Below are 71624 nucleotides of genomic sequence, written 5' to 3' on the forward strand. Positions count from 1 at the left end.
ATATACAGCTATCATAAAACTATTTAAGCTCTATGACAGAGGGATAAACATCCAGTTGGAAAAAAAAAAAGCTTTAAAGTTTGTGATTGAGGGAAACAGAATCTGTGGGAGCCTCAGGGAAGCCCTTAATGTAGTCTGGCACTTCGCCAAGTTTTCAAACCAGCGACAATTACCCCAGTCACCACCAGTTATCAAAATAAAGAGATTCTAGAGGACTCCAAGATTTCCCAAGGTCTCCTGAGAAAGAAGGCCATGAGTTATTCTAAAACCAGAGACACCATAACCTGGATAAGAGAATAGCTTCTGGCCTTGATACAGCAGGGCCTTATGAAAGGTGAAGTGTCTTGTTTGAATATTCCCTAAAATGGAATGAATATACCTCATTTAATCAGTTTATTATTTAAAACCATTACCACCATCGTGTATCGATCACTGTTTCTTTTCCATGTGTTTTCACATCTGTTATTCTATTTAACCCCCACAACCACCCAACAGGGGGTACATTATATTTCCTTTTTTACAGCACCTACAATTTCTAAAATTACTGAGGTGCAGTAGACTAAGCAATGAGCCCAAATATTAAAGCTAGTGATCCTAACCTCTATTGACTCTAATCCCCACCCCACAATGTCTTTTGAACTTCTTGGCAAGATTGTGTTTTCTTTGAATTTCATTTGTAAATTTGAACATCACTTGTAAATCAGACACCAGCATGGGAAAATAAATGTCAACTTGTCTGGAGCTCTGTGAAAACAATTTATTACGAGATAGTAAATAATGTTTTCATTAATAACAGTAAATCAGGATGGCCACACGAGGCCAAACTGGTGATGCACTGCACAACATAGGAGCACCATTCACATGGACCATGATGTGGATGTCGTTTCCTAAAGCTGTACAATGAGACAACCATGAATATGATCATTTCTTGCATGCTTACACTTTTCAGTTTACATAGGAGGTTCGTAGGATTTAAGCTTTACAGCATCACTGCCATTATAGCTTCATTATTAAGAAGAGGAAATGAGGTCCAGAGAGGTTTTACAGTATGCCATTTTATGATATTTCCAGGATTTTAACCTTATAAGTCTTACTTCAGTATTCTTTCATCTCCCTCAAATGAACCTACATTATTTTCTACCTATAATTCTTCACTGTGAACATTTTTACCTAACAGTTTCCCAGTTCATTATGGCACATTCTTGTGCCTTATAATCCACACCCATTGAACAAATGAGTGCAATATGCCTTAAAACATAGTAATCACAAACAATACATACACACACACATTTGTAAACACATACCCTTCAGATATTATATTCCATCTATATATGACTAAAGACATATATATTACACAAAAGGATTTCAAATCACAAATACTTTGCATCACAGGCATACACCCAAAGATAAACAAGCCAAAAAACACAGCCATCCCAACACTACATATTCCACACACTTATGTGTATTATATAGTCTACGTTGTTACAAATATGCAACATTCTACATTCTACACCCTACCATTTATATATTATTAATACATTCTACATTATTACATATTACATTCTACATTTACATATTAAAATATGAGGAAAAAAGGAGGCATCTATTCTCATTAGATACACATGCTCTCCAACCATTCTCACATAGGTGCATATCATATACCAACTAACAGAGATCACATAAACACAATAAGTGTGGAATTATAGACGTTATTCACAAAATATTATACATGACAGGACACAGCTGCCAGGGAGACCAGCTGGCACATATTCTGTGTACTCACACACACACAGGCTAAAATCACATATAGCCACACAAACAAACCTACATACTCACAGCTACAACCAAGATAAACATCACCCTTATGGAAAAATAATCTCCAATAGAACCACATAGATGACATTGGCAGATTCCACATGAATACACCCCCATATATATAGAAACATAAACACTTCATGGGAGCTGTCTCTTTGCTTACTACCATCTCCCTCCCCTCCCTTCAATCACCATCACACAAATACCTTTGTTAACCCTTAAAAATGACTGTGTTACCTCTTTGGGATCCAAGAAAGAAGTTATAGTTAACACATATTCACTGATGTGGAGACATCGGAGCAAAATAATAAAAATCATACATCAAGACTGGAATGAATCATGATGTGTATCATTTACAGCCTTTGCATATCAAAATTACATGTATTTTCTACTTGGGAGAGAGAAATAAGGCGAGGAAGGGAGGGAGTGTAGGGTGATCACTATCCAGCATGTCCTGTCAAAACTGGTTCTTCTGAAGTGACCCATTTCTGGAGATAGAAATTGAAGGTCTACTTAGATAACTTGGAGCAGAGAGCCCAGTGGGTTAGATGTTCCAATCACCAAGACATTCAACAGGACCTGAACCCTGCCATCTTTGGTAGGGGCTAAGGACAATGGGGAGGAAATCCTGCTCACCTGCCCTTCTGTGAGAATATATGGAAGATCCGAGAACGAATCTCCTTGGTTTTGGCTCCATAGACTATAGGGTTAACCACAGGCGGTAGCAGTAGATAGATATTAGCCATAATCACATGAAGCAGGGAAGTGGGGCCACTCAGCCTGTGCACCACGGACAGCCCGATGAGGGGCACATAGAAGACCAGCACAGCACAGAGATGGGAGATGCAGGTGTTGAAAGCTTTGAGAGCTGCCCCCTGAGAGGACAGCTCCAACACAGCCCTCAGGATGAGGATATAGGAAAAGCCAATGAAGAGGGAGTCGACGCCCATGACCGAGAGGATGATAAAGAGCCCGTACACCACATTGACCGTGGTGTCAGTACAGGACAGCTTCATAATATCTTGGTGCAGACAGAAGGAGTGTGTGACAGTGTGCTTTCGGCAGTACGACAGCCGCTTCAGGATGAAGGGCAGGGGGAAGAAGAGTACAAACCCTCTGGTCAGGGCAGCTAGTCCAGTCTTGGCGACCATAGGCCCTGTGAGTACAGAAGCATGTCGCAGCGGGTGGCAGATGGCCACAAAGCGGTCAAATGCCATGGCCAGCAGGACAGCTGACTCCATGGCTGACAGAGCATGGATAAGGAACATCTGGGCCAGACAGGCATTGAACTCGATCTCCTGGACACCCGTCAGGAAGAGGCTGATCATCCTGGGCATGGTGACGGAGGAGAGAACTAGGTCAATGGTGGAAAGCATGGCCAGGAAGAGGTACATGGGCTCATGCAGGTGCCTTTCCACACGGATGATGAGGACAATGGCCAGGTTGCCCAGGGTGGCCAAGGCATACATACAACACAGTGGGAAAGCCAGCCAAAAGTGGGTGTTAGGTCCCAGGCCGGGGATGCCCACCAGCAGGAAGTATGCTGGGTGGACCAGAGTTCCATTTGGCACAGTCATGGCAGGAATCAAGAGCCGAGGTTTCTGCATCCCAAGTCCAGGGTCTATGAAGGGGAAGAGGAGAAATATCACTCAGGCATGGTTCAGCGGAGAGAAAGGCCTTAGGAAAGGGCACTGAAACAGTTAGGGCAGCAAATAGAATGACTAAGTACTCCTGTTAATTCCAAAACTTCAGTCTCATTCTGCTTTAATTCTTTTTTTTTTTTTTTTTTTTACATTTTAAAAAGACCTTTTATTTTGTATTGGGGTACAGCTGATTAACAATGTTGTGACAATTTTAGACGAGCAGCGAAGGAACTCGGCTGTATATATATATGTAACTGTCCTCCCTTAAACTCCCTCCCATTCAAGCTGCCACATAACATAATCTGCTCTAATTCATCATAGACGTACCTCCCTGGGGATCCCATTAATCTCAGTGTGTAAAGCCCACCCAGGATACATGTGCAACGCCCTTCATTTCCAGAGCTGATGTTGCTGGCTACATATCCTGCTTTTGGTCCCTTCTAAAACAGCACTGCTGCACTTGCACAGATCCTTCCAGAACCCAGCTTTGCTAGTGCATGTTAGGGTTAGGGTCTGTCTGGGTTCAGAGTTTGAGGCTCAGTCTGTGGTTGCCTTTTTTTTTTTTTTTCAGTGGGTTTTGTCATACATTGACATGAATCAGCAATAGATTTACACGTATTCCCCATCCCGATCCCCCCTCCCACCTCCCTCTCCACCCGATTCCTCTGGGTCTTCCCAGTGCACCAGGCCCAAGCACTTGTCTTGTGGTTGCCTTTTAAAATCCATTCTCAACTGACTTCAGGGCAGGAAGTGGGGTGGGGGTGGGGGTGTCCATCCGAGACTCAATTTCAAGAGATGGGTTTGTGTTTCAGCTTGAGTACCATTTCTCAGCCTTCACTGATAGAATTAGCTAAAGCTGTTATTGAAAACACTGTCACTCAGGTTCTACTCCAGACCCAGAGAATCAGATTTTCCAGGGGAGGGGTTCAGAAATCTGGTTAAAAAAAGCAAGAAATCTCTTCTGTGCCAGTGATTTTTTTTTAAATCAGAGAAATTTAGGAAAAGTTGTTCTGGTGTTCTGGGAGGTAGGGAGATTCCAGCCCTTAACAAAGAATGAAACATAGCCTTTCATTGGGATCTCTTAAGGCCCACATAAGAGTCAGTCTCAGATTGTGCTTAGCTGGAGTGTGACATGGAAACCAGACACAGCTGAGATGTGAAAAGACAAATCAGTCCGCATTGCTGCCAGTGCTATGTGGTATCCACAGGCGTATCCTCCTTCCTCCATACCCTCCCTGGTGAACACAGAATAAGCTCAACTTTCTTCCTCTACACAGACCACTCTGTTCTAAGCCTCTGTCCTGAGATCCAAACATGTATAACATGTTTCCTCTTCATATTTCTACTTGGATAATCCAAGAGTTTCATATTTTGTCCCAAATAGGACCCCTCTGAATGGTACCATTGAGTCACTCATGTCATCCTGGTCAGGGAAGCTAGTCCCATCTCTGTTCTTTCTCCTCTACTGTGATTTTGTTTTTCCAAGTAATCTATCATGGCTTTCTTTTTATTCAACACATCCTTCCTCCCTCCCAACCTCATTATATCATTCATTCTGCTCTGATTATGAAAAGAACTTCCAAACTCACCTCCTTGCTTCCAGAATCAGGTTCTTCAACCCACCTTCCACATGGCTGACATCTAAACAGAAAAACTGGATGTGTCAGGCTCCTCTTTAGCAAGTTACAGGTGACTCCCATAGCCTTCAAGATCAAACTGGAATCCAACAGTCTGCATTCAAAGCCCTTCCCCGTGTGGCTCCCACTTAACTTTCCTGCCAAGCTTCTCAATTTGTTTCTTTATTTACCAATTGCCACCACCACCACCAACATACACAAATATTTTTCTCTGGGTAAATTAATTCCCCTTGCCTCATGTTTCAGTGAAGGGTGAGAAGCTAGAACTGAGGGGGTTCCTGGCACAGGGGTAGACAAAGTTTGGAATGAGCCTCACAGCGGTTAGAAGGAATTCCTCTTTGGGAAGGTCCGTGAACTGGGTCTGGGATCCTGACTGTGGATGCGGGAACAGGGCGCGCTGGCAGCCTGTGTGAGCAAAGGGCAGGCTTCCTCGGGCAGGGCGCCCTCCCTACCCGGTCTTCCCAGGACCTGGGCAAGGTTCCCGTCCCGTGCCCTCGCCTCCCCACCCTGACCTAAGCCTGGCACGCTTTCCTACAATGACTCTGCCCCAGGCAACTGCCCTTATATAGCTTCTCTGGGGGCTCTAGGGAGCGTGAGGGATGAACAGTGAACTTCGCCAGACTCCCTGGGAGCACCGCTCGGCTCAGGTACCCAAGAAAAGCTGAACCCTGACTCCTACCCCGGGGGGCTGCACTCTGTTACTATTTCAAGGCCCCTCAGGAGACTAGAGGGAGGGGGAGTACAGTGGAGGTGAGAGATGACCGGCACTGGAAGAAAAGAGCTACTGGAATGGAGGTGAGGGCGCGCACTTAAAAGCACACAGATGTGAATACTCCTGTTCTCTGTCCGAAGGCTCTGTCCTAGGGGATCCCGAGCTGTGCTAAGGCACTGCCTCTCGCTTCTCGATGGTGCCCCCTTACGGTGATATAAGCGAATTGCAGCCTGGTCGCTGCTTGCTCCCTGACTAAGGACGGTGAACTAAGGACCTAACTTACCTTGTATCTGAGCTCCTGCCACTGCACTACGGCTGCCCCTAAGCTCTTTCTCCTCTCCCTAATAAGCCAATTCTTTATTCCTCAGGCTGCTAATAATACTCTCCTGTTCCCACCTCCCCATCCAAAATGAGACAGTGTAGAATAGCTGTTTAAATGTGGGGCTCTATCAAGGAACAAACTTATGTCCAAATCTGGGCTCAACCACTTACCATCCTTAGCCTCAGTTTGATGTGAAAAATAAAATGAGATACTAGCAATTCTCCAGTGAATGATTGTGACAGAGGATGAGACGGTAGGATAGCATCACTGACTCAGTGGACATGAGTTTGAGCAATTCCAAGAGCTAGTGAAGGACAGGGAAGCCTGGCATGCTGCAGTTCATATAGTTGAGAAGAGTTGGACACGACTTAGTGACTGAACAATAACAACGACTAGCCATTCTCCAGTGAATTATTATGTTCATTATTATTGCTCAAAACAACAGGAAGAACCAACACAATAGGAGAAAATCTAGTTGAGATAGTGTTAGAACAGCCAAAGGAAGCAAATACAATAGAGAGGAAGAACAGACAGCAGTGCTGGGGGCTGCTGAGAGATCAAGTAGTTGGAGTACTGAAGATGAAAGGTCCCTGGTTAGCTTGTGAAGAACTGTTGAGGTGGTTGGTAGGAATGGAATCTTGAATACAGCAGAGTGAGGAGTGAGTGAGCTGGGAAGAAATGGAGAAAGTGGATGTAGACCACTATTATGATAAGTTTGTGTGTGAAGAGAAGGAATGAAATGGACTATACATGAAGTATTAATAGCTCAAAGGAGAATTTCTACAAATTTGAAGCTTAAAGAGATTAAACACAAGTAAATGTCAACAGGATGGAATTAGTAGAGAATTCTTTATTTCTCTTATTCGTAGTGAAGTTCTTCAATGCTGTGACCCAGGTAGACCCTCTGTCCTTCCCCCTCTATATAGTGACCATGAGAAATCTTAATTGCTCCCATATAATCCCCCAAACAGGCCAAACCAACACCCTGAACTCCAGACGTGGTCATGCCTACTGGACACTATTTAAGCACCCCTCAGACATCTCAAACTCAATGCCTCCAAACACATTCACTGTCTCTGATCCTCAGTCTATGTCTCCAGTCTGTGTTTTCTGTTCCGTGTCTGTTGCCTCAGCCAGGAACCTAGAATCCATCATCTCTGCCTTCTCCCTCTCTCTTACCTCTCTCTGAGCCCATCCAGTCACCAAGTTCTCTGTAATTTACTTCCTGGAAATCTTGTGAATCAGATTCTTTTTGTTCATGTCTTTTGCCCCCTAACCAAGATAACCTCTGCCTAGATCATCAGAATCATTTGTTCACCTGCCAGCCTCATAGAATATCTTTGCCATTGATTCACTGTCCACCAGTGTGATCTGCCAAACACACATTGGTTCATAACATTGTCCCATTGACTTTAGAATAGAAAGTTCAAGTTCACACTTCATAATACAGTTTATTAAAGCCTTCATGTGCTATCTCCATTCATTTTTCCATCCTATCTTTAACCATTCTACCTCCCTTTCTGAGTGCCAAGTCCCAGACACACTGACATTGGCCTCCTGCTTCAATGTGCCATGCTTTCTTTCTTTCACCCTTCAACTTTCACATATTTTCTCTCATGGTAAAAATACTCACCCTCCTCCCTGTTTTTATTAAGTTTTAGCTTTCAGATATCTGTTTAAACCTCCTTCCTTAGAAAGATCTTTCCTGGGGCCTAATTTTGATGAAACACTTGACTCTTTTCCCCTTTGCTTCAAATAAAGGCTTTAACATTCTGAGATTAATTAGTCTCCATAATTCTGAGCAGATCTTATCCTCCTATTTTTGGAAGGGAGAGATGGACACTAATATATGCATTTAAAAGCAGAGGTTTATAGAGTCCTCTTTCACTCACTCTTCATGCAGAAATTATTGGTCCTCGTATTGATGTTCACTCATAGCTCACAATTCAGTTACTTCAACCGAGGCATGTGTAACAGGTGAAAGTGAAAGTGACGTCACTCAGTCATGTCCTACTCTTTGTACTGGAGTGGGTTGCCATTTCCTTCTCCAGGAGATCTTCCCAACCCAGGGATTGAACCCAGGTCTTCTGCGTTGTAGGCAGATGCTTTACCATCTGAGCCACCATGGAAGTGAAGTGAAGTCGCTCAGTCGTGTCCGACTCTTTGCGACCCCGTGGACTTTAGCCTACCATGCTCCTCTGTCCATGGGATTTTCCAGGCAAGGGTACTAGTAGGTCCCCTTAAATTGTTCTTAGTAGCATCAAGTTGGCACAATTTTTGAATGAAGGGGTCTCATGCGCACATTTCAAGCATTTTTTTTTCACTTATTATAGTAAAAAGAGTGGTATTTCACTATGGTGAACTTTTATAATTACAGTATATCCCTATATTTTTGTTTCAATATTTTTCTAAAGAAATACAGAAAAAAATCATTCAACGTACACAGAATGTTAAAAGGTCCAACCAATAATGGAGACCTCTGGCCAGAGATATACTCAAATTCTTGACTTAGGAGGTACTAAATTATATGAACTTGCTGATAATAATTCCCAATTGATATCATGACCCACCAAGTGTCCCTCAACAAGGTCCTACACTGGAATTACCTCAGCTCCTCAAATGAAAGTTATCTTTTTTTATACCCACTTCCAAGCACTTGCTTTGTCTGGCACAGTCAACCTCTATATCTCTCCTTTACATACTAACCATTCTTAGATTTCACTGTAGGTACTGCTTCTACAAGGAAATCTTTCCTGTAAGAAAATATTCTCTTGTTCCCAAAGGTATCCAAGTTTCTTTTGCAGATGAGTAATGCCATTGTTTTTGTTAGGAAACACTGGTGGACATGGCCACACAAGGCCACAGACAGTCCTCATGAAAAGAGAACATGGCTTTAGAAATGAGTCTTTACATTAATAGTTTGTAATAAGACAAGAAAAAGAAATATATGGTATGAGAATTAGAAAAATAACATGTAATCATGATCTGTGGATTAGTGATTTTATATATGTGTGTGTGTATCTCCAAAATAATAAATTAAATGGAATTTAATTGAATAATTTAATTATATCCCCCAACTTTTCAAAAGATTCAATGCAATCTCAATAATGGCCTAACAGGTCATTTTGTAGAACTTGACAAGCTTAATTAAAAATTTATAGCAAAATGTAAATTGCTAAAAATAGCCACAACACTCAAAATATTGGACCAATGTGAAAGACTTGCTATATCAAATATCAGGACTTGTTATAAAGCTATAATAATTATGAAAGTATGATATTGGTACAGAGTAGACAATGGGGCCAATGATTTTCTAGTCATAAAAGCCCACTTCCTTTATTCATTCTTGTGTCAGTGGACACTTAAGTTGTTTCTATGTCTTAGCTTTTGTAAATAATGCTGCAGTGAACATGGCAGTACAGATATCTTTATGAGGTGGTGATTTCATTTTCTTTAGATATATACCCAGAAGTGGGATTTCTGGATCATATAGTAATTCTATTTATTTTTTTAATTTTGAGGAACCTCTGTACTGTTTTCCATGATGGCTGTACTAATTTACATTCCCACTAACAGTGCACAAGGGCTTTCTTTTCTTCATATCTTTGTCAACACTTGTTATCTCTTGTCTTTTTGATAACAGCCATCCCAATGGGTGTGAGGTGATATCTTATTGCATTTGCTTATGATTAATGATATTGAGCATCTTTTCATTACCTGTTAGCCATTTTCTTATCTTCTTTAGAAAAATGTCTTTTAAGTCTTTTGCCTAAAAAGACTGTTTTTTTTAGGGATTGTTTTGTTTTTGGTTTTTGCTATTAAGTTGTATGAATTCCTTATATATTTTGGATATTACCCTTCATCATATAGATAGCTTGCAGATACTTTTTTCCTGTTCCATAGGTTGCCTTTTTATTTTACTGATTGCGTCTTTTATTATTATGTCTGTTCAACTTAAAGTGAAATGATAGTAAGGGATATTTTGCTTATCACTGTCCTCTGAACACCAAGGTTGCACCTGATATTTCTGTTTATCTATCTATATATCTTGGGCCCATGCAAGGCTATATAGCAAAAAGAAAGTTCAGCATGAAATAATGGTAAGAAAAGATAAAACATTACACTCAGGAAGGTTCTGGAAGTACATAAATATATCTTTAATTCTCTAGTTTTGTGTGTCAAAAAAAAAAAACTCAGCTAAGAAGATAAAATTCAGTAAGAATCTATAGTTCCATCACCAAGAAAGAGCAAAAGTTCTTCTTAAAGTTTGAGACTCTTGTGAATCTTTTGAGAATAAGGAGAAAAGCAACTCTCTTGGAGGAAGGCTCTCATAAAACCATGCTAGTAGGCCCTCACATCAGAGCCTCCAGTATTTGTGGAAAGAGCTCTACTTCATGTCTCCATGAGCTGGCCAACCGACCTGTGCCATTTCTTACGATCTTCCTAAGAAGACACCCAACCTACAGTTCACTACAAAGAAGGCAGAACTCCATGAGAACCTACATCAGCTAAGAACAGTGACTTGTTAAACCATCATTCATAGCCATGAGCAAACAAAGAACACAAATAATGTGAAAAGTATCAGAACTTCAAGGAAGGGAATAAATTTGAGAAATCATATCAAATGCCCAGAAAAAAAACAGAGCAGAAATGAGAGAACTTAGAAAAAAAAACTCATAGCATCAGTGAGAGCTAAGAAAATCCTGTTGTGTTAAAACAAGAACAGATTGCTATAGAAAAGAAAAGCAATGTGCAAGCAAAAAAAAAAATAATTATTTGAAATAATAACAATAAAAACAGAGTATATAAACATTATGGGGGAAAGTTGCTTGTTTCTTAACCAAGAAAGGGAAGATAGAGGAATATTTTCTTGAATCCTTTAATCCCCATGATGAAAACAAATAGCAACAACAGAACCAAATGACTGAATAGAAACAGAGCACCTGTTGTCTCTCTGCCCAACGTTCTGGGAGAACCTCTCAAGTTGACCACGCATAGCTCTTTGTTTTTCAGCAAATATACAGACTTGGGCAAGAAAAGGTAAAAGACATGGAGGAAAAATACAGGCATTCCAGAAGGAAGAGAAGCAAGGGATGGAACAGACAGAGTAAAATCAATAATCAAGGAAATACCTCGAAGAAAATTCCCCAAAGCCCAAAACCTCTCTTAAGATATTCCATGTTCATTCAGTCATAAAAGATATATACTTAATTTCAGATGAAATTCCTAAATTCCAATAAAAAATAAACTATCCTGTATGCATCTAGATAGATATGCCTACAAAGTAATGCCAAGTTATACCGACTAGCATGTAAGTTCCACAAAGGCATTTTTCTATTTTGTCCACTGATATATTGCTGATCACTTGAAAGAGTACTATTACATAGTAGACACTCAATAAATAGTCATGGATGAATTAGCTAGCATTAAGGAATCAATCTCTACCTGAGGTTATGAAAATATTCTTTTGTTTTGGGAAGTTTGTTTTGACTTTTATTGTTATATCTACAATACACATGTGAGTAGTATGAGGTTAGGGTTCATGTTTCATTTTTTCCATATGGGTATTTGGTGTTTCCAGTACCATTTATTAAAAATATCCTTCTTTCCTCATTGCGCCATAGTACTACCTTTGTCATTTAACAATTGGTCATATATGAGCAGGTGCACGTCTGGGCTTTTATTTCTATTCAATGGCCCACTGGTACCCTGCACCAATATCACACTTTCATAATTACTATGATAACATAGAGAAATTAATTGAGAATTGTCTTAGCAGATAATCTGACTTGTCTTAGTTTGAGTGCCCCAGAAACAAACTGGAAACATGAATCCGAGCTCAAGTAGTTCCCAAGACAAAATAGTAGGAGTGGTGGGAATGAGAAAGGGAAGGAAAGGAAGTCAATAAAGTATGTATTATCAAGCAGGTTATCACCTGCTTTCTTATCACCATGGAAAGCTGGGACTCAATTCCCTGTCACTCCTCTCCCTTAGCACAGATAGAGCCTATTCCACAGTGAGTCATTCAACTTGTCCTGGTTCACCTTGGATTAAGACAGAGGGTTGGTATCTGTAGTTACAATCATGGGATGTATCCAAGACAGAGCATCACCTGAACACCTGTCTGCCTCTCACAGCAAACAAAGCACCCTGATGGATGCCAGGAAGGAGAGCTGCTGTCTCTGTGCAGTGGGTTGGTCTGTCTTCAGAACTGCTCCGTCCAGCTTTCTCCTAGTGAACACAAACCCCCGTCCCCAGCAACACTAATGTGTCCTTTTGCCGGGGCCCTTGAGAGTCAGTCATAGTCATGAAAAACTTGCCAAGTTACAAATGAAAAGGATCTTCCCTTTAACTGTTTTAACTTTACAGGAGCTCCAGACAAGTACCATTGACTCTTGAACAACACAAGTTTGAATTGTGTGGGTTCACTTACATGAGGATGCTTTTCGATTAACATTAGAAAATGTTTTAGAGATTTGCAACAATTTGAAAAATTTCATAGGTGAGCCATGTAGCCTGGAAATACTGAAAAAATAAGACAAAGTTAGGTATATCATGAATGCATAAATTATATGTAGATACTAGTCTGTCCTTACATAGACATAAGGTGAGTAATATTTAATATAAAATAATGTGTTCGTTTCCTTGCTATTTCATAACTTTGCTTTCAAAGTACTACATTACTGTACAGTATGTCTCTCTCTCTCTTAAATACAGAAATGTATATAAGCCTATCATCACAGGTAAGTAGTTTTATAAAACATGAAGTGATTTCCAATACTGTATTATTAATATGACTATAATACTGTATGCTATGAAAATTTTATAACCGTTCATTAGTGTATAGGCTACAGTGAAGCAATCATATCAATTACACCAGTCTACCAAAAAGCAATCATATTGCTGCTTCTTTGTTATCCATGCATGAATTGCTATCACTATAAATATTAATTTCTTTCTCATGTTATCTTTTGATTTTTATGTCTAATGTTAATATAATCTGTAACATCTACAGTGTTTTATATCATATAAGACAATACTGATGTAGGTGCATACTTGCTAAGTCACTTCAGTTGTGTCTGACTCTTTGCGACTCTAGGGACTGTAGCCCACCAGGCTCCTCTGTCCATGAGCTTCTCCAGGCAAGAATACTGGAGTGGGTTGCCATGCTCTCCTCCAGGGATCTGGACCGGCATCTCCTGTGACTCCTGCATTGCAGGTGGATTCTTTACCACTGAGTCACCAGAGAAGGCCACTGATGAAGGTACTAATAGATAATTCATCTTGTAAACAGATGTAAAGTTATGATGTCAATCAATATAGCATAGTAGAATAACTGCATTTTCTCCTCCTTATAACTTTAATAACATTTTTTCTCTGATTTACTTTATCATAAGATTATAGTATATAATACTCACAAAATAGGTTAATTGTTTATGTTATTGATAAAACTTCAGGTCAACTATAGGCTACTAGCAATTAAAGTTTGGGGGAGTCAAAAATTATAAACAGATTTTTGACTGTACAGTTGGCCCCTGCAATGTTTAAAGGCCAACTTACAATCAATTTGATTTTGAGTTTCTTGAACAGAGTTCTGTGGCCTAAGGTTATAATTCCAGAACCCAGCATAAAGTATAAAAAGTGAATGCTCAAAAAATATTGAAAGTGTCCTGTTTCAATTAATCCATTTATTATTCTGTTAGGCAGCCATGTCTCCAGATCCAAGTGAGACGTACGGTACAGCTCAGACCTCAGGTATCTCTTTTCTTCTTTTTTTGTTCATGGCCTCATTAGTTTCAGGAATTTTCTGGGCCTCACCCTTCAGAATTTAAACCACGTCCTGAGCGCTGACACTGGCATTAAGATCCACAGAGTCTCTTAGTCCCAACAAGAAAATCATTTTGAACTAAGCTTCAGTTGGAGGATTTCCTGGTTATTTTCAATGCAAACAGGGTGTGCCTTTATTTGCTTATACAGTAAACAATGAAGTATCAGGAAAAGGACAAGGTGCAGAGACTACAAAGAAATCATCGCCTTAAGTAGCAGCCTGTGTGTTTCTGTGAGGGTCTAGCACCCCCTGTTTAAATTTTTTTTTACAATTTCTATAGCAGTTTTGAAAGAGGAATTCCACTTACACTCCGCCAGTTCCCACCATCTGTTTCTAATTCTAAAGCGGGGTTGTGGCAATAGTGATGAGAGGCTGCCTGCTGAAGTACTGAAGGATAAGAGCTTGCCAGGAAAACCCAGGGTTTTCTTATGAGAAACCATCTGGAGCCAGGAGAGGTCGCTCATCTTGCAGGAAACTATAAAGTCTACTACATTATCAATGCCCAGCCCTGCACTAAATTGGGTCACAGAACCAGACCTGGTTGATCTCATAGGGTGCTGAAGTTAATGTAGAAAACTGGCTAAGGAATATTATTAGGTCCAGGGCTACCGCCTAAAAGGAACAAGGTTCGCCCAGAAGAACCACTAGTCCTCCACTGCGGAAGCCTAAGACGCACGGGGTTCTTTAGCCCGAGGGCTAGCTGGGCTTCTGCTACTGCCTAGCCTGAACGGCCTCATCCTGGAGTCTCACCCCTTCGACCCGTTCTCGACTGACTCCTGGGCCTTCTACAGTTTAAAGGGTTCTGAGTAGGGGAAGGGGCCAGAAAAACAGAAAATAGGCCGTCTGGGCGAAAGGTGGGCGCAGCCCCGTCCCCTGCTCCGACTGGCTAGGGTTGTCCCGATCCCTATCTGTGATTGGCTGCTTCCGCAAAGATGCCGGCGGGGCGGATCCTGACGCCAGGTCCTGCACGCCATTCATTGGCTCCTTCCTTGTGGGCGGGGCCTCAGGGCGCTGCGGGAAAGGCGGCCGAGGAGGTGGACGCTGCTGGGGTCTTCGTCTCCGGGCCAGCGGTAAGTGCCGCTCTGGCGGGGCCAAGCGCTTCGGACGCTGCGGAGACTCGACCATGGGAACCAACTGGGCGTCTCCATTTTCAGTTTCCGCCTCGGGGCCCTAGTTCCGGCTGACGAGGGAGGTGGGTAGACAACTGTGCCTCTTCAGAGGTCCTGCAAGCGATCAGCCTTACTCTGCCCTCACCCGCCCCGTGCCCTGGGGCTCTGCCTGGCATCCTGTGCCCGGAAGTTACCATCCCCCTCTGCTCCCGAATCGCGGAGGTCACCGCCTCCCCACCTCCCTCTCTGGCCCCACCTCTCGAGTCTTTTTCAGGCTCCGCCCCCTTCCCCCTCAAACGCCTTTCCTTGAGGGCCCGGGGCTCTGCCAAACGCAAGGTTGAAGCAATTAAACTTTTGATAATTAAGGTTTTGTCCGAGGAATTTGTGTAAAATAAAAAAAAATAATAAGGCAATAGTTACTATCCCTAAATCCTTTTTTGCAGAGACTTGCAGAGGCCATCACAACTTTTTTATGTTTAGAGCTTTTTATGTCTCTCTAAATAATATTCTTCCATCCTATTTTCTTGATTTATCATTTTGGTATTTACCCGACTTCCCTTCTGCTACCATCTTCTCAGTTTTCAGTAACTATTTTTATTCATTTGTTGGTCCACTGTAGCTTTAAATCATAGATATCAATATCTGTTGTGTAGCTGGTATCTCTTGGTGCCCCCTCCGCTTTAGATGAGGTTGTTGACATTTCTTTCATATACAGCCTTCTATCAGCTGGACCTCAACATTTACATTTAATTCTCACGTATTCAAAAATATTTGAGCACTGTTTTTGGCCTTGAGGTTATGGTAGTAAACAGACTATGTCCCTATCCTCGTGAAACTTGTACTGTGGGAAGTAAGACACATACATGTCAAATGACATTCAGAGCAGGAATTTGGAGGTCATTTCAAGCTGGAGGGACAGGAGGAATCCGAGTGGAGTGGAATGAATGGACATGGGGGAGTCTGCAAGAAAGTGTGGAAGTTTCCCCTTTTGCTTGACAGGGCTGTTTCAGGGTCAAGAGGGAGCTTCCTGTTGGACTGAGGGCTGGGGAACCAGGATAGGCTGTTCGGTAGGTCAGTGACAGTAAGACAAGCTTTTATGATACTGATCCTACAGTGTGGTAGTATCAGTGGGAGGAGGAAAAGCAAGAGGCAAGGAGGCCAGTGAGAAGGCAAGACCTGCTGATTGCCTATAACAGTCGTTCAAAATCTACTTATTGCCCCACTTCTTCAGGAAGCCTTACTGAGCTACCCTAAACAACCATGATTTCTCTCTCCTCTTGAATTTTTATTATCCTTGAAGTTAGAGAGGTTAGATACTTTGCCCAGGATAGAATGATGGAGCCCAGGACCAAGCATCTGTAATATGAGAAGAGTAGAGTAATGATTTCTACTTAGGGTTATGAAATACATTGAGTCAGTTCATTTAGAATGCTCATAAGAGTGCCTGGCATATAGTGTATTCAAGGAGTGTTTGCTATTATTACTAATGTATAGTATGCTCTCAACTCCCTAACTAGTTGTAAAAGCATTTTGGGTTTAGGAGCTATTTTCGATGTCTAGGTCATGTATTTATTCAGCAGTACTGCTTGGCAGGCAGTATTTAGATCCTCAGGATACAATGGTGACTAAGACCATCAGGGCTCTTCCCTTTATAGACTAGCGGGTAATACACACTTGCACAGTGAACAAATACATATTGCCAACTGTACCAAGAGGCTACCACTGTTCCTTTGTACACACATAGAGCCTGGGCAGAAATCTCAGGCTTCTTGCTAGAGTAGTGAATTCATCAATAATGGGTTTAATTATCATCAAATGACCTTTGTTTTTATCTTCCAAGGGCTATTTGTCCATATCTGCTTCTAACATATCACTGAGGAGATTGTCTTGGCATCTTAGTGGATGTTAGTACTGGAAAAGTGGGCAGAGGTTTACAGAAGGTGGGGAAGTATTGTTGGTTTCCTTATACCTTATACTTCAGTGTGCATCACAAGAAAACAAAATGAGCCTATAGGCAATGGGCTTCTGGCATATTAACTTTTCTGCATCTTGACGTAAATACACACAGAAACATCCTGGAGAGTGAGGCTGGGGGTATTTCTGGCTTTAGTTTGGCTACTGAAACACCACATGGCTAAGTTCTCTTGAATTCACCCAAGTTCAAGAGGAATAGTGTTATTCTGCAGAGCATGATAGAAGTAGAGTGAGAATGGTCTGGCCAGTGAACCCCGAGGAGGTCAGAGATGATCAGGCAAATGGAAACTGAGAATTCTCAACATCCCAACTCTCAGGCACCCCCAGATGCCCCTTCTGTGATGTGAGAAACGTGACCCAATCAGATTCAGTTGGGAAGGCGAGTGCTTATTACACACGGTCCATAAAGGGAGCGGCTACTTACTCCAGTATTCTTGCCTGGGAAGTCCCAGGGGCAGCGGAGCCTGCCAGGCTACAGTCCATGGGGTCACAGAGAGTCAGACATAACTTGGTGACTAAACCACCACCATAAAAGACCCAAATGAGGCAGTTATTGTTTTCAGTCACTACCCATTCCTATCACTGCTCCCGCTGCTCTTCTGCTCCTTTTTCTCTTATTTGTGTTTGTTTCTTTCTCAGCCTTCAGTGCCTCCACCTGGTTTTGTTCATGTTCTGCGGAGGGTGTGGCAGGAACCATGGATCCCTCAGCACTGATGGAAGCTGTAGTAGAAGAAGTGGCCTGTCCCATCTGCATGACCTTCCTGAAGGAGCCTGTGAGCATCGACTGTGGCCACAGCTTCTGCCACAGCTGTCTCTCAGGACTCTGGGAGGTCCCAGGAGAATCCCAGAACTGGGGTTACTCGTGTCCCCTCTGCCGGGCTCCCATCCAGCCCAGGAACCTGCGGCCTAATTGGCAGCTGGCCAATGTTGTGGAAAAAGTCCGCCGGCTAGGGCTGCATCCAGGAATGGGGCTGAGGGGTGACGTGTGCGAGCCCCACAGAGAACAGCTGAAGATGTTCTGCAAAGAGGACGGCCTGATCATGTGCGAGGCCTGCAGCCGGTCCCCCGAGCATCAGGCCCACAATGTTGTGCCCATGGAGGATGTCGCCTGGGATTATAAGGTGAGAGATGGAGGCCAGCCCCTGTCCCCAATCCAGTTTCTCTTCTGCCCCTCACTTTGCTATCTCTAGATCAAGAACTTGAGAGGGAGCCCCAGAGACAAGATGAGAACTGATTCCTTTGACTTCTCACACCACCAGGTCCTGGGTGCCTGATCCAGTGAGCTGCACGTCTCCTTGCTTTTATGACCTTTCTTCCTTCCCTCCCACTTCCAAACCTACCCCCACCCCTTTCCTGATCCCACAGGCCTTAATGCCTAACCCAAACTTGCTTTCCTTACTGAGAATTTGAGGGAGACCAGTTTGGGTTAGATGGGGTTCTGGGTGCCTTGGATGAGGTCATCAAGACTGTACCTATCAGAACCTGCAAACTCCTAGCAAAGCCACAAATAATCTTTCGATATCAGGTGAGTCACTTCAAACTCCTCATTTTATAGACAGACATGAAGGCTTGGAAATCTGAGATCATGATCATTGGTTTTAGAGCTAGAAAGGACCATGGCAGAGTCATTTAGGATTGAGTTAGATTGATCTCATGTTGGAGGGTCCCTTCTGACTTAAGTTAGTGAAAGGAAGATCAAAGACTAGAACTCAGGTCTTCTTTCTCCTTACCTAGTGCTCTTTCTCTTCTTACCTTTTATTTGTTGGCGGGCTTTTGGGAAAGCCATCTCTGACACACACACTGCTCCTTTTTTATAGTGATACTTCTTGACTTCTAACTTCTTTTTCCTTAGATGTCCATGCTGACATCTTAGCAGAATCATTATCCCAATGATTCTGTGATACATTGATCCTCTACTGGTCTTAATTCTTAAAGTTGAGATTAGAAGGTAAAAGTGTTAGATGAATCCCTGATTTAGCTGTTTTCTTCTGCAAAGAGAATTTCTGAAAAATAGTTTATTTTGTTTTGCAGGTGTTAGAATAGGGAGGCAATATCCCTTACACACAAGAATTAAAGAGCTAAGTTAAATCCCAGCCCAATCATTTACCAACTGAATAACTTTGGATAGGTCACTCTCTAAGCCTCAGTTTTATTGGTAAGTCTTTAATAAAATGGTTAATATTGTTATGAGATTACTTTATGCTTTCCAGTAGTAATCTCTTGCATTAGTATCTAAGATAGTACTCTTTTAACGTCCATATGAACCATGTAAGGATCTTGCAAAAATTCAGATTCTAATTCAGGGAGGTCTCGGGTGAAGCCCAAGGTCCTGCATTGCTAACAAGATCCCAGGTGATGCTGATGGGGCTGACACGCTTTGAATAACAATGTTTAGGAGGCTGTAGGATAACAAGGCAGGAAAGTGTGAAAAGAGGCACTCATAGGAAAAGTCCAAGGTACTTTTCTGGCAAGGTTGGAAACAGATCTTTTCTTCTACTTTACAGAAACTTAGAGACTGTGGGAGATTGAATGATTCTCGGATGGAAAGACCTTGGCTGTCATCCGGGCAGGAATCCTCTGTGGCTTCTCTTTTCTCCCAGCATCCGTTCTGGCCCATCCTCTGAGGGATGCTTGTTTTCCCATCACCTGCCAATTATCAGAAGCCTGGCAATCCAGGCAGGCTGCCCGAGGTGGCCTTATGAGGTTTTTATCTCTTTCAGTGGAAACTCCATGAGGCTCTGGAACATCTGAGGAAAGAGCAGGAAGAGGCCTGGAAGCTGGAAGTTGGTGAGAGGAAACGAACTGCCAACTGGAAGGCAAGTTGCCCCCTGAGGAAAGGAGTCTGTATGGTCCCTGTGTTGTCCTGAAGCTGGCTTCCTCATGGCCCTCTCCTTATTCCTGTGAGGCAGAATGTGGGGTTTGAGGTCAGAAAACCTGGGGTCCTCATACCAGCTTTCTGTCCCAGGTATGCAGTTTTAAGCAAACCTTGGAACCACTTGCTTATAAGTTCCTTGAATGTGATGTAGGGAGAACCTCTGGGCTTACATCCTCATATGTGAGAGAGGAAAAGTGCACACCTCACGTGTACTTTAGCTCACAGAGGTATGACTTGTTTAATCCTTAGTAGAGTATAGTTTCTGTTTCTCTTTTCTCAGCTAGAGCATACTTACTAAAAGTTAAGTAATTAAAATATTGGAAAATCATCTTGGAAATAAATTCGAGGCCCGTAACTATCAAACTATCTCAATCAACGGGAGGTAACATTGAATCAATCTAAAACAGCATGAAGAATTGATATCACACCAGTAAGAAACAAAAGCAACTAACAGTGTAATTTTACACTGTCTTAGAGGCTTAAGGGTAATGCTTCTGAAAATAGAATATATTATTCTGAAAATGGAAAATAATATAGAACATAGAGTGCCAAGATAGTATCCTGAGCCCTACTGGGGTCAATAAGAGTTAGTAATAGGGACTAAGGAGCATGTCCTGGAGCTGTGAGAACAGGAAAGTAGGAAAAATATCCTTTATCTTTGCCTTTATAGTGCCTGGCACACAGTACCAAAGCAGTTCAGAGTGTGTGTATATGCACATGCCAGTGTCCTCAATCCTGGGTGGCCCTTATACGACCAGTATCTGTGCTGATTTCTTTTTTTGTTTTTTTCCAATTAGAGGATAGTTGCTTTACAATATTGTGTTGGTTTCTGCCATACATCAACATGAATCACCCATAGGTATACATATGTCCCCTCCCTCTTGAACCTCTCTCCTACTTCCCACCGTATCCCTCTGCTCACAGAGCACCAGATTGAGCTCCCTGCTTCATATAGCAAATTCCCACTGGCTATCTATTTTACACATGGTATGTATATGTTTCAATGCTGCTCTCTCACTTCATCCCACCCTTTTCTTCCGTGACCGTGTCCACCAGTCTGTTCTCTATGTCTGCATCTCCATTGCTGCCCTGCAGATAGGTTCATCACTACCATCTTTCTGGATTCCACATATATGCATTAATATATGATACTTGTTTTTCTCTTTCTGACTGACTTCACTCTGTATAATAGGCTCTAGGTTCATCCACCTCATTAGAACTGACTCAAATGTGTTCCTTTTTATGGCTGAGTAATATACCATTGTATATATGTACCATAACTTCTTTATTCATCTGTCAGTGAACATCTAGGTTGCTTCCATATCCTAGCTATTGTAAATAGTGCTACGATGAACATTGGGGTACATATGTCTTTTTCAGTTATGGTTTCCTTAAGAGTATATACCCAAAAAAAAAAAAAAGAGTATATACCCAGTAGTGGGATTTTTGGGTCATTTGGTAGTTTTATTCGTAGTTTTTTTAAGGAATCTCCATATTCTTCTCTATAGTGGCTGTTATCATTCCCACCAACAGTGCAAGAGAGTTTCCCTTTTCTCCAGACCCCCTCCAGCATTTATTGTTTGTAGATTTTTTGATGGTGGCCATTCTGACAGATGTGAGGTGATACCTGATTGTTGTTTTGGTTGTATTTCTCTAATAATCAGCGATGTTGAGCATCTTTTTATGTGTTTCTTAGCCATCGTTGTGTCTTCTTTGGTGAAATGTCTGTTTAGGTCTTCTGCCCACTTTTTGGTTGGGTTGTTTTTCTGGTATTCAGCTGCATGAGCTGCTTGTATGTTTTGGAGATTAATCCTTTGTCAGTTGTTTCATTTGCTGTTATTTTCTCCCATTCCAAAGGTTGTCTTTTCACCTTGTTTATAGTTTCCTTTACTGTGCAAAAGCTTTTAAGTTTAATTAGAGTCCACTTGTTTATTTTTGTTTTTATTTCCATTACTCTAGAAAGTGGGTCTTTGAGGATCTTGCTGTGATTTATGTCAGAGTGTGTTCTGCCTGTGTTTTCCTCTAATAAGAGTTTCATAGTTTTATGTCTTACATTAAGGTCTTTTAATCCATTTTGAGTTTATCTTTGTGTATGGTGTTAGGAAGTATTCTGATTTCATTCTGTTACACACAGCTGCCTAATTTTCCTAGCACCACTTACTTGAAGAGACTATCTTTTCTCCATTGTATATTTTTGCCTCCTTTGTGCTAAGGTGCCCATGGGTGTGTAGATTTATCTCTGGGCTTTCTATCTGGTTCCATTGGTCTGTATTTCTGTTTTTGTACCAGTACTGTACTGTCTTGATGACTCGAGCTTTGTAGTATAATCTGAAGTCAGGAAGGTTGATTCCTCCAGCTCCATTCTTCTTTCTCAAGATTGCTTTGGCTATTTGGGGTCTTTTGTGTTTCCATACAAATTATGAAAATTTTTGTTCTAGTTCTGTGAAAACTATCATTGGTAGTTTGATAGGGATTGCGTTGAATCTGTAGACTGTTTTGGGCAGTATAATCATTTTCACAATATAGATAGATTCTGCCAATCCAAGAACATGGTATATCTCTCCATCTGTTTGTGTCATCTTTGATTTCTTTCATCAGTGTCTTACGGTTTTCTGCATACAGGTCTTTTGTCTCTTTAGGTAGGTTTATTCCTAGGTATTTTATTCTTTTTATTGCAATGGTGAATGGAAATGTTTCCTTAATTTATCTTTCTGATTCTTCATTGTTAGTGTATAAGAATGCAAGGGATTTCTATGTATTAATTTTATATCCTGCAACTTTACTATATTTATTGATTAGCACTTGTAATTTTCTTGTGGCATCTTTAGGGTTTTCTAGATATAGTATCATATCACCTGCAAACAGTTTTACTTCTTCTTTCCCAATCCGGATCCCTTTTATTTCTTTTTCTTTTTTGATTGTTGTGGCTAGAACTTCCAAAACTATGTTGAATAATAGTGGCAAGAGTGGCCATCCTTGTCTTGTTCCTGATGTTAGGTGAGATACTTTCAGTTTTTCACCATTAAGAATAATGGTTGCTATGGGTTTATCATATATGACCTTTATTATGTTCAGGTATGTTCCTTCTATACCTACTTTCTGGAGAGTTTTTATCATAAATGGGTGTTGAATTTTATCAAAAGCTTTCTCTGCATGTATTGAGATCATATGGTTTTTATCTTTCAGTTTGTTAATATGGTGTATCATATTGATTGATTTGCATCCCTGGGATAAAGCCCACTTGATCATAAATATGATCTTTCGAATGTGTTGTTGGATTCTAATGTGTGTTCACTAGAATTTTGTTGAGGATTTTTGCATCTATATTCATCAGTGACGTTGGCCTATAATTTGCTTTTTTTGTTGGCATCTTTGTTTGGTTTTAGTATCAGGATGATGGTGGCCTCACAGAATGAGTGGGAGTTTTTATTCCTCTTCAATTTTCTGGAAGAGTTTGAGCAGAATAGGTGTTAGCTGTTCTATAAACTTTTGGTAGTATTCACCTGTGAAGCCATCGGGCCCTGGCCTTTTGTTGGAAGATTTTTTATTACAGTTTTGATTTCTGTGCTTGTGGTTTATCTGTTGATATTTTCTGTTTCTTCCTGGTTCAGTTTTGGAAGGTTATACTTTTCTAAGAATTTGTCCATTTCTTCCAGGTTATCCATTTTATTGGTATACAGTTGCTTGTAGTAATCTCTTATGATCTTTTGTATTTTTATGTTGTCTGTTGTAATTTCCCCTTTTTCATTTCTAATTGTATTGATTTGAGTCTTCTCGCTTTTTTTCTTGATGTCTGGCTAATGGTTTGTGAGTTTTTGTTTATCTTCTCAAAGAACCAGCTTTTAGTTTTATTGATCTTTGCTACTGTCTCCATTTCTTTTTCGTTTATTTCTGCTCTGACCTTTATGATTTCTTTCCTTCTACTAACTTTTGGGGGTTTTTGTGCTGATTTCGGATCCTGGCTGTGCAGATACAGGTGGAAACCCGAAAGCAGAGCATCATATGGGAGTTTGAGAAATATCGGCGTTTACTAAAGAAAAAACAGCCACCAGGCCGGCGGTTGGAGGTGGAGGCCGCTGCAGCTCTGGCCAGCCTGGAGCAGGAGGAAGGGGAGACCATGCAGAAACTGGAGTTAAATCATGAGGCACTCATCCAGCAGAGCCGGGTCCTGTGGAGGATGATCGCAGAGCTGGAAGAGAGGTCTCAGAGGCCTATCCGCTGGATGCTGCAGGTGAGGAGCAGGTTTTCCTGGGAAGTCTGAGCCAGAGCTGAAGGTAGCCTGGCATTCTGAGAGAGGGGATTGCCTAGTCTTCAGTAGGGCCTTTCAGCACTCAGCCAGCCAGCACGGATCTTGTTACCCACCACCAGTACCGGTTGTTCCCATACCCTGGTCTGGTGAATGGCCTCGCAGCCTCCTAGATGGGCATTGTTTGGGCAGCTCTTGCCTCATACCTATTCCTCCCCTCTGGCCAGAGAGTTGGGATGGAGCCCGAGGTCGGCCAGTCTGGCAAGAGGGCTAGGTCTGCCCTGCCCACTCCTGTAGGCTCCTTCCCTCTACCCCGGCATGCCTCCTCTCCAGCTCTCTGCCTCCCTCTCCATAGAGAGACCTCTGTGTCTGTCTGGTCCCTTTGAGAAATAGGGCATACTCATGTTCTGTCTTTCTTTTTCTCCTTCCAGGGTATTCAGGAAGTCTTAAACAGGTATGTTTCTGTCTTTGGGATAGTGGGGCCTGGCCAGAGCTAGAAATGGGGAAGGAAGGTAGACCAGGTACCTACAGAAAAGTGGGTGCTGGTCTGTAAACTTCTCCCTGTTCTGTTGTATTGGATAAAGAAGCTTTGAACATCTTTCTTTTTTTAATTTGTATTGTTACTTGGTCAAATTCATTTCAACCATTACCAGTAAGAATTTCAGTGAGAGCTATAACATGTGTGGTGGCCTGAGCAGGTGGCCCAAGGAGAGGGAGTGCCTGCAGGTGTCTGCATGAGCGTTGGTCCTCTGAGTCTGCGTACCAGCCCTTCTCTGCTGTGCACCTCTGCCTCTCCCAATGTCAGAGTCATACCTAACCCTTCCCATGGCCCAGGAATGTGATTATCTCTCTGTGCCATAGACTATTCAGCCCAATCAAATAATTACCACCTCCTTGCTCTGCCTGCTGTTGTGAGGAGGGGCAGCTCACTGACCCCATCCCTGGCCAAGCCCCCTTTCTGTACTAAGGGAAGGCCCCACCCTTGGCAGAGCCAGGACTTCTGACCCCAAGGTCTTCCCCATCTACCAGGAGCAAGTCCTGGCGTCTGCAGAGGCCAGAACCAGTCTCCCTGGAGCTGAAGACAGACTGCCGTGTGCTGGGGCTCAGAGAGATCCTGAAGACATATGCAGGTAATGAGCGCAGGGCAGAATTGCGGTGAGTGGGGAGTGGGACCCCTCCCCGAGGAATGAAATCTCCCAGTGCCCTCTGGATGCCCCATCTGTCCTCACCCTCACCCGTCATGGAGGAAACCCGTGGCTGTATCTGTCACAGAGAGGTCACCCAGGCCACCTCCCTCTGTGTCAGGGCGCCAACCAAGACCTTTTTTCCTCAGCGGATGTGCGGCTGGATCCAGACACTGCCTACTCTCGCCTCGTCGTGTCTGAGGACAGGAAATGTGTGCGCTATGGAGACACCAAGCAGAAGCTGCCCGACAACCCTGAAAGGTTTTACCGCTACAACATTGTCCTGGGCAGTCAGTGCCTCTCCTCCGGCCGGCACTACTGGGAGGTGGAGGTGGGCGACAGGTCCGAATGGGGCCTGGGCGTGTGTAAGGAGAACGTCGACCGGAAGGAGGTGGTCTTCTTATCCCCCCACTATGGATTCTGGGTGATCAGGCTGAGGAAGGGCAGTGAGTACCGGGCAGGCACTGACGAGTACCCCCTCCTGTCCTTGCCCGTCCCTCCCCGCCGGGTGGGAGTCTTCCTGGATTATGAGGCTCATGACATCTCCTTCTACAACGTGACTGACAACGGCTCCCACATTTTCACTTTCCCCCACTACCCCTTCCCTGGGCGCCTCCTGCCCTATTTCAGCCCTTGCTACAGCATTGGAGCCAACAACACTGCTCCCCTGGCCATCTGCTCTCTGGACGGGGAGGACTAAGAGAGCCACCGTTTTAGCCAGAGGCCTCGGAGTGTCACCTGGCCCGCAGGGGTCTGAAGGGAGGACCCTGCCCCTGGTGAGGTGATCCTGCCCAGAGAACTGAACTGAGCCTGGAATGCAGGGATTCCACTGCATGACCCAGTGGTCTCACTCCTGGGCCAATGTCTCCCACTAAGCCACTCGTGTTAAAAAGCCAAGGCTTGGCCAGAGGAGCATGACACTCCTGTGGGAAATACAACATGGCTTTTGGTGAGGATCAGGGTGGTCCTAAGGATCAGGACAGTCCTTTCTGCAGGTCACACCCCTTGTCCACATCTGTGTCAAGGCCATAAATCAGGATAATAAAGTAGATCTGACCTTCAGGAAACCCACTGGGTCAGGTTTACCAATAACCAGAAGAATCCTGTCTGTGTCCAGAGCTGGTTACTATGCCAACACCAGCAGGAGGATGCTTCACCTGAGGTTTGCCACCTCTGAGCACCCATGTTTTACCCCAGCACTCTGACTTCCCAGCTGGAGAAATGTGTCACTGACTGCCCAGATCACCCACAGTGGCTGTCCCCTCTGAGCACAACCTGGGCGAGTCACTGTCTCAGACTCTAAGCATACCTGTGTCCTAGTCCTGCCCTTTTCTCTAAATAGCAGGATCAGAAATCTATGAACCTTTGTTTCTATTTTCACTTCATGGGTGAAGATACTGAAATGGCCTTAATCCAGCCAGTTATTTCTCACAGAGCTGTGGAGAGAAGAGTATATAGATTATAAGGTATTTCTCATGTTCAAATGAAACAAAGTTGATGAACTCGCTTCTCAGGTCACACATCTGCATATCATTCATTACATTCAGGTCTGAACATCCCAGTCTTTGAAAGATTTTAAGTGTCCTAAATGGGAAAATGGGTGTAGTAACTGCATCCTCTCCTACCTCACAGAGTCGTTGTGAAGATCTCAGATCCATCCTGAACGTTTGTTCCTTTCTCAGGGACAAGGAAGGCAAGCCATGGATTTTGCCTGTGGTGACCTTCCCATCTTGCCTTTTCCCAGCATCTTTGCAGCACTGCCTTAGTTTCCTAGCGCCTCTTCTGACAGTCCTGCCCTTCAATAGAAAGATGCCCTGCCTGGCAAACTTCAGGCCACGGTAATATATTCAGCATCGATATGTGTTTGTCTTTGGATTAGAACAGGGACTGTGACATCAGGGTAGAGACTGGAAATAATACAAAGAAAAATGTAAAACAAATGCACTGAAAGGAAGGCTCACCCATAATCTCCTTGGGCAAAAATGTGGATCTTTGTATGTCACCAAGGGAACGTTCATAGTTCTAGTAACTACATAATATTCTGCCTTTGTCTCTCTAAATCTGTGACAAATGATAGAAAACAGAAGGAAAGCGTGGGGATAAAGAATAGGACTAGGCACAAAAAGCTATATATTATAATGAAGGTGAATTAAGACTATATCTGGGCTATTGTTGTGTGTGGTGAAAATAATTCATTACAGGTCTTCAGAGTATGAAGTGGGAACAGTTGTGCTGGAATCAAACTGCGAGGCAAGCGTATGAAAACTGTGGGCTTTGCCTGTTTCAGGGGCTACAGTATACATGTATTGTCACGTTGATGCTGTGTAACACAACCTCTGATGTAGTTTAAGCTTGAAGGTGGTGACTGTTGAGTTAGGATTGGGCAGCAAAGTAGACACAGGTTAGGTATATGCAGAAGTAACATAATTCCTATAATAAAGAATAGTATAAATTGTCTTTCTGATGTCATTGTATTGGTTGTTCACATGTAAATGAGGTGAAACAGGCCAACGTGGAGAAATAAGCTCATTCTACCCACCATGCTTCCAAGTTGCTCCTTGAGCGTTAGCAGCAGAGTGGGAGAACTTTCCATCATCTGCCTGGAAGGGAATGAACTGGTAAGTCACACACCTGGTCCTGGCAAAGGGTTGAGCTGATCTACATGAGAAGGACCTTGTCTGTGTGTGTATAGGGGGGCTGGGCAGGGGAATTCCCTGGGTAAGTGTGAGTATAGACTTGAGAAATAGAATGTAGGAAATAGAATGTAGGAAGTGCTTCCAGTTATGTCCCTGGAAACTTCTCAGAGAGGCTAGGGGCTGAAATGCTGTTGTTCTTTAATGATGGTTTTCTTAAGACAAACATTGGAAGTTTCCTAGAAAAAGAATTGCTGGGTGAGTTCAGTCAAACTTAGGAAGAAATAAGGAGTAGAATGTGTTCATTTGTAATGTGCTCTTTGGACTGTTATTTTGTTTCCGTTTTTATATTTATAAGCTCATTTGGGTGCCATGGTTACATGTTAGAAGAATAACAAGGTTAAACATACTGTGTTAATCATAATGTCTGATTTTTAAGACCAGGCAAGATAAAAGGTCTTAAGTATATGACAATCCTTGTCTCTAGGGTAGTTTCTGACAATAATCTTCTAAGAATAAGAATCTTATTTGTTCAGTTCACCATTGTAGCTCCATTCTGGCACTGAGTATGTTTTTGTAAATATTTAAGTTCAGTGAATTTTCTTTTATATACCTAGAATCAAAACAAAAGTAAACTCTTCTTGCCCCATAGGGGCATGAAAGACCAAATGTTATTTAATTGCAATCCCATTCAAAAACTTATTTGATACAATATTGTAAAGTAATTAGCCTCCAACTAATAAAAATAAATGGAAAAAAAAAAGATATTCTAAAAGAAAAAAAAAAAAAAAAACTTATTTGATGGCTAATTACAAAAGAAGTCCAGAAGGGGAAGAGGTTGGTAGACATGTGGAGGGCAGAATGCCTTCACTGCTCCTAGAATGCCTAGGGTTGTACCTCCATGTTGGTGTGATCATTCACTACAAGCCAGGGATAATCTTTGCTCATCTTTGTTTTGCTGCCAGAGAAAATAGAAACCAAGGGTTGCAATGTCTGGCCCTTAGAGAAAAGGCTATTCAAAGGGTAAAACACTTGGGTTCTACAAAATGTGGACAGAGGGACGATCCTTGGGTTCCCAACTCTCCACAGGAAAACCAATCTCCCTTTTTTTCAAGCAAGATTGGCTATAATTTCTTAAAATTCTAACACAGTCAATTGAGGGTTCCAGTCTGTAGTTAAATGAGCATATGTTCCTCTGCTAAGACAAAGGTTCTATCTGAATATACTGGAAGAAGCACAGGGTTTTCTGTTTGGGGTAGCCATGGCAGGGACCCAGTCCACTTTGGGAGGTATGAAGTTTGATATTTGAGAACGTCTTATCTGGCTTCAGAGAATACCAATGTGAATGTAACACAAAGCTGGCAGGGCAGGGCTCTGATGGAAATGCCAGAAAAAAAAAATTTTCTGTTTTGCATGCAGGTTGGACTATCCTTTTGTCACTTTCCATCAGGTTCTGCAGTGCATCTAATAATTCTTTGATTTAATAGGCATAACCAAGTCACTGGGTAGCTTATGGAGAGAGAATAGTGTGACTTGACAAAATGGAAATCTTACCAAACACGCTTAACCATCACACCATCTTGATGGTTTTATGTTACAGAGTTGCAAGGGGTTGATCTGATTTTTAGAGGTGGATTCCTACTTCTTTGATTTTCGGAAATAAAATACATTCTAAGCAGGTACATAATATTAGAAAAAGTTATAGCTGCTAAGATGTTAAGCATCACTTTGCTTTGGAACAGTTTCAACATGAATGCTGATCTACACAGAAATACGTTTAAATGGTGCCTAGGATTACCTTTCAAAGTATGAAATTAAAACATTATTGGGTATATGTATAAGTATATACAGTATTTCATGTGTTGTTTTATGTGATTTCCACTCATTTTTAATTTAATTTAATCTTCAATACCCTCTATGAATTAGCATTATTTCCCCATTAGTAGAAAGGAGGTAAAGACTCAGACACAATAGCTTGCCATCAACACTTATTAGGAAATTATATTTTATTATGATTTTCATATGTATCAGAATCAAGTATATACATCTCTTACATATGAAATATCTTTCTTTTAACATATACGGACTTATTCAGTTAAGATTTTCTGCAAGGGGAAAATGAAAACAAACCCACATTGCCTTAGCCTCTGTTGCTTAGAAACAAAAAGCTGGTGAAAAAATTAAGTTGGTGCAAAAATAATTGGGCTTTTGCATTGTTGAAATTTACCATTTGATATTGGGATACATTCTCAAGTGTGGTTATTTTATACATCATTGTAATGTACATATATATCATTTTATGACTTTTTGCTAGTTATTACTTGCTGTTTCTATTTATTTTAGACTATATAACTAATGTTAGACAAAAAGTAAATTCAAGGGACTTTTTTATTCAAGTTCAAATGAGTTGTAAAGCAGCAGAGATAACCCACAACATCAACAATGCATTTGACCCAACTGCTAACAAATGTACAGTGAAGTGGTGATTCAAGTTTTGCAAAGGAGATGAGTGCCTTGAAAAGGACGAGCATAGTGGCCAGACGTCAAAAGTTGACAGCAACCATTTGAGAGGATCGTTGAAGCTGATCCTCTTAGAACTACACAGGAAGTTGCCAAAGAACTCAGCATTGACCATTCTATGGTCATTTGCATTTGAAGCAAATTGTAAAGGTAAAAAAGCTCGATAAGTGGGTGCTTCATGAGCTGACTGCACATCATCGTTTTGAAGTGTCGTCTTCTCTTATTCTACGCAACAACAAACCATTTCTAGATCAGGTGACGTGTGATGAAAAGTGGGTTTCACAGATAACCAGTGAAGACCAGCTCAGTGGTTGGATCGAGAAGCTTCAGAGCACTTCCCAAAGCCAAACTTGCACCAAAAAAAAACGTCATGGTCACTGTTTGGTGGTCTGTTGCCGGTCTGATCCACAACTTTCTGAATCCTGGCAACACCATTACATCTGAAATCTAGGCTCAGCAAACTGATGAGATGCGCTGAAAACTGCAGCATCTGCAGCCAGCATTGGTCAATAGAAAGGGCCCAATTCTACTCCACAACAACACACGACCGCACAATCACACATCACACAACCACGCTACAAAAGTTGAACAAATTGGTCTATGAAGTTTTGCCTCATCTGCCTGATTCACCTCACCTTTCTCCAACCGACTACCACTTCTTCAAGCATCTTGACTACTTTTTGCAGGGAAGACAATTCTATAACCAGCAGGAGGCAGAAGATGCTTTAAAGAGTTCATCCAGTCTTGAAGCACAGATTTTTACACTACAGGAATAAACAAACTTACTTCTCGTTGGCAAAAATGTGTTGATTATAATGGTTCTTATTTTGATTAATAAAGATGTATTTTAGTCTAGCTATGATGACTTAAAATTCACAGTGTAAAACTGCAGTTATTTTTGTACCAACCTAATACAGTATTCCAACCAGCTTTAACAATGTGTGTTAGTCGCTCAGTCGTGTCCAACTCTTTGCGACCCCATGGACTGTAGCCCACCAGGCTTCTCTGTTCATGGAATTCTCCAGGCAAGAATACTGGAGTGGATTGCCATTCCCTTCTCCAGAGAAACTTCCCAATCCAGGGATCGAACCCTGGTCTCTTGCCGCACAGGTAGATTCTTTACTGTTTGAGTTACAGGTAAATTTACAATAGTGGTTATTTTAATATAGAGATATATCTTATAGAACTTAATAAGAGATATGTACCTGGGTGGTCCAAATTAATTCTAACCAGTTTCTTCATCTCATTTTGCTCATCTGCTTCTCTTGCTGTGGAACAGATTTCTCTTTCCAAGCTCATGTTAGGAAATGGCCACCATCAGTGATCCCATGTTTATATCCACTCAGATAAAATCAAGTCCATTTTCACTAGAGATGTACCCTGGTCCAGGTGTGAGCATGTGACCCATGTTGAGTGGATTGATCAATGGCCAGAGGTTAGTGGCCTATATATTAACAGTTACTTCCACATAATCACACAAGATGAACAATTGTGAGGAAACCAGTCAGGTATGGGGGACCCAACAGTTGGTTTCTTCTGCAGAGGGTCCAGTCAGATACTAAGTTGAAAATGTTGGTCAGAATCTAAGCAAAGAAAAATCCCAGCTCTATATTCTCCACCAAACTTATATCTGATTCAGTTTCTAGGTGACTGAAACCATAAAAAGCATTGTCAGAAAATTATTTCACTTACATCCGTGGTAGAAATTGAAAAGGTAGGCAAAAATACCCTCCACAGTTTCATCTTGGAATTTCTATGCTACCAGGTGAACCAAATGAGATCCACAGAACTCTAAGGCATCTTTGAAGTTGTCTGGAATCTTCAAGGGCTCAACAGGCAAAGTGTTCATGAACCCAAGTTGGAGTGGTTAAAGAGGCAGTGCGTCAGCAAGCTCCATGTTCGATTCTGTATTTGCTTGGTCTTCAGGCCGTAGATGATGGGATTCAAGGTTGAAGGAATAATCAGATACAAGTCAGCTAACAGCACTTGGGTGCTCAAAGGCACTATGTCCTCCCCCAGCCAGGCCACATAGATGGATGCCATCCCAGGTAGGTAGTACAGAGCCATAACCCCCACATGGGAGCCACATGTGCTTAATGCTTTCAACTGAGCATTCTTTGAGAGATCAAAAACTGCCTGGAGAATCAGGATATAGGAAGCAGCAATAAACGCCACATCAGAACCCACAATAATGGAGGAAACAATCAGACTGTAGAGACTACTGGGCCTGGGGTCAGCACAAGCCAACTTGGCCACAGCGATGTGCTCACAGTAGGAATGGAGAACCACGTTGGAGCCACAGAAAGGCAGATGACTCACCATCCAGCTCAGTGGAGTCATTGATACAATAGCTCTGATGGTGATGGTCACACTCATTCCCAGCATCACTCGAGGTGTGAGAATTCTCTTATAGTGTAGGGGCTTACAGATGGCCACATAGCGGTCAAAAGCCATGGCCAGCAGCAGCCCCGTCTCCACAGCTGTGGCCGCATGGACAAAATACATCTGAGTGAAACAAGCATTAAAGCTGATGGAGTTGTCTCCTGAGGAGAAGATGCCCACCATCTTAGGCACCACTGAGGAGGCCATAACCATGTCCACAGCAGCCAGAACACACAGGAAGCAGTACATGGGCTCCTGTAGCATGGAATCCATCCAGATGACAGTCACTATGAGGGTGTTTGCTAACAGGGCTGTGGTATACATGATGCTCAGTGAGATAGCCAGCCAGAGATGTGAAGACTGCAGACCTGGGATACCCACCAGGATGAAGGTGGCAGGAGCTTCCGTTGTATGGTTGTAGGGTGACTCCATCATCACAGATGAGACTGCCTTCCTGTTAATGTATAAAATTAGGTAAGAATGCAATCCCAGAAGATTGTTCCCAGCTCTGATGTTAGGAAAGCCTGATTATATTCTCAATTCAGCGCACCACAGGATGAAGGAATCCACATGTGACAAAGTTATCCTATTCCCCCTTACATCCTCCTCAGTATTCTTTGCCTTACTAATTTCTATTCATTCTTCAAAAGCCTGCTCATGAACTACCTCCTTTGGAAAGTCTTTTCTTCTCTACCACCTCCCCCAGCCCCTGCCAGAACTAAATTAGGTAACTTAGGAACTTATGGAATCTCCTATGCTGACCTCTGAGGGATCTAAATTGACCATTCCAGTACTCTGCCTGGGACTTCATTCAATTATGTGTGTCTTGCCCATGGCCTTATAACTTGTACCAAGTGTGTGACCCAGAGTTCTGTTGCCCAGATCCATTAAGAGAAAATATGTGTACTCATCATAGCAAACAGTTGAATGAATGAGAAATCAGAGGAAAGAGTTTTTTTTTTTTTTAATCTCTGTATGGTAAGTTCCTAATATTTAATCATTGTTGAATGAAACAATGAACTTCCTGAGGTTAAACACATTGCATACTGCATCTTTTCCTCCTCAAATGCTTACTGCCCTAATACTGGATCTCTCAAGGCCTCAGGCTAGTGGGTAAACACATGGATATTGTGTGACTATGTTGACTTTACAATACTCAAGTAAAGCCCAAGAACTCTATCCCAGGTGTCCAGGCAACCTTAAATAAAGAGTGCTTACTTGCCAAGTCTTAAGACTAGACCGCTGTTTATAACATCCTGTCCGTCCCCTCAGGAAGAGGCTTTCAGGCTGAGACCTTTCCATATCCTTGGAAATCCTTTACTTGATTCTTTCTGATTGTTTCTCATTAGGCTTGGATTCTTCCTGAAAAATTGGGTCAATCAGATTGACAGTACTGGCCTCAAAATCCCATCAGCTACTGTAGCATATTCTCCTGTTAACCAAGCATGTTAATCAAATGTTAGACCAACATTTACGTGGTTCTCAATGCTAACCATATGACATGCATTTGCCCCTTCCAGTAGCTGCCTGGAGAGCCTACCACTGATTGACCCCACACCTAGCTACCAACAGCAGCCTTTACAAGAGACCTCATACGTTTTTTAAAAAGTCAAATTTCAAGAATATGATTGCAAACCATGGTCTTCATTGAAACAGACAAACAAAACACTAAACATAAGAAATGCCTTATAATGGAACAGACTGAATAAAGTAATTGTTGTTCAGTTGCTAAGTCGTGTCCGACTCTTAGTGACCCCATGGACTACAGCTTGTCTGGCTTCCCTGTCCTTCGTTATCTCCAGGAGTTTCCTCAAACTCATGCCAATTGAGTTGATGCTACCCAACCACCGCATCCTCTGTCGCCCCCTTCTCCTTGCACCCTCAATCTTTCCCAGCATCAAGGGCTTTTCCAGTGAGTCAGTTCTTCATATCAGGTGGCCAAACTATCTGTTTTCATGGTCAGAGAACCTTGCTGTGTCTAGCCACTGGGTGATAGATCATGAGAAGAGAAGGGAAAGCCTTTTGAAGTAGACTGATAGTACAGACTGAAAAAGACTTATTCAGTACATCTTTAAGATTGCTGTGTGTTTCCTGGATGCCACAGACTCAAGGTTAAGCATTATCCCTTAAAGAATAAAAAATGAGGTTGAGGAACCATACTGCCTCCTCCCCCCACCCACCTCTGATCCCAGATCTTTCCCTCTGCATCCCTGCTCTGTATAAAGCCACTTTTCTTCTGAGGACAGTCAGCTGGTGCCTGCCCATCTCTCCAACTTGTAGCAGGTCCTACCTTTCATTCCCTTGAGGCTTCATTTCCCTCATTACTTTTTCTTCTTGATTAGCACTGCTAGACATTTACATATCTTGTTAGTCCTTTCCAATGACATTTGGTCTGGTTGGTCCTTTTTTCTTATTATTTTACTCTTCAGTCTATTGCTACTGAAAAATTTTTTGCTAAGATCAACGATGATCTCTATCAGTGACATGTTGATAGGATGTTTTCAGTCCATCAACACTTTTCACTGTTTCAATCCAGTGCTTTCAGTCTTAAATTTTACTTACCCTATCCAAAACATTTAACATTACTTCTTGGTCTCATATTTTGGGGTTAATTTTTTATTGAAATATACATACTGTAAAATAGACAGTTGATAAAATTTTATCTGTGAGGACGTGAGCATAACCCATGGCTACTATCCAGATCAAGATATACAATTGCTTCCTGGTTCTTGAGGTGCACTCTTCTTCATGTTATGGCCAAGTTTTTCTAAAACATTTCCAGCCCACAACCTGCCTCTGCCTGCAACTCTACAGAGACATTCACATGAAGAGCTGGAGAGTGAATTACTAAAGAAGAACTTAGACAATCATTTAATTCAATAATGAAATCAAAGAATAGGTGAGAATTATTATTCCTATTTACAGGATTGAAAATACTCAATTCAAATGAAGATTGTCTTAAAGGTAAAAGCAGGAATGCATAATTTACTCAAATGAAGCCTTTGTGTTTATGATAAACCAATGCCTCCCCTCTCTAGGACAAAAAGCACGTGCTCCTAATAAGCCCTACTGTTCAGTTTCTATTCTCTCAAATTCCCCTGGTCCCTGAAAACGCTGTCTCGATTATCACAAAGTTAGACTAACCCCTTCCTCTCTCAGCTTTAAATCAAAATAGTCATGTGTTCCTGTTCCTGTTCTCTCCCCAGTTGTCCCATGATTTCCAGGATGTGAACTTGCTATCAGCAGTACCCACCAGCCCTGACTAGCCCATTTTAGTGGGGTTGAGAGCTTATATCCTCCTATCTAGGATGGCTCTGGCTTTGAGACTTCAAGCCCAACACCCAGTCCCCAGGTCAGTTACCCACATGCCTGGAATTTTCTCTATTTGACTTCCTCTGGTTGTCCACATTTCTTCCACTCAAAAGAAAGGGGATTTATATAAGATCCTTCAGGACAAGCAATATGAGATCATATATGAACAACATGGATGCATGGTGAGGAGTTTTGTCATTTTCAGAGACCTCCCATTAAGAGTCCTCTTCCCCCTGTAGATTCTCTATCACCCTGCTTTTCCCCTGGACACCCCAGCTTTCCCTGGCCTCTGCCCAGCAGCCAAACACTGTAACTTCTCCAGAGACTGATTTTTGTTTGTGCTGTGGTCCCCAGAGTGTTCCAGATTGTAGGAACATGCAGATGCCTAATGGTTAAAGAGTCTTTGTTTCTCCAGATCCTCAGAGGATACTTAAGAGTTAGAAGAATACAGAGTGTATTCTGAAAGGAAAACAAAAGGTCCAAGATTAGTTCGATTTTGAAAAATGTAAAACAAATGCACTGAAAGGAAAGCTCACTCACAATCTCCTTAGGCTAAAGTTTGGGTCTTTGTACTTCATGATTCTGATAACTACATAGTATTCTGCCTTCCTTTCTTCTAAATATATGACAAAAGGAGGAAAACAGAAGGGAATTGTGGAGAGAAAGGATAGGACTAGGTACAAAATGCCATATATTATAATGAAGGAGAATTAAGACTATATAGTTAGGCAATTGGCCCTTTAGAGTGATTGTTGTATGCGATAAAAATCATTCATCACAGGTCTTTAAAATATGATGTGGGAATGGTTGTGCTGGAAACAAACTGTGAGGCAAGTATATGAGAACTATGGGCTTTGCCTGTTGCAGGGGCTGCAATATATACATTATGTATTATGTATACACACTGATGCTGTGTAACGCAACCTCTGACATAGTTTTAAGTTTGAAGGTAGTGACTGTTGAGTTAGGATTTGGCAACAAACTAGATACTAGGTTAGGTACAGGCAGAAGGAAAATAAATCTGATAATGAAGAATAGTGAAAAAAAAATCTACCTTAATTGTATTGGTTGTTCACATATGAAGTAGGTGAACCAGGCCAAAATAGAGAAATAAACTCATTCTGCCCACCGTGCCTCGAAATTACTTCTTGAACATTATTAGCAGCAGAAGAGGAGAGCTTTCCATCATCTGCCTGGAAGGGAATGAACTGGTAAGTCACACACTGGTCCTGGCAAAGCGTTGACAATTCTATATTAGAGGGAACATGTTTTTTGTGTGTGGGAGGGTGGCTCCCTGGGGTAGTGTGCATTGAGTGGAGAAATGGATCTGTAGGAAGTGCTTCCAGTTATGTCCATGGAAACTTAGCAGGCATGCCAGGGGCCAAAGCAGTGGTGTTCTTTTTGTGCTTTTATTAAGACAAATCTTGGAAGGTTCCTGGAAAATGAAGATTATTAGGTGAATTCATTAAAATCTTGAATGAATTAAGGAATGGAATGGCTTCATTTGTAATGTAATCTTTGGGTTGTTTGCTTTTCTGTTTATAAGCTGATTTGTATGTTATGATTACTTGTTAAAAGAATTAAGGTTAAACCTATTATGTGTTATCATAATGTCTGATTTTCAAGACCAGCCAAGAAGATAAAAGGTCTTAAGTGTATGAAAATTCTTTCCTCTAGGGTAGTTGTTTATACTTCTCTTCTAAGAATGAGGATCCCTTTTTATAATGAGTATGTATATTTTTAATTTTTTTAATAAAGAAAGTATATACACATAGTCACAGATACAGGGAAAAAACACAGTATAAGAAAAGATCCCATTAACACTGTATTTACAAAAACAACACCAAAAATTCCAGGAATAAATTTAATAGAAGTAATATACAGGAACTAGATGGAAAAATATTATAAAATGCTACTAAGAGATATGAAAGGAAATCTAAATAAGTGAAATATATTTTGTCCTTTGATAAGATTCAATATTGAAAAGATATTGTTTCTTCTTAATCTATATATTACGTGAAATTCCAATTGATTTCCCTTCATAACTATTAAAATTTTGATCTAGAACAGGGGTCAGTGAAGTTTCTGTCTAAAGTATCTTAATATTTCAGGTTTTGTGGGTAACATAGTCTCCAATATAACTACATAATTCTGTCTTGTGGTAAGAAAGCAGTCACAGATAATGCTTAATGACTGTGTATTCTGATAAAAATGTATGGACACTGTGAAAAAAACAAACAAAAAACCAAAGAACAAGAACCTTTTGTGTCTGATTCACCATTGCAGTTGCAGTCTGGCAGTGTGTGTGCATATATAAATATTTAAGTGAGGGAACTTTTCATTCATATGCCTAGAATCAAAACAAAAATAACCTCTTCTTGCCACATAGGGGCATGAAAGACTGAATGTTATTTAATTACAATCCCATTCAAAAATGTATTTAATGACTAATTACAAAAGTGGTCCAGAAGGGGAAGAGGTAGGTAGCCATGTGGAGGGTAGAAGCTGCACTGCTCCTGGAGTGCCTAGGGCTGTACCTGCAGTTTAATGTGATCATTCACTGGAAGATAGGAATGAGCTTTGCCCATCCATATATTGTACTGGCAGAAAAACCAAGTGATGCAATGCCTGAGCCTTGAGGGGGAAAGCTTTTCAAAGGGTAAAATGCTTGTGTCCTGCAAAAGGTGGAGACAAAGGCCAAGAATCCCTGAGTTCCCAACTCCTTGCAGAAAATCTAATCTCCATTTTTTTTTCAAGAAGGATTGGTTGTAATCTCTAAAAAATCCAAACACTGAGAGTCTACTGTGGGTCCCAGTTTATAGTTAAATGAGCATATGTTGCTTTATATAATAGGTCAGGGGTCATATTTGAATATATTGGGAGAAGCACAGGGCTTTCTGTTTGGGGTAGCCATGGCGGAGAACCAGTCCACTTTTGGAAGTGTGAAGTTCAGTATTTGAGTACTAGCAGTGGGTCTTGGCTGGCTTCAGTGAATTCCAAAGTGAAAGAAACACAAAGCTGGCAGATAGGCTTCTAATGGAAATACCAGCAAGAAATCTCTGCTTTAAGTGCTGGCTGGACTATCCCTTTGTTGCTTGCCATCAGATTCTTTAATGCATCTAATAATTTTTTTTTTAATTTAATGGATGTGGCCAAGTCAGTGGGTTGCATGTGGAAACAGAACAGTATGATTTGTCAAAATGTAAATCTTGTCAAATATACTTAACCATGTCACTGTCTTGATTTGGTTTTATGTTATGATGTTGCAAGCAGATGGAAACTCATTATGATTTTTAGGGATGGATTCATACTTCTTTGATTTTCAGAAAAAGAAAACATTCTAAGGAAGTAAATAATATAAATGTTAGCAAAATGTATGGTTACTAAGTTGTTAAGTATCAAATCTCTTTGGAAAAGTTACTACATGAATACTGATCTACATTAGGGGCTTCCTTGGTGGCTCAAAGGGTAAAGTGTCTGCTTGCAATGCAGAAGACCTGGGTTTGATCCCTGGATTGGGAAGATCCCCTGGAGAAGGAAATGGAAACCCACTCTGGTACTCTTGCCTGGAAAAATCCCATGGATGGAGAAGCCTGGTAGGCTACAGTCCACAGGGTCACAAAGAGTCGGACATGACTGAGCGACTTCACTTCACTTTCACAGTTTCAATGGTGCCTACAAATACCCCTTAAAATTATGAAATTAAAATTTTATTGGGTATATTTTTAGGTATATACAGTATGTCAAATGTTGTTTTATGTAATTTCTATTCATTTTTAGTTTAATCTTCAGTACCCTCTATAAATTAGAGGGTTTGTTTTCCCGTCAGTAGAAAGACGATAAAGACTCAGATACAGTAATTTTTCATCAGCACTTATTATAAAATTATATTTTATTAAGATTTTCTAATGTAACAGAGTCAAATATATAGACATATCTATTATATATGAAATCTCTTTCTTATAACATATACCGACTATTCAGTTTAAAACTTTCTGAAAGGGGGAAATAAAGACAAACTCACATTGCCTAAATTTCTGTTGCTTAGAAACAAAAAGCTGGTGATTAGTACCTTATTCCAACTAGCTTAACAACAGAGGGTATATTAGAAGAATATAGAGGTATATCTTGTAGAACTTAATAACAGGGATGTACCTAGGTATTCTAAATGAACTGGGGCCAGAGAGCCAGATAGTTTCTTTATACCATTTTCCTAATTTGCTTCTTCTACTGTGAAAGAGTTCCAAGTTCATGTGTTAGAAAATGGCTACCATCAGTGATTCCAAGTTTACACCTTCTCAGATAAACCAGAATCCATCTTCACTGGACATGGACTCTGTCAAGGTATGAGCACATGAGCCAAGTTCAGTGGGTTCATCAATGCACAGAGGTCACTGTCATATATATGAACAGTTGCTTCCATATAATTACATGAGGAGAGATACATGTGTGCAAAGTGACTTCAAGTGTGTCCAACTCTTTGTGATCTCATGGACTGTAGCCTACCAGGCTCCTCTGTCTGTAGGATTCTTGAGGCAAGAATACTGGAGCGGGTTGCCATTTCCTTTTCCAGGGGATCTTCACGACCCAGGGATTAAACCCATGTCTCTCATGTCTCCTGCATTTGGCAGGCAGGTTCTTTACTACTAGTTCCACCTAGTAGTGGAATTGGAATTCATCAGATGTACAGTTTGTGAGAAAATTAGTCAGGTATGGGGCAACCTTGACTTCTTTTGCAAAGGGACTAGTAGGATACTAAGCTGAAAATGCAGGTCAGAAGCTAAGGAAAGGAAATCTCCAAATCTATAATCTCTGCCTAAACTCTACGTTTCAGATACTAGTTGACTGAAACCATTAAAGTTGTCAGATAATTTATCATTTCATTGGTCCTTGCTAGAAAATGAACAGTTAGGCAAAGAAAGGCAGTACTTGGATGCAGTCGCAAAAACAACAGAGTGATCTCTGTTTATTTCCAAGGCAAACCATTCAGTATCACAGTATGCCCAGACCAGTATCACATCTATGTCCAGACCAGTAATGCTGAAGAAGCTGAAGTTGAACGGTTCTATGAAGACCTACAAGACCTTCTAGAACTAACACCCAAAAAAGATGTCCTTTTCATTATAGGAGACTGGAATACAAAAGTAGGAAGTCAAAAAACACCTAGAGTAACAGGCAAGTTTGGCCTTGGAGTACAGAATGAAGCAGGCCAAAGGCTTATGGAGTTTTGCCAAGAGAACACACTGGTCATAGCAAACACCCTCTTCCAACAACACAAGAGAAGGCTCTACACATGTACATCACCAGATGATCAATACCAAAATCAGATTGATTATATTCTTTGCAGCCAAATGTGGAGAAGCTCTATACAGTCAGCAAAAACAAGACAGTGAGCTGACTGTGGCTCAGATCATGAACTCCTTCTTGCCAAATTCAGACTTAAACTGAATAAAGTAGGGAAAACCACTAGACCATTCAGGTATGACCTAAATCAAATCCCTTACAATTACACAGTAGACGTGAGAAATGGATTTAAGGGACTAGATCTGATAGAGTGCCAAAAGAACTATGGATGGAAGTCTGTGACATTGTACAGGAGGCAGGGATCAAGACCATCTCCAAGAAAAAGAAATACAAAGAAGCAAAATGACTATCTGAGGAAGCCTTACACGTAGCTGAGAAAAGAAGAAAAAAGCAAAGGAGAAAAGGGAAGATATGCCCATTTGAATGCAGAGTTTGAAAGAACAGCAAGGAGAGATAAGAAAGCCTTCCTCAGTGATCAGTGCAAAGAAATAGGGGAAAGCAATAGAATGGGAAAAACTAGAGATCTCTTCAAGAAAATTAGAGATATCAAGGGAACATTTCATGCAAAGATGGGCAGAATAAAGGATAGAAATGGTATGGACCTAACAGAAGCAGAAGATATTAAGAAGAGATGGCAAGAATACACAAAAGATCTTGTGTATATACACAAAAGATCAAGAATACACAATAAAAGATCATGACCCAGATAATCAAGACTGTATGATCACTCACCTAGAAACAGATATCCTGGAATGTGAAGTCAACTGGACCTTAGGAAGCATCACTTCAAACAAAGCTAGTGGAGGTAATGGAATTCCAGTTGAGCTACTTCAAATCCTAAAAGATGATCCTGTGAAAGTGCTGGACTCAATATGCCAGCAAATTTGGAAAACTCAGCAGTGGCCACAGGACTGGAAAAGATCAGTTTTCATTGCAATCCCAAAGAAAGGCAATGCCAAAGAATGCTCAAACTACTAACACAATTGCACTCATCTCACACGCTAGTAAAGTAATGCTCAAAATTCTCCAAGCCAGGCTTCAGCAGTATGTGAACCATGAACTTCCAGATGTTCAAGTTGGTTTTAGAAAAGGCAGAGGAACCAGAGATCAAATTGCCAACATCCATTGGATCATCGAAAAAGCAAGAGAAAAGCATCTATTTCTGCTTTATTGACTATGTCAAAGCCTTTGACTGTGTAGATCACAACAAACTGTGGAAAATTCTTAAAGAGATGGTAATATCAGACCACCTTACCTGCCTCTTAAGAAATCTGTATGCAGGTCAGGAAGCAACAGTTAGAACTGGACATGCAACAGCAGACTGGTTCCAAATCAGGAAAGAAGTACATCAAGACTGTATGTTATCACCCTGCTTATTTAACTTCTGTGTAGAGTACATTATGAGAAACGCTGGTCCAGATGAAGCACAAGCTGGAATCAAGATTGCCAGGAGAAATATCCATAACCTCAGATATGCAAAGGACACCACCCTTATAGCAGAAAGTGAAGAACTAAAGAGCCTCTTGATGAAAGTGAAAGAGGAGAGTGAAAAAGTGGCTTAAACCTCAACATTCAGAAAACCAAGATCATGGCATCTGGTCCCATCACTTCATGGGAAATAGATGAGGAAACAGTGGAAACAGTGACAGACTTTTTTTGGTGGAGGGTGGGGCGTTGGGGTGGGGAGGGGGGAGGGAGCTCCCAAATCACTGCAGATGGTGACTGCAGCCATGAAATAAAAAGATGCTTACTCCTTGGAAGAAAAGTTATGGCCAACCTAGACAGCATATTAAAAAGCAGAGACATTATTTTGCCAACAAAAGTCCATCTAGTCAAAGCTATGGTTTTTCCAGTAGTCATGTATGGATGTGAGGGTTGGACTATAAAGAAAGCTGAATGCTGAAGAATTGATGCTTTTGAACTGTAATGTCTGAGAAGACTCTTGAGAGTCTCTTTGGCTGTAAGGAGATCCAACTAGTCAACCCTAAAGGAAATTATTCCTGAATATTCATTGGAAGTACTGAAGTTGAAGCTGAAACTCCAATACTTTGACTACCTGATGCAAACAACTGACTCATTTGAAAAGACCCTGATGCTGGAAAGGATTGAGGGTGGGAGGAGAAGGGGTGACAGAGGATGAGATGGTTGGATGGCATCACTGACTCAATGGACATGAGTTTGGGTAAACTCTGGGAATTGGTGATGGACAGGGAGGCCTGGTGTGCTGCAGTCCATGGGGTTGCAAAGAGTCAGACACAACTGAGCGACTGTACTGAACTGAACTGAAGCAAAGATACCCTTATAGCTTTCTCTTAGAACTTGTTTAGTGCCAGGTGAACCAGACCTTCCAGGTTAACTAAAGCATCTTTGGATTGGCTAGAATGCTCAAAGTCTGAAGAGACTTGTATTCATGAACCCAAGTTGGAGTGGTTAAACAGGCAGTGCGTCATCAAGCTCCATGTTCGATTTCGTATTTGCTTTGTCCTCAGGCCATAGATGATGGGGTTTAAGGTAGGTGGGATGACCAGATACAAGTCAGCTAACAGCACTTGGATGTGCACAGGCATTATGTCTTTCCCTAGCCAGGGCACATAGATGGATGCCATCCCAGGTAAGTAGTACAGAGCCATAACCCCTACATGGGAACCACACGTACTTAATGCTTTTAACTGAGCATTCTTTGAGGAGAGACTGAATGCTGCCTGGAGAATCAGGATGTAGGAGGCAGCAATAAACGCCACATCAGAACCCACAATAATGGAGGAACCAATCAGACTGTAGAGACTACTGGGCCTGGGGTCAGCACAAGCCAACTTGGCCACAGCGATGTGCTCACAGTAGGAATGGAGAACCACATTGGAGCCACAGAAAGGCAGATGACTCACCATCCAGCTCAATGGAGTCATGAATACGGTCGCTCTGATGGTGATGGTCACACTCATTCCCAGCATCACTCGAGGTGTGAGAATTCTCTTATAGTGTAGGGGCTTACAGATGGCCACATAGCGGTCAAAAGCCATGGCCAGCAGCAGCCCCGTCTCCACAGCTGTGGCTGCATGGACAAAATACATCTGAGTGAAACAAGCATTAAAGGTGATGGAGTTGTCTCCTGAGGAGAAGATGCTCACCATCTTAGGCACCACCGAGGAGGCCATAACCATGTCCACAGCAGCCAGAACACACAGGAAGCAGTACATGGGCTCCTGTAGCATGGAATCAATCCAGATGACAGTCACTATGAGGGTGTTTGCTAACAGGGCTGTGGTATACATGATGCTCAGTGAGATAGCCAGCCAGAGATGTGAAGACTGCAGACCTGGGATACCCGCCAGGATGAAGGTGGCAGGGGCTTCCGTTGTATGGTTGTAGGGTGACTCCATCATCACAGATGAGACTGCTTTCCTGTTAATGTATAAAATTAGAAAAGAAAAGGATGCAATCCTGTAAGACGTGTTCCCAGCTCTGGTGTTAAAAGAGCCTATTATTATTCTCAACTTAGTGGGCCGCAGGTTTAAGGAACTGACATGTGACAAAGTTTTCCTGCTCCACCTTCCATCATTCTCAGTATTATTTGCCTTACGAATTTCTATCACTATTCAAAGACCATGAGTTACCTCCTTTGGATAGTCTTTTCTACTTTCTGCCCCATCTCATGACAAAACTAAATTAGGTACCTTCAGAGCTTTTATAGGCTCTCATCTGTGCTTACCTCTGAGGGACCTAAACTGATCATTCCAGTACCATACCTATGACTTTGTTGTATTCAATCATGTGTTTCTTGTTCATGGCCTTATAAACTATACCAAGTGTGTGACCCAGAGGTGTTGTGCACAAGTCCATTAAGAGAGGATATGTGTACTCATTATAGCAAAAAGTTGAATGAATGAAAAATCAGAGGAACGAATGTTTCTTTTATTTCTGTATGACCCGTTCCTAATATATAATCATTGTTGAATGAAACAATGAACTTCCTAGATTTAACATGTAATGTTTTTCATCTTCTCCTGCCTGTAACTTTCACTACCCTAATACTACATCTCTCAAAGCCTCAGGCTAGTGGGTCACGACACTGATTGTGTGACTGTTTGACTTTACAGTACTCACATAAAACCCAAGAACTCTTTTCCAGGTGTCCAGGCAACCTTAAATAAAGAGTGCTTATTTGCCAAAGCCTCGAGACTAGCCAATCATTAGTTATCACCTCCTGTCCCTCCCCTCAATCAGGGGCTAAAAGGTTAAGAACTTTCCATATCTTTGGACATTGTCTTCACTTGATCATTCTTGGGTTTCTCATCACTTCTAGCTCCTCCCTAAAAAGTTGAGTAGATAAGAGGAATGGAGAACTGACTTCAGAATCCCATCAATGGCAGTGGCCAAGCAGTAGACCAACATTTTCCTGGTTCTCAGTGCTAATCAGGCAACACACATTTGTCCCTTCCAGTTACCCCCTGGAGAGCCTATCACTAACTGACTCCACACCCAGGTGCCAACAGAAACCTTGATGAGAGTCCTCAGAAGTTTTCTAAAAAGCCAGACTTATGGGATATAATTGAAAACCATGGTCTTTATTAAAACAAAAAAAAAAAACAAAACCCTAAACATAAGAAATGCCTTATAATGGAACAGACTGAGTAAATAATGAGCTCTGTATTATAGTCAGAGAACCTAACTGCATATAACCACTGAGTGAAACATCTTCAGTGATAGATCATGAGAAGATAAAGGAAAGTTTTTTAAAGTAGGATAATAGTGTAGAGTGAAAAGAAAATTATTCAGGGTATCCTTAAGACTGCTGTTTGTTTCCTGGATGCCATAAAGCCAAGATTGAGCATCTTTCCTTTAAAGAGTTGAAGAGAATCTGAGGAATCAGAATGGTTCTTCCTGCTATTTACCTCTGATCCAGGATCTTCCTCTCTGGATCTCTACCCTGTATAAATCTACCTTTCTTCTGAGAGAAGTCTCATCTAGTGCCTGCCCATCCCTCCTCTCTAGCCTTGGAAAGTTGTCTCAGGTCATACCTTTCATTTCTTTGAGGTTTTAGTTCCCTCATTCCTTTTTCTTCTTGATTAGCAGTGCTAGGGATTTACATGTCTTAATAGTCTGGTCCATTGGCAGAACATTTGGTTTGGTGGGTCTATTTATAAGTATTACTATCTTACTCTTCAGTCTGCTGTTACTGAAAAAAATTTGCTAAGATCAGCAATTACCTCCATCAATGACATGTTGCCAATCCAGTGTTTTCAGTCTTTATTTTACTTGACCTATCCAGAACATTTAACACTGTTGCCTGCTTCTTTATTTTTTGGTTAACTTTTGACTGAAATATAGCATCCATATGGTAAAAGGGACAGTGTAAGTTTTATCTGTGAGAACATGAACACATCCTCATGGCCACTACTAAGATCAAGATATACAATTGCTTCCTGGTTCTTGAGGTGCACTCTTCTTCAGAAAGCTCTGGCCAAGCTCTCCTAAAACATTTCCAGACCACAATCTGCCTCTGCCTTCAAAACCCTGCAGAGACATTCACTTGAAGAGCTGGAGAGACAATACCAAAGAAAAGCTTAGACAAGACACTTAATTCAATAACAAAATCATAGGATATGTCAGGATATTTTATTTCTATTTAAAGAATGGGAAAAACTCAATTCAAATGAAAATTGTCTTAAAGGTAAAAGTAGTAATCCATAATTCAGTCAAATGGATCCTTTGTGTTTATGATAAATCAATGCCTCCACTCTATGACCAAAAGCACATGCTCCCAATCAGTCCTACTGCTCAATTTCTATTCTCTCAACTCCCCCTAGTCCCTGAAAACCCTCTCTCCTTCATTCCAAGATTAGACTTACCCCTTCCTCTCTCAGCTTTGAGCCAAAATAATCATGTATATCCTGTTCCTTTTATCTCCCCAGTTGTCCCATGATTTCCAGAATGTGATCTTGTTATCAGCAGTACCCACGAGACCTGGCCAGCCCTTTGTAGTGGAGTTGCTTATATCCTCCTTTCTAGGGTGACCCTGGCTTTGAGACTTCATCAAGCCCAACTCCCAGTCCCCAGGTTAGTTACTCACATCCCTGGAGTTTTCTCTATTTGACTTCCTCTGGTGGTCCACATTTCTTTCGTCCAAAAGAAGGATTTGTACAGGACCCTTCAGGAGGAGCAACACAAGATCAAATATGAACAACGTGGAGGCATGATGAGGAGTGTTGTCACTTTCAGAGCCCTCCCATTGGGAGCCCTCTTTCCCTTTAGATTCCCTATCACCCCACTTTTTCCCTGGACACCCCAGATTCCCTTGGCCTCTGCCCAGCCGCCAACTCCTCCAGCGACTGATTTTTCCCTGTTCTCTGGCCCAAGGGAGCTTTCCAGATTGCAAGGAGAGACAGGTGCTTAGTGGAAAAGAGTTTGTTTCATGTCCTCAGAGGATAACTAATAAGGAATATAACACATATTCTGAAAAGAAAACAAGGCCCAAAATAAGTTTATCTGATTTTTAGAGATTGATTCCTACTTGTTTGATTTTCAGAAATAAAATACATTCTAAGCAAGTAAATAATAGCAATATTAGGAAAATCTATGACTGCTAAGTGGTTGAGCATCAGATCTCTTTGGAACAGTTACTTTGTACATGCTTATCTACACAGGAATACAATATCAATAGTACCTATGACTACCCCTTAAAATTATGAAATTAGAAATTATTGGGTATATTTTAAAGTATGCACAGTATGTATGTAAGGTATTATTTTATGTGCTCATTTTGAAATCTAATCTTCAATGTACTTTATAATTAGCATTGTTTCCCCATCAGTACAAAGGAGATATTAAGACACAGAGACAGTAACTTGCCATCAACACTTATTTGGAAATTTTATTAAGATTTTCAAATACACTAGAGTCAAATATATGTATCTCTTACATATGAAATCTCTTTCTTTTTAACATATACTGACTATAGAAATTAAGACTTTCTGAAAGGAGAAAATAAAAGCAAACTCACATTGCCTTAGCTTCCATTGCTTACAAACAAGAAGTTGGTGATTAGTACACCATTCCAACTTCCTGAACAATACTAGGTACATAGGAAACAGAGGTATATCTTATAGTACTTAATAACAGGGATGAACTTGTGTGTTTGAAATGAATTAGAATCAAAGAACCAATTTTATGATCAGATTTCACTTTCCAAGCACATGTGTTAGAAAATGGCCACCATCAGCGATTCCAAATTTACATCTCCTCGGGTAAGCTGGAATCCATTTTGACTGGAGACAGACTCCGTTCCAGGTATGAGCACATGATCCAAGTTGAGTGGATTCATCAATGGCCCAGAGGTCAGTGTATTATATATTAATAGTTGCTTCCATATAATCATATAAGGAGAAGAGTTGTGAGAAAATCAGTCAGACATTGCAGACCCAACAGTTGGTTTCTTCTGCAGATGGTCTGGTAGGATATTAAATTGGAAATGTAGGTCAGAATCTAAGGAAAGAAAAAATCCCAAATCTATATTCTCTGCCCAGACTTATCTCTGACTCAAATACTAGTTTATTCAAACCATTATATTCATCAGAAAATAAATCATTTCATTGACATCCTTGCTAGAAATTGAATAGCTAGGTAAAGTTAAACTTTACAGCTTCTTCTTAGACCTTGTATGGCATCAGGTGAACCAAACTCTCCAGGTTAGCTAGGGCATCTTTGAAGTTGTCTGGTTTTCTCAAGAGCCTGAATTCCTGAACCCAAGTTGGAGTGGTTAAAGAGGCAGTGCGTCAGCAGGCCCCATGTTCGTTTTCGTATTTGCTTCGTCCTTAGGCCATAGATGATGGGATTCAAAGATGGTGGGATGATCAGATACAAGTCAGCTAACAGCACTTGGGTGCACAAAGGCACTATGTCCTCCCCCAGCCAGGCCACATAGATGGATGCCATCCCAGGTAAGTAGTACAGAGCCATAACCCCTACATGGGAACCACACGTACTTAATGCTTTTAACTGAGCATTCTTTGAGGAGAGACTGAATGCTGCCTGGAGAATCAGGATGTAGGAGGCAGCAATAAACGCCACATCAGAACCCACAATAATGGAGGAACCAATCAGACTGTAGAGACTACTGGGCCTGGGGTCAGCACAAGCCAACTTGGCCACAGCGATGTGCTCACAGTAGGAATGGAGAACCACGTTGGAGCCACAGAAAGGCAGATGACTCACCATCCAGCTCAATGGAGTCATGAATGCAGTCGCTCTGATGGTGATGGTCACACTCATTCCCAGCATCACTCGAGGTGTGAGAATTCTCTTATAGTGTAGGGGCTTACAGATGGCCACATAGCGGTCAAAAGCCATGGCCAGCAGCAGCCCCGTCTCCACAGCTGTGGCTGCATGGACAAAATACATCTGAGTGAAACAAGCATTAAAGGTGATGGAGTTGTCTCCTGAGGAGAAGATGCTCACCATCTTAGGCACCACTGAGGAGGCCATAACCATGTCCACGGCAGCCAGAACACACAGGAAGCAGTACATGGGCTCCTGTAGCATGGAATCCATCCAGATGACAGTCACTATGAGGGTGTTTGCTAACAGGGCTGTGGTATACATGATGCTCAGTGAGATAGCCAGCCAGAGATGTGAAGACTGCAGACCTGGGATACCCGCCAGGATGAAGGTGGCAGGGGCTTCCGTTGTATGGTTGTAGGGTGACCCCAGCATCACAGATGAGACTGCTTTCCTGTTAATGTATAAAATTAGATGAGAAAAGGATACAATCCTGTAAGACGTGTTCCCAGCTCTGGTGTTAAAAGAGCCTGATGTTATTCTCAACTCACTGGGCCACATGTTTAAGGAACTGACATGTGGCAAAGTTTTCCTGCTCCACCTTCCATCATTCTCAGTATTATTTGCCTTACGAATTTCTATCACTATTCAAAGATCATGAGTTACATCCTTTGGGAAGTCTTCTCTACTTCCTGATCCATCCCATGCCAAACCTAAATTACATAGAGGGACTCATCCATGCTGACCTCAGAGGGACCTAAATTGACCTTTTAAGTACTCTACCTGTGATTTTCTTAAATTCAGTCATGTGTGTCTTGTTCATGGCCTTATCCCTTATGCCAAGAGTGTGACCCACAGCTGTTGTGTACACATCAATTAAAAGAAGATATATGTACTCATTATAGCAAACAGTTAAATGAATGGATGGATGAAACAGAAACAATAGAAAGGTTTTTTGTTTTACTTTTGTATGTTCAGTTCCTAATATTTAATAATTGTTGTGTGAAACTTCTTGAGATTGAACATATAACATTTTGTATCTTTTCCTTCCTCAACCTCTCAGTGCCCTAATATTGCATCTCCCAAGACATTAAGCTAGTGGTTTACTGCACCAATTGTGTGAGTATGTTGACTTTACAATAGTCATTTATAGCCCGAGAACTCTTTCCTGGGTTTCCAGGCAATCCCATATGAAGAGTGCATATTTGCTAACCCTGCACACTAGCCCACTGTTATCACTCACCTTCTATCCCTCCCCTCAGTCAGGGGCATGTAGGCTAAGAACTTTCCATATCCCTGGACACTGTCTTCACTTGTTGTTGTTGAGTCGCTCAGTCATGTTCCACTGTTTGCAACCCCATGGACTGCAGCATGCCAGGCCTCCCTGTCCATCACCAACTCCCACAGCTTGCTCAAACTCATGTCCATCGAGTCACTGATGCCATCCAACCATCTTGTCCTCTGTCATCCCCTTCTCCTCCTGCTTTCTATCTTTCCTAGCATCAGGGTCTCTTCTAACGAGTCAGCTCTTCACATCAGGTAGCCAAAGTATTGGAGCTTCAACTTCAGCATCAGTCCCTCCAATTAATATTCAGGGTTGATTTCCTTTAGGATTGACTGATTTGACCTCCTTGAAGTCCAAGAGACTCTCAAGAGTCTTCTCCAGAACCACAGTTCGAAAGCATCAGTTCTTCAGTGCTCGGCCTTCTTTATGGTCCAACTCTCACATCCATACATGACTATTGGAAAAACCGTACCTTTGACTATATGGACCTTTGTTGGCATAGTAATATCTCTGCTTTTTAATATGCTATCTAAGTTTGTCATAGCTTTTCTTCCAAGGAGTACATGTCTTTTAATTTCATGGCTGCAGTTACCATCTGCAGTGATTTTGGATTCTTGACCCTTCTTGGATTTCTCATCAGAGTAGCTTCTCCCTAAGGATTTGAGTAGGTAAGATTGATGGAGTACTGGTTTCAGAATCCAATCAGCTACTGTACCATTTTCTTTTTTAGCCAAGCACTAAACGAACATTGGGCTTCCCTCATGGCTTAGACAGTAAAGAATCCACCTGCAACACAGAAGACCCAGGTTTGATCCCTGGGTCAGGAAGATCCCGTAGAGAAGGAAATGGCAACCTACTCCACTATTCTTGCCTGGGAAATCTCATAGACAGAGGAACCTGGCAGGCTGCAGTCCATGGGGTTGCAAAGGCTCAGACATGACAGAGCAACTAACATTACATTTCATTAGACAAACATTTACCTGGTTCTCAAATCTAACCAGGTAACACAGAAATATATTTTATCCTTCCATTTATCCCCTAGAGTGCCTACCACTAACTGATTCCACACTGAGGTGCCAACAGCAGCCTTGATGAGAGTCCTCTGAGGTTTTCTAAAAAGCCACATTTCTGGGATATGATTGCAAACTGTGGTCTTTGTTTAAACACACAAACAAACGAAAACCCTGAACATAAGAATTGCCTTATAATGAAACAGAATGATTGATGTAATGAGCTATGTTTCATGATCAGAGAACCTTGCTGTGTCTAGCCACTGGGTGAAACATCTTCAGTGATAGATCATGAGAGGAGAATGGAAAGTTTTTGAAGTAGAAAAATAATGCAAGGTTTAAAAAAGAAGTTTTTCAGGATATCCTTAAGATTGCTGTGTGTTTCCTGGATGCCACAAACTCAAGGTTGAGCATCATTCCTCAAAGAGTCAAAAAAGAGTTTGAGGAACCAGAATTCTTCCTCCCTTAACTCACCTCTCATCCAAGGTCTTCCTCTCTGCATCTCTGATCTGTATAAATCTTCCTTTCTTCTATGGGCAGTCTGAGCTAATGCTTGCCCATCTTTCCTCTCTCTAACCCTGGCAAATTATAGTCATACCTTTCATTCTTTTGAGAGATTTTCTCCCCCTCATTCCTTTTCCTTCTTGATTAGCACTGCTAGATGTTTATATACCTTATTAGTCCTTTCAAATGACAGGATAAGTGATTTGGTTGGTCTTTTTTTTCACTCTTCAGTCTACTGCTACTGAAAATTTTCTTGCTAAGTTCAACAATCATCTCTGTCAATGACATGTTGCCAATGTTTTCTTTTTAGTCTTTATTTTACTTGACCTATCCAAACACTTAACATTACTTCTTGGTCTCTAATATTTTTGGTTAAGTTTTTTTTTTTTTTTTTTTTGGTTAAGTTTTTGAAGTGTGATATACATGGGCTTCCCAGGTGGCACAATGGTAAAGAATCTGCCTGCCAATGCAGGAGATGCAAGAGATGTGGGTTCAATCCCTGGGTTGGGAAGATCCCCTGGAGTAGGAAATGGCAACTCACTCCAGTATTCCTACCCAGTAAATTCCCAAGGACAGAGGAGCCTGGTGGGTTATAGTGCAGGGGGTCTCAAAGACTCAGACACAACTGAGCTACATACTGAGCACACACACGTGATATACAAACTGTAAAATGCACAGAAGACGTGTCGTTGATAAAGTTTTATAAGGTCAGCACATAAACGCATCCTCATGGCCACTACACAGATCAATATACAGACACAATTGCTTTCTGGTTGTTGAAGTGCACTGTTCTTCAGAACGGTCTGGCCAAACTCTCCTAAGACATTTCCAGCCCAGAACCTGCCTCTGCCTTCAACCTTGCAGAGACATTCACAGGAAGATCTGGAAAGTCAATTACTAGAGAAAAACTAAAACAAGTCACTTAACTGAATCATAGGGTATAGGAAGATTCTTTTATTCCTATTTAAAGGATAGGAAATAATTCAAATTAAAATTGTCTTAAAAGTGTGCTTCCATGGTGGCTCAGTAGTAAGGAATCTACCCGCCAATGCAGGAGCAGAGTCTTTGATTGATCCCTGGTCCAGGAAGATCCCCAGGAGAAGGAAATGGCAATCCATTTCACTATTCTTGTCTGGAAAATCCCATGAACAGAGAAGCTGGGCAGGTTAGAGTCCATGGGGTCGCAAAGAGTCAGACAGGACTTAGACAAGTGTTCGGGCCTGGTGCACTGGGAAGACCCAGAGGGATCGGGCAGAGAGGGAGATGGGAGGGGGGTTCAGGATGGGGAACACATGTAAATCCACGGCTGATTCATGTCAATGTATGACAAAAACCACTACAATATTATAAAGTAATTAGCCTCCAACTAATAAAAATAAATGGGAGGGAAAAAAAGTAAAAGTAGTAATGCATAATTCGGTCAAATGGAACCTTTGTGTTTATGATAAACAATGCCTCTCCTCTATGACCAAAAGCACATGCTCCCAATCAGCCCTACTGCTCAGTTTCTATTCTCTCAAATCCCCCTAGTCCCTGAAAACCTTCTCTCCATCACCTCAAAGTTAGACTTACCCCTTCCCCTCTCAGCTTTGAGCCAAAGTAGTCATGTATTCCTGTTCCTTTTCCTTCCCTAATTGTCCTGTCACTTCCAGATGTGATCTTGGTGTGAGCAGTATCCACTAGACCTTGCCAGCCCTTTCTAGTTGGGTTAGGGCTCATGGTCTTCTCTGGTTGCTCAGAGAGTAAAGAATCTGCCTACAATGCAGGAGATCCAAGTTCTATTCCTATGTCAAGAAGATCCCCTGAAGAAGGAAATGGCAACCCATTCCAATATTATTGCCTAGAGAATCTTGTGGACAGAGGAACCTGGCGAGCTACAGTCCATGGGTTTGCAAAGGGTCAAATACAACTGAGTGACTAACACACTGAAGGCTTATATCCTCCTTTCTAGGGTGACCCTGGCTTTGAGATTTTGTCAAGCCCAACACCCAGTCCCCAGGTTAGTTACTCACATCCCTGGAGTTTTCTCTGTTTGACTTCCTATGGTGGCCCATATTTCTTTCACTCAAAAGAAGGGGGATTTATACAGGAGCCATCAGGAGGAGCAACACAAGATCAGTTACGAACAACACAGAGGCATAGTGAGGAGTGCTGTCTCTTTCAAAGACCTCCCATTAGAGGTCGTCTTCCCTGTTTAGATTCTCTATCATCCTTCTTTTCCCCTGGACACCTCAGCTTCCCTTGGCCTCTGCCCAGCAGCCAAACACTGTAACTCCTCCAGAGACAGACTTTTGTCTGTGCTCTGGTCCCTAGAGTGTTCCAGATTTCAGGGAGAGACAGATGCCTAATGGTTAAAGAGTCTTTGTTTCTTCAAATCCTCAGAGGATACTTAAAGGGTTAGAATAGAGAGTGCATTTTGAAAGGAAAACAAAAGGCCCAAGACTAGTTAAATTTGTGAAACCCTGTTATATTCGAAGCACCCTGCTAAACATTTTCAAAAATCTCTTTCAATTTTCACAACCCTCTGAACTTAGCTACCATTATTACATCTATATTTTATAGATGAAATTAGGGTGTATAGAAGGTTACAAAAATAGTAAAGCAGAGTCATAATTCAAGTTCTAGCACTCATAATTTATTTTTCTTTTTGAAGAACTCTTCACACCGATAGCATACTTAATATCTCAAAGTCCACTTCTCTGTTCAGTTCCTGCATTCTGCCTGGGGACTCATGTTGGGCTTCACTATTTAAATATTTCTCTTAGAAGTGTGTTATAAAGTCCTATTTGAACAGAGAATGAAAATAGAGTATAAGGGAGGCCAAGGAAGATAGACTTTTCAAACTGGGGGAAGGGTATGCACTTCAGCACAAAGATATGAAAAGACAAACTATTTTCCAAATAGAAAATAAGCAGAGAAGGTAGAATGCAGGGTACTTGAAAGAGAATGCAGGTAATGAGGCTAGATGGGTGTGTGGGCCATATATTAGCAGTCCTGACTTCTGCTTGGGCATCATCAGGAATAAAGCTGAGATAAAGAAACCAACAGATGCAAGATATAAAAGTTGTTTGTTTTTCTTAATTGCAGAAGCTACACAGATATATAGGCTTCCTGGATAACTGAGGTATGACTAACCTAGATAGCATATTAAAAAGCAGAGACATTACTTTGCCAACAAAGGTCCATCCAGCCAAGGCTATGGTTTTTCCAGTGGTCATGTATGGATGTGAGAGTTGGACTGTGAAGAAAGCCGAGCGCCGAAGAATTGGTGCTTTTGAACTGTGGTGTTGGAGAAGACTCTTGAGAGTCCCTTGGACTGCAAGGAGATCCAACCAGTCCATCCTAAAGGAGATCAGTCCTGGGTGTTCATTGGAAGGACTGATGCTAAAGCTGAAACTCCAATACTTTGGCCACCTCATGCAAAGAGTTGACTCGTTGGAAAAGACCCCGATGCTGGGAGGGATTGGGGGCAGGAGGAGAAGGGGATGGCAGAGGATGAGATGGCTGGATGGCATCACTGACTCGATGGACATGAGTTTGAGTAAACTCCGGGAGTTTCCTGGTGTGCTGCGATTCATGGGGTCACAAAGAGTCAGACACGACTGAGTGACTGAACTGAACAGAACTGAAATAATCCGCCTGCCAAGCAGGAGATGCCATAGAGGCTGGTTCAATCCCTGGGTTGGGAAGATCCCCTAGAGAAGGAAAAGACAACCCACTCCAGTATTCTCACCTGGGAGATACCATGGACAGTGGAGCCTGGTGAGCTACAGTCCTTGGGGTCGCAAAGAGTCGGACATAACTAAGCGACAAAACAGCAACAGCAGCACCAACACATATATATGGAAACATGAAAAATCAAGACACAATACAATGTGTTCCCAGCTCCCCAAGTCCTCAGCAGAGATACAGTTGTTACTTAGTGAATGGTGAGAGGCATTCTGCTGCCTTCTGCAGGGAGGGGCAAGGGAGCACTCTTTGCCTTCCTCAGCCAGCACATTTCTAATGACCAGGGAGTACTTTAGATTCAATTTGCTAGGCTTAGCATCTTTGAGAAGGTCCAGTCTTCAAGCTTACAAGAAAACTAGTCCCCAAAACTGCTATATTGTGTTCTGACCCAAGATAGATGTGGAAGCATTCAGAAATAGACCAAAGATCTATCTTTAGGAACATGCCATCGAAGTTGGTTGTTGTTATTCAGTCGCTAAGTCGTGTCTGACTCCTTGTGACCCCGTGGACTGCAGCATGCCAGGCTTCCCTGTTCTTCACTATCTCCCAGTATGCTTAGTCATTCAGTCCTGTCTGACTCTGCAACCCCATGGACTGTAGCCTGCCAGGCTCCTCTGTCCGTAGCATTCTCCAGGTAAGAATACTGGAGTAGATTGTCATGCCCTCCTCCAGGGGATCTTCCCAGCCCAGGGATCAAACCCAGGTCTCCTGCATTGCAGGCAGGAGCCATATAAGCCACCAGGGAAGCCTCAAGTTTGCCCAAATTCATGTCCATTGTTGGTGATGCAGCAGAGGATGAGATGTTGAGATTGCCATCCAAGTTTATTTACTTGTTATTTACATTAGTTGATACAAAACCTCAGTCACCGAAACCCCTGGTCCCAATATTCTCAGGAGGCAGTTTGTAGTAGGTATCAGGTACCTACCGATATTCATACCCATTTTTAATCCCCTCTGCTTGAGCCTATTCTTATGCCAAGTTGCTTCAGTCATGTCTGACTCTTTGTGATGCCATGGACTGTAGCTCACCGCACTCCACTGTCCATGGGATTTCCCAGGTAAGAATACTGGAGTGGGTTGTCATTCCCTTTTCTAGGGGATCTTCCCGACAGGGATGGAACCCCTGTCTCCTGTGGCTCCTGCATTGCAGGCAGATTCTTTACCGCTGAGCCACCAGGGAAGCCCTGAGTCTGGATTCAACCTAATAATTCACTTCTAATGAGTAGAAAGCTTCAAAAATGGTGGAATTTAACTTTGAAGGTTAAATTACCAATAGACTGTGGCTTCCAACTTGCTCATTCTGTTTTGCTGTCTTTCTCACTCTTTCTGAGATTTTGAGGTAAGCCAGTCATGTTATTAGTGGCCCTGTGGAGAGATCCATATGGCAAGGAAATTATATCTCTGAGTGAGCCTAGAAGGGGATCTTCTGAGGCTTGTCACCAGCCACATAAGTGAGCTTGGAAGCAAATCCTCCTCCAAATCAATCTTCAGATGACTACAGTTCTAGCCAAAACCTTCATCGCAACCTGTTAAGACAATCTGAGCTAGAGGCACCTAGTTAAGCCATCTCCTGATTCCTGACGTCCTTCTTGCCCTCACCCCATCAACAATCAGAAACTGTGAGATAATAAGTGTTGTTGTCTAAGTTGCTAAATTTGGGCTAAATTGTTACACAGGGAAGATAACTAATACAGTAATAACCACATATCTATAATTTCATGTTTACTACAAGAGGAAAGAGTTAATGCCACCACCATGGCCATTTTTGCTCTTGAAAGTGAAAAGGTGAAAGTGTTATTTGGTCAGTCATGTCCTGACTCTTTGAGACCCCATGGACTATACCTCTGTCCATGGAGTTCTCCAGGCAAGGATACTGGAGTGAGTTGCCATTCCCTTCTCCAGGGGATCTTCCTGACCCAGTGATCAAACCTGGGTTTCTTGCATTGCAGGCAGATTCTTTACTGTCTGAGCCACCAAGGAAGCCCCCTTTTTTCCCCCCCACTATTGTGGGAAGTTAACTGATCATGACCATCCCACACCTCTGGATCCCCAAATTGCATGATAATGTTTGGGGAAGATGACTCTTCCTTCTGTGAATGATCTGATAATGCTGTTCCACTAAAAACTGAGAGGCAGATCTCAAGGTAGTGTTGTTTTTGACATGGTTATGTCAGAGTTCACTTACAAACCTATGTACCTGGGACCATATAAACATCCAGAAGAATGGACAGGAGACTAATGCAATTAACAGCCTTTAGGCTGTCTATCTAAATTACCTCTCATATTCAGCATACCTGCTTTCTATTTCTCTTAGGAGATATTATCTGTCTGAATGATCTTCAGTGGCACTCTGCAGGCAACAGACTACTTTTGTAATATTTGACCTTTCAAATTCTTGACTCAGGATCTGTTTCTGAGCAGACACAATCTAAGGCAATGAATACTCTTGTCTTATTTCTGATCTTGATAGTAGTTGTTTACTGTTTCTCCCTTAAGTAAGATGCTGGCTTTAGGAGTGAAGTACACATATCAATTACAATCAGTTCTTATTTGAGTGCTGTATGGACAGTTGGTGGCAAGAGCCTTTTTACTGTCTCTGGAAAGAAATGTGTTATTTGTTCCTTTGATCTGTTAATTTGGTGATTTAAGTTGAAGGATTTCACGTAATTGAACCACATTTCTGTTCATTGGATAATCCCACTTGGTCATGGTGGATTACTTTCACAATGCAGTTGGATTCTATTTGCTGATATTTTAATTAGTATTTTTGTATCAATATTTATAAGGAAGTTCATCTCTAGTTTTCTTTTCCTTTTCTACACAGTCTTTCTCAGGTTCAGCCACAAATGTAACATTTTCTATGTAGGGAAAACTGGATATTTTTCTATTTCTGCAAATTTCTCTTTTGTTTCTTGACTCCCCTATGAAATCATCTGAACCTATTAATTATTTTTTCCAGAGAGTAGTTCTTTGGTTTATTTCTTCAGTGCAATTTTGATCAAAGGAATTTCATTGTATTGTACTGTATTGTATTGCTTTCAGTTTCACCCAGGTTTTCCAACTTATTTGCATAAAATTGGACAATCTCAAATCATTTTTATTTTATCAGTTTTACTGGTTACTTCCCCTTGGTCTTTTTTAACTCTTTTTTTAATGAAGTATAGTTGATTTACAATGTTGTGTTAGTTCCAGGTGTGTAGCAAAGTGTTTCAGTTATGTGTGTATTTATATTCTTCTTTAGATTCTTTTCCACTCTAGATTTTTACAAGATATTGAATGTACTTCCTTATACTATCCAGTAGGTCCTCATTGTTTCTCTGTTTTATATATATTAGTATGTATCTATTAATCCTAATTTATCCTTCCCTACCTCTGTCCCCTTTGGTAACCATAAGTTTGTTTTCTACGTCTGTGAATCTGTTTCTGTTTTGTGAATTAGTTCATTTGTATCTTATTTTAGATTCTACATGTAAATGACATAATATGGTAGTTGTCTTTCTCTTTCTGATTTGCCTAACTTAGTACAATAGTCTCTGGATCTACCCATGTTGCTACAATGTCATTATTTCATTCTTTCTATGACAATAATATTCCATTGTGTATATATACCACATATTCTTTATCTAGTCACCTGTCAATGGATATTTAGGTGCTTCCATGTCTTGCTTATTGTCAATAGTGCTGCTATGAATATTGCATGTATCAGTGCAGATGGTAACTGCAGCCATGAAATTAAAAGATGCTTACTCCTTGGAAGGAAAGTTATGAGCAACCTAGATAGCATATTAAAAAGCAGAGACGTTATTTTGCCAACAAAGGTCCGTCTGGTCAAGGCTATTGTTTTTCCAGTGGTCATGTATGGATGTGAGAGTTGGACTGTGAAGAAAGCTGAGCACTGAAGAATTGATGCTTTTGAACTGTGGTGTTGGAGAAGACTCTTGAGAGTCCCTTGGACTGCAAGGAGATCCAACCAGTCCATCCTAAAGGAGATCAGTCCTGGGTGTTCATTGGAAGGCCTGATGCTGAAGCTGAAACTCCAGTACTTTGGCCACCTCATGTGAAGAGTTGACTCATTGGAAAAGACCCTGATGCTGGGAGGGATTGGGGGCAGGAGGAGAATGGGATGACAGAGGATGAGATGGCTGGATGGCATCACCGACTCGATGGGCATGAGTTTGAGTAAACTCCAGGAGCTGGTGATGGACAGGGAGGCCTGGCGTGCTGCGATTCATGGGGTTGCAAAGAGTCAGACACGACTGAGCAACTGAACTGAACTGAACTGAACAGTTATGTGCCCAGGAGTAGGATCATATGGTGACTCTATTTTTAGTTTTTTTTAAAGGAAAGTCCTTGATGGTCTCTGTAGTGGCTGCACCAATTTGTGTTCCTACCAACAGTGTAGGAGGGTTCTGTTTTCTCCACACCCTTTCCAACATTTGTTAATTGTAGACTTTTTAGTAATGGCCATTCTGACCAGTATGAGGTGGTACTTCACTGTAGTTTTTTTTTCTTTCTCTAAAGACATTTTATTATTATAACAGAATTCAGTCACTCAGTCAACAAATATTTATTGAATGTCTTTAATATGACAGATCCTTTGGTCTAGGGCCATGGTAACTGAAACAGACATAATCTAGCTCAGATTATATTTCAGTATCTTTCAAACTGCAATCATACTGTTCTAGTTTGTCACTCAAGATTGACAGAATACTAGATTTCTCCTAAAAATGTGATAATTGACTTTTAATCATTAGTTTGGGGCTTGAGGGTGGGTGTCAAATTCTTGACAATGGAGCTAATCAATAAATATGGTTATTTAGGTTAAAACATTCAGAGCTTTAACCACTTAGCTAGCTAGTTAGACAGATTTAGGTGAAGTAGTTAAGACAACTGTAACTATCATATTATTGGAAATATCTAAGAAGGGAAATGACTCTATTTCCTAATTATAATAAAACAGGGTATTCAGCACTTAACATATACTAGGTATTGTGCTAAGCATACATTTGACATGTATTATTTTATTTAATCTTCTTTGTAATCCTATGAGGTCAGTACTATTATGTTGGAGATGAGGAAACTAAGATTCAGGAAGGTCAAACAAATTGACCAGGATCATGGAGTTATTAAGTGGTATAACCAAGATTTGGATCCAGATCTGCTTGCTTCTAGAGCCCAAGTTCTTAAATTTTATATTAACTGCATTTCTATTGACTATAATATAGAAAACAAATCTAGTATTAAGAGAAAGTATAATTGTTTTGTCAGACAGCCTAGCAAACAGGAAGTAGCCAGTTCAGAGACTTGGTTTTCGAGTCAACTATGAACTCAAATATTCAAGCTTTTTTAAGGAGGTTCATGAACTCCTTAAAATTATGGGTGAAAAGTGATTTGTGTTTTCTTTTCCCCTGAAGAAGAGTCCATAAACTTCATTCAATTTCCAAAAATGTGACTAACTCTCCTTACCCAAAATGATAAGACCCTCTGGTTTAGATGAATAGGATTATACATTATATACTTAAGTTATGCAGAGGTCAACATCTATAATGTTATAAATCTACAACATCTAGATGAAATTTTTTGTATTATAAACAATGCTGAAATGAACAGTTTTGTTCACATTTTATATAATTTTCTTAAGCTATTAAATGCATTTTTATGTTGGAATTTCATTAGGCACTTTCTATTTTTTGTCTTAATTTTATTGGAGTATAGTTGCTTTACAGTGTTGTGTTGGTTTCTGCTGTACAGCAAAGTGAATTGGTTATATGTACATGTATCCCCTCACTGTAGTTTGGATTTGCATTTCTCTAATAATAGCAATGTTGTGTATCTTTTCATGTGCCTATTAGTTGTCAGTATGTCTTCTGTGGAGAACTGTCTACTTATATCTTCTGCCCATTTTTTGATTGGGCTGTTTTTTTGTTACTGAGTCCTATGAGCTAGTTGTATATCCTGGAAATTAAGCCCCTGATGGTCACATCATTTGCAAATATTTTCTCCCAGTCCAAAAATTGTCTTTTGGTTTATGGTTTCCTTTGCTGCAGAAAAATTTATGTTTGATTAAGTGCCATTCATTTATTTTTGCTTTTATTTCCATTACTCTAGGAAATGGATCGAAAAAAATATTGCTGCAGTTTATGTCAAAGAGTGTTTTGCCTATATTTCCCTCTAAGAGTTTTATAGTATCTTGGCTTACATTTAGGTCTTTAATATATTTTGAGTTTATTTTTTAATATCATGTTAGAGAATGTTCTAATTTCATTCTTTTACATGCAGGTGTCCAGTTTTCCCAGTACCACTTTTTGAGGAGACTCTTTTCTCTATTGTATATTCTTGCCTGTCTTGTCATAGATTAATTGACCAGAAGTGCACAGGTTTATTTCTGAGCTATGTAATCTGTTGCATTGAACTATGGATCTGATTTTGATTACCATAGCTTATAGTATAGTCTGAAGTCAGAGAGCAGGATTCCTCTAGCTTCATACTTTTTTCTCAAGATTATTTTGGCTATTCTGTTTTTTGTGTGTGTTTCCATACAAAGTTAATATTTTTTATTGTAGTCCTGTGAAAAATTCCATTGGTAATTTGATAGGGATGATGTTGAATCTGTAGATTGCCTTTGATAGTATGCTCATTTTAACAATACTGATTCTTGTAATTCAAGACCATGGTATATCTTTTCATTTGTCTATGTCATTTGTCATCTTTAGTTTCTCTCATCAGTGTCTTATAATTTCTGGAGTACAGCTCTTTTGTCTTCCTGGGTATGTTTCTTCCTAGATAATTTTCTTTTTGATATGATGACATATGGGATTGTTTCCTTACTTTCTCTTTCTGGTATTTGGCTGTTTGTGTATAGAAATGCAACAGATTTGTGCACATTAATCTTGTATCCTGCAACATTATTGAATTCATTGATGAGCTCTAGTAGTTTTCTGGTGGTGTCTTTAGGATTTTCTATGTATACTCTCATGTCATCTGCAGTGACAATTTTACTTCTTCCTTTCCAATTTGAATTCTCTTTGTTTTTCTCTGATTGTTGTGGCTAGAACTTTCAAAACTATGTTGAATAAAAGTGGAAAGAGTGGGTATCCTTGTCTTGTTCTTGATCTTAGAGGCAATGCTTTCAGCTTTTCACCATTGAGTGTGATGTTAGCTGCAGGTTTGTCAAATATGGCCCTTATTATGTTGAGGTATGTTCCCTCTATGCCCACTTTCTGGAGGGTCTTTATTTTTATCATCAATAGATGTTAAATTTTATCAAGAGCTTTTTCTGAATCTATTGTGATGATCATATGGTTTTTATTCTTTAATTTGTCAATATGGAAAATCACATTGATTGATTTGCAGATTTTGAAAATTCCTTGCATCCCTGGGTGTAAATCCGACTTTATCATGATGTATGATCTTTTTAATGCATTGTTGCTTGGCTTGCTAGTATTTTGTTGAGGATTTTTTCATTTGTGTTCATCGGTGATATTGGTCTGTAATTTTCTTTTCGTGTGTATGTGATTTCTTTGTCTGGTTTTTGGATCAGGGTTATGCTGGCCACATATAATGAATTCAGAAGTGTTCCTTCCTCTGCAACTTTTGGAAATAGTTTGAGAAGGATAGTGTTAATTCATCTCTAAATATTTGCACTAATTCACCTGTGAAGCAATCTGGTCCTGAGAGAGGTTTGGTCTGTTGAGAGGTTTTTAATTCCTGATTTAATTTCAGTACTGATGTCTGTTCATGTTTTCTACTTCCTCCTGAGTCAGTCTGGGGAGATTGTACCTTTTTAAGAATTTGTCCATTTCTTCTAGGTTGTCCATTTTACTAGCATATAGTTGCTTGTAGTAATCTCTTATGATTCTTGTATTTCTGTGGTGTTGGGTGTGTTGTGTTGGGTGTGGGTGTGGTAGTGTTGTATTTCTGTTTTGTTCATTTGGGTGTTCTCCCTTTTTTCTTGATTCATCTGGCTAAGGATTATCAATTTTGTTAACCTTTCCAAAAAACCAGCTTTAAACTTGTTGATCATTTTTATATCTTTTTAGATTTCATGTCATTTATTTATTCTCTGAGTATTATGATTTCTTTCCTTCTATTAACTTTGGATTTTGTTTGTTCCTCTTTCTCTAGTTGCTTTAGGTATAAGGTTAGGTTGTTTACTTGAAATTTTTCTTGTTTCTTGATGTAAGCTTGTGTCACTATAAACATCCTACTTAGAACTGCTTTTGCTGCATCCCATAAGTTTTGGATCATTGTGTTTTGTTTTCATTTGTTTCTAGGTATATTTTTTATTAATAATTCCCTCTCTGATTTCTTCAGTGATCCATTGGTTGTTTAGTAGTGTATTGTTTAGCTGCCATATGCTTGTGGTTTTTTGTAATTTTTTTTTCTTGTAGTTGATTTCTAGTCTCATAGTGTTGTGTTCAGAAAAGATGCTTGATATGATTTCAGTTTTCTTTTTTTTTTTTTTTTATTTCAGTTTTCTTAAATTTGCCACAACACTTTATGGCCTAACCTGTGATCTGTCCTAGAGAATATTCCATGTGAACATGAGGGAATGTATATTCTGCTGCTTTTGGATGGAATGCTCTGTAAATATCAATTAAATGCATTTGGTCTAATGTTTTATTTAAGGCCTGTATTTCCCTACTGATTTTATTTTTGAAGGATCTGTCCATTGATGTAAGTGAGGTGTTAAAGTCTGCCTGCAGTAGAGGAGACCCGAGTTCGATGCCTGGGTTAGGAAGACCGTCTGGAGAAGGAAATGGCAACTCACTCCAGTACTCTTGCCTGGAGAATTCCATGGACAAGGGAGCCTGACAGGGTACAGCCCATGGGGTTGCAAAGAGTTGGACGCAACTAAGGAACTAACACATACACTTTATTTATTATTATGTTACTGTCAATTTCTCCTTTTATGTCTGTTAATATTTGCCTTAGACATTGAGGTGCTCCTATGTTGGGTGTATATATATTTACAATTGTTATATTTTCTCTTTGGATCAATCCTTTGGTGATTATGTAGTGTCCTTCTTTGTCTATTGTAACAGTCTTTAAAGTCATTTTGTCTGATATAAGTATGGCTAGTCTGTCTTTCTTTTGATTTTCATTTGCAAGGAATATCTTTTTCCATTCCCTCACTTTCAGTGTTTATGTATTCCTAGACCTGAAGTTAGCCTCTTTAAGCAGCATATAACATGTCTTGTTTTTGTGTCCATTCAGCCAGTCTATGTCTTTTGGTTCAAGCACTTAATATATTTGCATTTAAAGTAATCATTGATATATATGTTCTTATTACTATTTATTTATTTTTTTTTGCATTTGTTTTTATAGGTCATCTTCCCCTGCCCCATTTTCTTCTTTTGTTCTTTTGTGATTTGATGACCATCTTCAGGGTTATGTTTGGATTCTTTTTTCTTTTTATGTGTATATCTATTATAGATTTTTGGGTTTTGGTTAAGAGGATTTATTGTATAGTACGATTTATTGTTCACTGCTTCCCAGGTGGCTCAGTGGGTAAAGAATCTGCCTGCAATACAGGAGCCTCAGGAGATGCATGTTTGATCCCTGGGTCAGGAGGTTCTCCTGGAGCAGGAAATGGCAACTCACTCCAGTGTATTCTTGCCAGGATAATCCCATGGACAGAAGAGCCTGGTGGGCTATAGTCCACAGGGTCACAAAGAGTCAGATAGGACTGAGCATGCATACACATATATACTATTGAATACACTACTGTATGCATGTATTTTTATATAGTTGTTTTAAGTTGCTGATCTCATACTTTCAAATGCATTTTTAAAACCCTGCCTTTTTTCTTCTCTTCCTTCCTTCCCCTTCCAGGGCTTCCCTGGAAGCTCAGCTGGTAAAGAATCTGCCTGCAATGCAGAAAGACCCTGATTCAATTCCTGGGTCAGGAAGTTCCCCTGGAGAAGGGATAGGCTACCCACTCCAGCATTCTTGGGCTTCTTTGGTGGTTCACATGGTAAAGAATCTGCCCACAATGCAGGAAACCTGGATTTGACCCCTGGGTTGGGAAGATCCCCTGGAGGAGGGCATGGCAACCCACTCCAGTGTTCTTGCCTAGGGAATCCACTTGGAGAGAGGTGCCTGGTGGGCTGCAGTCCATGGGGTCACAAAGAGCCAGACACGATTGAGAAACTAAGCACAGCTCAGCCCTTCATGATTGTTATTTTTATATCAGATTTTACAGCCAATTTTTTGTGTATTCCTTAATTGCTTGTTGTGGATATAGAAAATTTTACTACTTCTGCCTTTCAACCTCCCTACTAGCTTTGTGTGTGGTTGATTTCCCACCTTTACTGTATGTTTGCCATTAATGGTGAGCTTTTTCATTTCATAAGTGTCTTATTTCTAGTTCTGGCCTTTTTACCTAGAGAAATTCCTTTAACATTTTCTGTAAAGTTAGATTGGTTGTGCTGAATTATTTTAGCTTTTGATTGTCTATAATGCTTTTAATTTCTCCATCAAATTGGAATGAGAGTCTAGATGCCAGTTTGGGGAGACCTCACTAAGTTGGGAAGCTGACCTCCAGAATTTATTCTCTAAACCAACAGTCAATACATGGATCTGTATCTCCAATAGCTAGAACCTATATTCCAGGAACCAAAGGATGGGAATAGGTTTAGCTTCTCTCACCATCACCCCCAGTGTTCCAATTTCTTTTTTCCCAATTATTTTTATTAGTTGGAGGCTAATTACTTTACAATATTGTAGTGGTTTTTGCCATACATTGACATGAATCAGCCATGGATTTACATGTGTTCCCCATCCTGAACCCCCCTCCCACCTCCCTCCCCATCCCATCCCTCTGGGTCATCCCAGAGCACCAGCCCCGAGCACTTGTCTCATGCATCCAACCTGGGCTAGCGGTCTGTTTCACACTTGATAATATACATGTTTTGATGCTATTCTCTCAGATCATCCCACCCTCGCCTTCTCCCATAGAGTCCAAAAGTCTGTTCTATACATCTGTGTCTCTTTTTCTGTCTTGCATATCGGTTATCGTTACCATCTTTCTAAATTCCATATGTATGCATTAGTATACTGTGTTGGTGTTTATCTTTCTGGCTTATTTCACTTTGTATAATGGGCTCCAGTTTTATCCATCTAGTTAGAACTGATTCAAATGTATTCTTTTTAATGGCTGAGTAATATTCCATTGTGTATATGTACCACAGCTTTCTTATCCATTTATCTGCTGATGGGCATCTAGGTTTCTTCCATGTTCCAATTTTTTTCCCTTTATTTATTTCTTTATTTTTTCAGTGGGTTTTGTCATACATTGATATGAATCAGCCATAGATTTACACGTATTCCCCATCCCGATCCCCCCTCCCACCTCCCTCTCCCCCCGATTCCTCTGGGTCTTCCCAGTGCACCAGGCCCAAGCAAATTTAAACTTCCTCTGATAACAGTCTTAAGCTTTGTTGGATTTGAGGTCTTAGTTCAGAGAGAATATTTCTACCAGAGTGCTAGTAAAACTTCTATTGAACTTGAATGCTGCTGTACTGCTGAGTTGCCTGCCTGCTCTTTTATTTCTAGGAAACATGATAATCATAAAAAATAAAGCAGTGCTCATAGGTAACCTTAATATAAATATAGTTTATAACCTTTATTGTGTAGCTAGGGAAATATAAGTGGCTGATGGAGGAGAAGCATTTCTTGAAACATCAAAGAAATGCCTGAACTTTTTGGTCCCCCAAGCCTAGAGTGTTAATCACCCAGCCATGTCCAACTCTTGAGACCCCATGTATTGTAGCCCAACAAGCTCCTCTGTCCATGGGATTTTCCCAGCAAGAATACTGGAGTGAGTAGCCATTCCCTTCTCCAGGGGAATCTTCCCAACCCAGGGATTGAACCTGGGTCTCCTGCATTGTAGGAAGATTCTTAAAGTGCTGAGCCATCAGGGAAGTCCACCAGCTTCTCTGGTGGCTCAGAGGTAAAGAATCTGTCCGCAATGCCGGAGACACAGGAAACAGGTTTGGTCTCTGGGTCAGGAAAAGCCCCTGGAGAAGGGAATGGCTACCCACTCCAGTATTCTTTCTGGGAAAATCCCATGGACAGAGGAGCATGATGGGCTACAGTATACGGGGTCACAAAGAGTCAGACACAACTGATCAACCGAGCACACACGAGCCTGGAATTGTGCTTATGTCTCATGATACCCTCCTTTCAGGATTCTGTGTAAATCCTAGCTACTCTATAACTCCCAAAAGTTTCTAAATTATTCTAAACCTAGTCTGTCAGTCATGTCACATTTCAGGCCAACTGATCCTGTCCACTAAACTTCTGAGAAGTAGCATGGACAATAACAGTGTAGTAATCATCAATCAAGTCATGTTCTTGAATCTAGGCTTGGCCACTTACTAATTCTTTATTTTTGAGTAGGTTATTTAATATCTAAAAGCCCTAGCTCTTCAAATGTATCAATAAAAAGCTCTGAAAATAGCTACCTCACAAAGATTAAATAAAATGGTAAATTGGAAGGCACTTAGCACCTGGTCCTACATATTATTAGTTCTCTATAAATCAGCTGGATAAATTGGCCTGGAGGTAATGAGGGAGGTCTGGACCAGAGTTAAAGATTTGGTAATCACCTTCAGTTTGCACCAAAATGGTAGCTGAATTCATGAATAATCAAGGCAGTGGTTAACAACCTTGGCTGCAGATTGAAATCACCCAAAGAACTTTGTAAAAGCTACACTTGGTGTCTAGAAAAGCAACACAGGTCCCGAAAATTCTTGCTGACTTGGTATAAGCAGTGTTTCTCCAACTTCAGCATGCTCTGGAATCACCTGGAGGGCTTGTTAAACCTCATATTGCTGAGCCCTATCCCAAGAGTTTCTGAATCAGTAGATTAAAGTTTTGCATTTCCTATATATCTTGGGTGATGATGCTGGTGCAGCTGCTAGAGATGAGATTCATAAACTTATATTTTCCTGGCAGCATAAACACTCTTTTACTAAGTGTCAGAGTGAAAATAATGACTGTATTCAAGCTCTCCTCATTAGAGATTTCACCAGTTTTCCTAAGCTCAAAAATGAGGATGAAGATGCATTGACGAGAAAAACTAAGGCATGAAAACTGGGTTTTGATATCAAGTGCAGTCATCTAGAGGGACAATGTGAGATTATGAAGTGACTGAAGGGCCACAAGTTACACAGTCTTATTTTGCCCAAACATGTTTCTGGAGGGAGAAGGTTGGGGCTGTAAGGAAGAGACCCTACAAAGGAGGGAGTTAGCAATGGATTCTGTCCACATAGATAAAATAATTTGACTTGTGTCTTCTTCTATAATAATTAAGGAGAGAAATGTTTATTGTTTTTCAAGTGGAATGGTGTAATATCACTGATTACTGAGTTTATTTTATTATCAAGATTAAGATTCTAGCTCATTTCTAACAGTTGCCATTTTTTGCTTGTTGAAGAATGAATTACCATGTAGTACTTACAGGTGGACTTACTCAAAGGTATTCAATTAAAAACAAAAAGGTAGCTAACAGTCCTCAGCTGCCACTTTACTTCTGGTTTAATAGATTCAGGAAGCTCATTGGCTCCAGCCTGACCAATCATGTTGGATCTCCACTCTGACCAATTAAGTTCTCCCCCTTCTACTTAAGTGAGATTCTGGCAGTTACCAGCTCTTTTTGCTGCAGACTAAGGTGGTGGGAGAATCAATTCTGAGTACTAGTTGGAGCCCCTGGACTCCAATACAGATTCTCAAATACTGATTCTCTTTTCTGTCTGTTTCTACTTTTCTGTTTCTGCCTCCTTTGAGAGACAATGGATTTCCTGTTTCTTGGCTGTGAGAGAAAGATGAGCAAAATGAATAAGGTGTCTAGGTTTTAGTCATTCTTCCTTTCGTCTATCTCATAATCACAGAATAGTTACAAGAAGTCAAAACTTGGGTTTTTTTCTCACTGATGAGAAAGAGAAAATTTGTACTGAGTTGAAGAAATGCTTTGGCTGATCAAATACTGGAAACTACCTCTTCAGGTACTTTACCAACAAAGGTCCATCTAGTCAAAGCTATGGCTTTTGCATTAGTCATGTATGGATGTGAAAGTTGGACTATAAAGAAAGTTGAGTGCTAAAGAGTTGATGCTTTTGAACTGCGGTGTTGGAGGAGACTCTTGAGAGTCCCTTGGAGTGCAAGGAGATCCAACCAGTCTGTCCTAAAGAGAATCAGTCCTTGAATATTCATTGGAAGGACTGATGTTGAAGCTGAAACTCAGTACTTTGGCCTTGGATGTGAAGAACCGACTCACTGGGAAAGACCCTGATGTTGGGAAAGATTGAAGGCAGGAGGAGAAGGGAACGACAGAGGATGAGATGATTGGATGGCATCACCAATGCAATGGACATGAGTTTGAGTAGGCTCCAGGAGTTGGTGATGGACAGAGAAGCCTGGCATGCTGAAGTCCATGGGGTCACAAAGTCGGACACAACTGAGTTGAACCTCTTCAGATGGAGTTCTTTCCTCTACCCCTGCTTTCTTTACTTGGCTTCTTGTGGGCTCTTGGAAAATCTGGGACTGGAAATAACTCTCAGAAATGATGCTAGCAAAGGGCTGGGCTGTGAGCACTAATTCTGCTTTCATCAGGAAGGGCGTGCTAATTATGTTTGGCATCCCTTACAGTGGAAGACTGCAATAAAGACCTTCGCTGGTTGCCTCAAGCTTTGGTTCTATAACTCTAGTCTAGTCTATTAAAACTAACCACACTATTCCTGACAAGGGCACCTTATGGGCTACTTCTCTCCTGACTCACAAGATAGCACATCAAAGGGATGTGCAACTCCTTATGACTATAGCCTATTGTTCTCCTGGTGCTTTCACCGGGCTTGATTTATAACTAACTGCTGCCCAAAAAGCCACCCAAAGCTTTCAGGAAGGACTTCCTGCATAGTCCATTTTATTTCATGGACATTTACCCTGTCTGAGATGCATTTTCTTAAAAAAATCCTTTTCCAGACAGAAGGGCCATTCTCAAATGTAAGCTTTCCTTATTTTCTCCATTCCCCTTAATCAACCACTTTCTTGGGGAGCTTGAAATCTGGGAGATACTCTGATGGTTGTCTGGCTGGAATTTGTGAGGCAAGACCCACAGCTAGGGAAGGACTCTGGGGGAGAGACTCTATCAACCCATAATGCCCTCATATGCCCATTGTTTAGCTTTCTTACTTTACCTTTTGAGCTCTTAACTTGGTGTTTTTGTCTTCATAGAAGCAAGTGATCCTTTGGCCCCCTAGCTATTACAGTCTTCAAAAGTCTTTGAAATAGTCTTATCTCCTATGTCCCTTGGATTTTAGGCT

General features: G+C 41.0%; 5 protein-coding genes across 6 annotated transcripts; 1 reads left to right on the forward strand and 4 right to left on the reverse strand.

Annotated features, from left to right (window-relative positions):
• Window positions 1-2447: 2447 nt before the first annotated feature.
• Window positions 2448-5194, reverse strand: LOC122450179 (olfactory receptor 51D1). Its single transcript, XM_043482384.1, has 2 exons — window positions 5048-5194; window positions 2448-3436 (listed from the first exon to the last, which is right to left on the reverse strand). The coding sequence occupies exon 2, from the start codon at window positions 3420-3422 to the stop codon at window positions 2448-2450; it is 975 nt and encodes a 324-aa protein (XP_043338319.1). The 5' UTR covers window positions 3423-3436; window positions 5048-5194.
• A 9764-nt stretch (window positions 5195-14958) lies between these two features.
• On the forward strand, window positions 14959-27802 carry TRIM68 (tripartite motif containing 68). Of its 2 annotated transcripts, none has more exons than XM_043482056.1 (7): window positions 14959-15027; window positions 17680-18161; window positions 19761-19856; window positions 23886-24146; window positions 24593-24615; window positions 25191-25291; window positions 25495-27802. In XM_043482056.1, the coding sequence occupies exons 2-7, from the start codon at window positions 17736-17738 to the stop codon at window positions 26043-26045; spliced, it is 1458 nt and encodes a 485-aa protein (XP_043337991.1). In that variant the 5' UTR covers window positions 14959-15027; window positions 17680-17735; the 3' UTR covers window positions 26046-27802. The 2 variants fall into 2 exon arrangements, with proteins under 2 accessions (XP_043337991.1, XP_043337992.1); XM_043482057.1 differs by having other exon boundaries at window positions 14960-15149.
• Window positions 27803-32330: 4528 nt separating this feature from the next.
• LOC122450182 (olfactory receptor 52I2-like) lies at window positions 32331-33336 on the reverse strand. Its single transcript, XM_043482388.1, has one exon. The coding sequence runs from the start codon at window positions 33313-33315 to the stop codon at window positions 32344-32346; it is 972 nt and encodes a 323-aa protein (XP_043338323.1). The 5' UTR covers window positions 33316-33336; the 3' UTR covers window positions 32331-32343.
• A 10568-nt stretch (window positions 33337-43904) lies between these two features.
• On the reverse strand, window positions 43905-44940 carry LOC122450582 (olfactory receptor 52I2-like). Its single transcript, XM_043482935.1, has one exon. The coding sequence runs from the start codon at window positions 44877-44879 to the stop codon at window positions 43905-43907; it is 975 nt and encodes a 324-aa protein (XP_043338870.1). The 5' UTR covers window positions 44880-44940.
• Window positions 44941-49182: 4242 nt separating this feature from the next.
• Window positions 49183-50266, reverse strand: LOC122449314 (olfactory receptor 52I1-like). The gene has a single exon (XM_043480839.1). It carries the CDS (start codon window positions 50203-50205, stop codon window positions 49183-49185), a length of 1023 nt encoding a protein of 340 aa, XP_043336774.1. The 5' UTR covers window positions 50206-50266.
• Between the last annotated feature and the right edge of the window lie 21358 nt (window positions 50267-71624).

Source organism: Cervus canadensis, chromosome 11 (assembly GCF_019320065.1).
Source record: "Cervus canadensis isolate Bull #8, Minnesota chromosome 11, ASM1932006v1, whole genome shotgun sequence".
Classification (NCBI taxonomy): Eukaryota; Metazoa; Chordata; class Mammalia; order Artiodactyla; family Cervidae; genus Cervus; species Cervus canadensis.

What these genes read in the sequence shown, in the direction of transcription:
- LOC122450582 (XM_043482935.1), bottom strand. Translation starts at nt 44,879, where the DNA reads ATGATGGAGTCACCCTACAACCATACAACGGAAGCCCCTGCCACCTTC.
- LOC122450182 (XM_043482388.1), bottom strand. Translation starts at nt 33,315, where the DNA reads ATGATGGAGTCACCCTACAACCATACAACGGAAGCTCCTGCCACCTTC.
- LOC122450179 (XM_043482384.1), bottom strand. Translation starts at nt 3,422, where the DNA reads ATGCAGAAACCTCGGCTCTTGATTCCTGCCATGACTGTGCCAAATGGA.
- TRIM68 (XM_043482056.1), top strand. Translation starts at nt 17,736, where the DNA reads ATGGATCCCTCAGCACTGATGGAAGCTGTAGTAGAAGAAGTGGCCTGT. An exon ending in ATGTCGCCTGGGATTATAAG is followed by an intron (nt 18,162 to 19,760) that starts GTGAGAGATGGA and finishes TATCTCTTTCAG; the next exon opens with TGGAAACTCCATGAGGCTCT. An exon ending in CTATCCGCTGGATGCTGCAG is followed by an intron (nt 24,147 to 24,592) that starts GTGAGGAGCAGG and finishes TTCTCCTTCCAG; the next exon opens with GGTATTCAGGAAGTCTTAAA.
- LOC122449314 (XM_043480839.1), bottom strand. Translation starts at nt 50,205, where the DNA reads ATGCTGGGGTCACCCTACAACCATACAACGGAAGCCCCTGCCACCTTC.